General features: G+C 47.6%; 2 protein-coding genes across 2 annotated transcripts; both read left to right on the top strand.

The window, feature by feature from the left end:
* The first annotated feature begins 425 nt into the window (after positions 1 to 425).
* LOC136580075 (uncharacterized) lies at positions 426 to 6,607 on the top strand. Its single transcript, XM_066580305.1, has 5 exons — positions 426 to 539; positions 878 to 1,070; positions 1,142 to 1,259; positions 2,994 to 3,059; positions 6,052 to 6,607. Exons 1-5 carry the CDS (start codon positions 475 to 477, stop codon positions 6,528 to 6,530), a joined length of 921 nt encoding a protein of 306 aa, XP_066436402.1. The 5' UTR covers positions 426 to 474; the 3' UTR covers positions 6,531 to 6,607.
* Positions 6,608 to 12,417: 5,810 nt separating this feature from the next.
* On the top strand, positions 12,418 to 58,742 carry LOC136580076 (complement C5-like). The gene is made up of 41 exons (XM_066580306.1): positions 12,418 to 12,600; positions 14,303 to 14,495; positions 14,707 to 14,866; positions 16,654 to 16,724; positions 17,296 to 17,387; positions 17,817 to 17,899; positions 17,999 to 18,089; positions 18,914 to 19,019; positions 19,097 to 19,223; positions 21,288 to 21,403; positions 24,072 to 24,263; positions 24,340 to 24,543; positions 25,390 to 25,599; positions 27,370 to 27,519; positions 28,488 to 28,617; positions 31,346 to 31,414; positions 32,975 to 33,187; positions 34,542 to 34,632; positions 34,710 to 34,792; positions 35,987 to 36,126; positions 36,358 to 36,579; positions 36,675 to 36,735; positions 37,694 to 37,783; positions 38,731 to 38,943; positions 39,015 to 39,090; positions 39,343 to 39,502; positions 39,826 to 39,921; positions 42,558 to 42,735; positions 45,787 to 45,992; positions 46,135 to 46,287; positions 47,651 to 47,713; positions 47,866 to 47,944; positions 48,722 to 48,779; positions 54,129 to 54,228; positions 54,516 to 54,590; positions 55,464 to 55,569; positions 55,723 to 55,809; positions 56,456 to 56,545; positions 57,794 to 57,877; positions 57,951 to 58,089; positions 58,465 to 58,742. The coding sequence occupies exons 1-41, from the start codon at positions 12,536 to 12,538 to the stop codon at positions 58,604 to 58,606; spliced, it is 5,064 nt and encodes a 1,687-aa protein (XP_066436403.1). The 5' UTR covers positions 12,418 to 12,535; the 3' UTR covers positions 58,607 to 58,742.
* Positions 58,743 to 59,639: the final 897 nt, after the last annotated feature.

Below are 59,639 nucleotides of genomic sequence, written 5' to 3' on the forward strand. Positions count from 1 at the left end.
CCAGAGCCCAAGACGTCGTGCGCGAACTACATAAACAAGTTTATAAAGCATCAAAGAGGTAAGTCATTTCTATGTCTGTGATAAGTATTATGCCCACAATCTGTGTAGGGTGTACTATGTCATTTATAGAACACCTAAATGTTGATAATGACCTGCCTAAGTGGGATCCACTCACTTGGACCTCCATTTACATCTTGTGTGCCCCCCAATTTTTTTCCCGCGGATAGGGACCCCCAGCAAGTCAAAATTGACCCTAGGTGGTCCATACAGACCACTTCGGGAACCTCTGTGCTACGTATTCACAGACGCTGTTCCTCGTAAGCTCTTGGGTGACATCTATTCTTCACAAGAAATCTTAAGTAACACAATGTCTTCCCATGATGATAAGAGACTTGGCTCCAGTGTAAATGTGAACCCTGCCCAGAAGTCTCCTCGTCCTCCTTCTCTTCCGCACTAATCGTAGCTGCTCCAGAGATGATCCTCCTGCAGACCGTGCTGCTGCTCCTGCTTTACGGGGAAGGATGGGGGCGCAGGCTGGTGTAAGTGCCAGGATGTGAGGAGAGGACAGGCGGGGGGCACAGAGGGTTTCAGGAGAGGAGTGTGCTGATCTTCGGAGGTCACAGACTGAGAATTACATAGTGGAAAGAGTGGCATCCTCCTGCAGTACAGAGTATTTTAGTTGATGAGTGTGCAGATCCTGTGGGAGGTCACAGACAGTTACATTGTGGAAGGAGCAGGGTCCCAGCAGCACAGAGTACTTCAGCAGTGGGTGTGCTGATCGGCAGTATTTGTACCTTTTCCTAATATCTGGGTTCAGTCTTCCTCATACAGACCCCCCTCCCTCATGCTGTATCGTGATTTCCTCTTTCTCGTCCAGCCCCCACGTGACTGCACCGGAAACATGGAGACTCGGCGTCCCGGAGTCGGTTTTCATCCGAGTGTCCCAGCAGCTGGAGAGTTTCCCCGTGAAGGTCTCTGTAGTGAGTTACCCGGATAAGACGACGACGTTCTCCTCGGCGCTGCTGCGGCTGACTCCTGAGAACCGTTTCCGGGGATCGGTGACGCTCTCGGTGAGTGTCGAGGGGATGTGCGGAGTCCTGGAGCTTGTGCCTCATCTCACTGCTGTTCCTCTATGTGGTAGATTGGAGTGGAGGATTCCCCCGGAGAGTTTGTGGATCTGGTGGTGGAATCTGAAGCGTTCAGGAAAGAGATGAGGATCCCGGTGACCGGCGGTGCCCGGAGCCCCAGAAATCAGCCCGGTAAGGTCTGAACGTCCGTGATCTTCTCAGGGCAGCTCCTAGAGAACTGTCTGCTCTGATACACTGTAACGACCCCTCAGCTGAGGGAAGTATTAGCTGTAATTATGTATAATGTGGACGTGCACTCCGTGCTTTTCTCTACTGTTTAGACCAGTATAAGACCTGATTTACGGACAAGCTCGATATCGGTCCGAGAAACGTGATTTTCCCTGTGATTGGGATGCCTTTTGCCAGAAAAAGGCACATGAAAACCATTGTCTCAATAGGAAAAATATAAAAATTACATCTCACTCGCATAAAAACTGCATCTACATGTGAGAGTCATGTGATTGGCAATATCACGCATAAGATAGGACGCGCTGCGACTCTCCGCCCTCACAGCATCGCTGCACCAGAAAAATCACTCACGTGAATAAACCCGTTGTACATAATAAGTTATTACAACACACAAGTTCCTGTGAACTCGCACGTCTTTATCTCCTTTGTAAATGCAGCCTTTACACTGGCGAGAAAATTGTGCGAGACGCACAAATATGAAACCCATTTTTTTAGTGGGTTCGTACACATTAGCGATGGCGCCACGAGAAACACATCGCCGCATCTCCTATCATTCTACGAGTTCGCCCATGGAATCTTACGTTATAAAAAAAACTCTTATCACTAAACTTGAAATAACGACTCGGACCGCTGCTTGGGATTTAATGGCCGCAGCATTTATTTGGAAACGGGTTTAATAATTAAATAATTCCATAAATTGTATCAAACTGAATAGTCTTGGTCATACAAACACCATCAAATATAAACTCAACCGCTGATGCCCACCAGCTGAAGGCGGGCGGCAATCCCCCTTTTGAAAAATGCCCACAACAGCCTCACGAAACTCCACACAAACGGGCGGGAGGGCGAGACAACGTGGATTCCTCGTCAGACTGAAGGTCCCGTCCCGCCGTCACCCCTTTATAATACCTCCTCTTCTTTCTTCCACACACCTGGCCAATCCCTGTCCTATCTCCAGGGCTTCACTCAACTGGCAGCTTCCAGCTGTTCCCGCCGAAAATCCATTGCCCAATCAACTCTTGTCACCAGGGCTCAGGAAAACTTCGCCAGCATTCTGGCACAAACCACAGCTCCTGTAGTTAACCCTATAGATGCCATTAAAAACTGCCCAACCTAACGAACTACCTCACTGCTCCAGATTCCATGCAGCCCTAGAATCTTAATGTCCTATAGCCGTACATTATTTTTAATGGGGCCGGCGTTGGCCCCATTGAAAGCGATGGGAGAACTCTGCGATCCTCCGCCGTAGCTGTGACAGCCGCAGCGGGGATTCCCTTCATCCCTGCAGTGATGTGAGGCTGTGTTCACATGAAAACTCCTCACATACACAGGGCTTTCACATGGTGGCAAGTGTGATATCGGGCCGTTATTCATGGCCCGTTTTCATCCTCACTAGTGTGAAGCTGCCCTAAGTTTATATAGACCTCCTCCTGAAACCCTCTGTGCTGCGGGGTCCCGGTTCCTTGCACTATGTAGCTCCCCATCTGTGACCCCCCCACAATCCAGCACGTTCCTCCCCTGAAACCCTCTGTGCTGCTCCCCCATTAGGTAACCGCTCCCCACTGCCCGCATTCCCATCTATATTGTACATGGGGGTACATTAGATCCGGGCGGCTTCTCACGGCGGATCACACGTTGGCGATATTTCATTCTAATGTGAAACGTTTCTCGTTCCAGATAAAACCGCCATCCGGAGAAGACGCCGGCGATCTGTGCTTACCGAGCAGCGAACCGCGGAGCTGAGTACGTTACAGCTTTAACTCATGACATCGGGGTCCTGTGTAATAAGTCAGGGGTGACCGTGCCACAACGGGGAGACCGCACGCTGCTACCCAGAGCAACCAGTCAGATTCTAGCTCTTCTGCAGGGCGCCGGCGCTTGATTAGTTATTACGGAGGCTCCTCCTCTTTACCCTCCATCAGATTTATGGACTTGGCAGACAGTAAATGTGACGGATCACACGGAGACGTCACCACATTTTACAGTCTCCTCTGGTTTGCCCTGGATGAGCACACGGAGGTATCCGCACCTCACGCCTCCTCGCACTCACAGGTCCGCAGCTTGTAAGCTCCTCCTGACTGTGTCCCTGTATGTACAGGGGGCGTATCGGAGGACTGGACGCCTACGAACTTTCAAAGTAGCGAAAGTGGGAGAAACGAATGATAAGCCGCACCTCTACGCTGTGCAATCCCCCCCGTCTGTCGTCACTTTGAGAGACCATAAAGGCGATGCAGCGCTAAGGCTGGTTTCACACTGAGGATTTTTTTCGGTGGATCCCGTTTTACAAAAGACTGAGCTGCGCAAAATGGAAGTGAAGCGTAAATTTACAGAAAGCATTATTTCTGATTTCTTGGCAAATCCATCAAACGGATCCTTTAAAACAACAGAAAGTATGTTTATGGTCATTTCCGCTTCACTTCCATTTTCACCATTTTAAACGGATCCGTTTTTTGCGCTGCTTGGCTTGTTTCTCCCCCCTCCCGTTGTCTTCTGCCCTCTGCTCTGCTCAGAAATAAGACCCAATAGAACAATAGTAAAGGAAAAGCGGATGAAAACGGATTGATTTCTATTTTTCCCATCTGTCATTGACCACAAAGTGAAACAAAAGGATCCGTTTTTCTTTCCTTTTTTTTGGAGCTCGAAACAAGTCCGTCCGTCCGCGCTTTTGTTTTGGTGTAAAAATAGCGGAATAGAGAATGAGAATTGAGAAACTGATTGGAATGGAAGGTCTTGAGCTTCACTGCAAGTCAACGGGCAGGAAAACTGAAAAGGTTTCTTCCGTTTTGCAGCTTCTACAACTAGACTGCTTGATGGAACGCAATAACACTAGTGTGAAATGGCCTTAATCCAGCGCCTGGGCTCCTGCAGGAAGGAATGGGGATCAGGTCGGGGTTATTATGGTGGCTAGCGGCTTTGACTCCCACTATTACTGAACGTTTAGGTTGGGTTCCCACAGGGCGGAATCCCGCCGGAAATCTCCTGGTTTGGCTGCAGTGAAAAACTGCAAGATTTCCGCGGGATAAGCGCAGCTTCAAAACCCGCGGCACTTAGCCGCAATTTTGGAGTGGCTTGGTCGCACACTTTTCCGTTGCAGCTGGCGCTCCCGTAGAAAAATGCGTGGCTGCAACAAAAAAAATAATAAATTGACACACTGCGGCCAGGGAATCCACGCCACAGCGCAGGCTTCTGCCGGCTTTGCCGTGATGGATTGGCCGTCCCATGTGGACGAGATTTTTGACAAATCTTGTCCACATGGCTGGCTAACCCGGGAATTAGCGGCTGCAGGCGGATTTGCCGCAGCGAAATTCTGGACGGAATTTCCACAGCCGCTACGGAGCGTATTAGTGCATGAACCTGGGGGGTTTTCTTTGACAGTTCAAACTCCCCGCTATTGCATGCGAGTTGGAAAAAAAAAGCAGGAAGAAAGGACAAAACCTAGAAACCCTAAATGCGAGAAAGATGGGGTAAGGGCTCTTTCACACTTGCGAGCGCGATATTGTCATGAGAAAATCATGGGAGGTGAGGCTGACCTTTCTCTGGCCTTGGAGGAGGCACACAGTGCTGAGGCTCCTCCCTCCCCTGGAAACATCCCTGCTCCAAACTTTTAAGCTCTACATGATGGGCAGGACGGTTACAGACAAAGTATGTTGTGGAACCCAGCAGCGTCCCATAGGGAGACCCCGGTGACCTGACCTACGTGGGGAGCTGGGAGGGTATAGTGCTGACTTGTCACGGCAGCACTTCCCATGCTCCTTCCCGGAGGGTAAACATGCAGCCAAGGACAGAGTATCACTGCAGGCCACTGGGACACCCTTTAGGATAGGGTATGCCCGCTAAACAGGAGAACAGGGATTGTAGTTGTCACGCATGACGCCACCATTCCTACACACACTGGTATGACCCTCGGCGGTTAATAAATTCAGCCACAGACAGTTCTTAGTACCACGGGTCTCTAGGAACGGTTAAAATGGCATAAACTTTACTTGAAACTTGCAAACAGATAATACAAGGCAGTTCAATTGTAGACTTTACAGTGCAGGAAACATGACTTGGCTTCAGAACATAGTACCTCCACACAGCTCTCATAAACTCAAAGATGCACATGTGAGAATAATGATTATTATCTTGCAGTACCTCCACCCCGACTTGGAGACGTGGGGTTGTGACAATTAAAGGGTGTACCTCTACACGGTGATCCAGACCTCAGACGGCCACATAGGAAAATTAAAGGATAAATTAGTATCTCTGCACCAGCCTTGGAAGACAGTTGTTACTTACAGATGCTCTCTCTCACTCTTGGGGCTCACTCCATTCACAACCAGCTCATTTGCTGCTCGGGAAATCGCTCCTCCTCTTCCATCCTCACCACATGAAAGCTGAAGGTGCCTCCATGTAGCTCTGTATTAGGTGGAACTCGGGTGGCAGACAAGATGGAAGACCTCTTCCTGTTCTTAATCACTCACTTTTATAAACTCTCTCATACCACATGACATGAAATAACTGATACATTTACATACAAGCTTTGGATTTTATTAAACATTAACCCTTCAAGCACTGAAGCTGTGCAACACACATACTGGAAATGGCAAGACAGCCTTGCACAGTGCATCAACATAAGACATACATGTATGACATTTATGAAGGGGACCAGGATGATGTACTGGGCCACTACAATGTGACCCCCCAGCCCTATAGACTGTAACATTAATTATTGGTGTAACTTCTCTATCTGCAGCCAGCAAATTCAAGAATCCCACTCTCCGGCAATGTTGTCATGACGGCATCGACCATTACTCCCAGCATTACACTTGTGAGAATAAAAGCAACGAAGAGTTAAAACGGAGCAAACCGAAATGTTACAAGGCCTATGAAATCTGCTGCAACTTCACCGAGAACGACTACAGGCACAAGCCGATAATAATGTTAGAGCCTCCAGAAGAATCTCCAAAAATGATAAAACATTTAGAAGTTCCAGCTCCTATTTTTGGGTCACTTGACAGTAAACCCGAGCTGATCCCAGCAATCAGAACACAAAAGGAGGAGGTGATCGTGATCACAGTGACACAGACCACCGGCAGGGGTAGAGTCACCAGTACATTCACCGTGAAGATCGACCCCACCGAGGACGTCTCCATACAGCTGATTGGCAAAATGTTTGGGACTAATATCGATCTGTCGTCCATGACTCCGCCCCCTGCGGATGGAGATCAGTGACCGGGTGACCTCCTTATATTTTCATACGATGTATTTTATGGTGGTTTGCAGGAATAATAAAGTCCATCCTTTATAAATACTGCGTTCCTGTAATCTGCCTCTGATCGGATACTGCTTCTAGCTTGGATACTGGGACGAAAAGATTCGGGGGGCGGGGGGCGGAGTGGTGGAGCAGGGGGTAGCAGTGGGGAACAGGGAGGAGATCTCTCTCCCCCCCCCCCCCCCCACTCCCCTCTGCAACCCCCCGCGCACCCTCCTCGCCCCCCGAATCTTTTCGTCCGAGTATCAGTTACTCGGAAAAAACGCTGCTCGGGTCCAAAAATACCCGAACCGAGTAAGGTGGCTCATCTCTACATGTGACCTATCTCTGAAGGTCCTCGCAGGAGCATAAATAAAGTACAGCAGTAATATTCATATGCATGTCTATACATGAAAGCAATACAGATGCTCCCCATGTAATATCAGCTGCTTCTCCACCATATAATATGGTACATGTAATAACGATGTTTCCCCCCATGTAATATGACACATGTAATATAGATGCTCTCCTATGTAATATGACACATGTAATATAGATGCTCTCCTATGTAATATGATACATGTAATACACGTAGTCCTCCCATATGTAATGTGACACATGTAATATAGGCATTCTTCCCCTTGTAATAACATACATGCAATTCAGACAGTTCCCACATGTAATATCACACATCTAATATAGAGACTCCTTCTGTTCAACCTACGTGACCACTATAGGCAGTAGAAGGCCCAACAGGGAGGGCTGGGGGCTTCTGCATTAGACGTGCATGTGACAGGTTTATGGGACGCCACTGGGCTGGGTGATGTCACCTGTCAGATGCCGCGGCGCTAGACCGCCATGAGTATATTTATCTTTATATATAAATTAATTCTGTTGTCTGTTCTTTATGCACAGCCAAATGACTGGAGTAATCTGCACGACTTTGCCACATAGGTAAATCAGGCGCTTCCAAAAGTTTTAGACCAGGTTTCAGCTCTCTAGGATTTACCGATCTTGACATATTCCCAAAAAATAAAATTCTGAAACTTCCCAGCAGAGTGAAGTACAACTGCCGTCTCAGCTGCTCAGACCCTCCTGTCCTCCTGCGAACCATGACAGGCGCAGTGGCTCTGGGTAATGCAGTAAACCAACACATCTAAATATATTTGCCACATAGGTAAATCGGGCGCTTCCAAAGGCTTCAGGTCTCCAGGACCTACTGTTCTTGACATGTATCCAAAAAATTGGCATACAAATGAAAATATTAAAAGGGCTTGTCCGGTTACTGGACAACTCAGTTTCAATAAGACCCCTGTATTAAAATAATAAAGTGAATTATACTTACCTCTCCACAGTCACTGGGATCCAGCGCTTCAGTCCTGCTGTGGTCCCAGTGATTGCCGTGACAGATGATGTCACAAGAAATTAGGGGACCACTGCAGCCTTTCATTGGCATGTTTCTAAACCCCTGGCACCAAGGTGGTTCTCCCAGTGTAATATGACACATGTAATACAGATGCTCGCCTATGTAGCATGAGATGCAATATTGTTATTTTCCTGCGTGCTCTTTTCCCACCATATTTGTAGCTTTTCCAGGCATGAAGCGGTTACATCTTGCTGTGAATTCTGGAACTCTGCCTGCTTTCAGGCCTGTCTGGACTCTGTCCTGCATTACACAATGTGTTTGTTTTCTTCTCCAACTTTCACTTCACGGCAGGATTATGTACAGAACTTGGGGCACAGCTACATAGTTCTAGAGCTACATAGTGACATAGTATGTAAGGCCGAAAAAAGACATATGTCCATCCAGTTCAGTCTGTTGCCCCAGCATGTTACTTAGTTGTATAGTTTTATACAATCATTGTCAACCAATCCCTTCCTAGAAGTTGTCAGATGAGATAACATTTTCTCTATGTGATTGTAACATTGATATAAGAAAGTTACAATATAAGAGCAAAAGGGCCATTTATTGTGGAGAACTGACCCCTTGAAGGGAGGCTCTAGTACCCTGTTGTACCGCCTCTAGCTTGGATACAAGATCTGATAGTGGTGGGTATGGAGGCTCTAGTACCCTGTTGTACCGCCTCTAGCTTGGATACAAGATGTGATACAGATGGGCATGGAGGTTGTAGTACCCTGTTGTACTGACTCTAGCTTGGATACAAGATGTGATACGGGGGGCATGGAGGCTCCAGTACCCTGTTGTACCACCTCTAGCTTGGATACAAGATGTGATACGGGCGGGCATGGAGGCTATAGTACCCTTTTGAGCCACCTCTAGCTTGGATGCAAAATGTGATACGGGTGGACATGGAGGCTCTACTACCCTGTTGGACTGCCTCGAGCTTGGATGCAAGATGTGATACGGATGGACATGGAGGCTCTAGTACCCTGTTGGACCGCCTCGAGCTTGTATACAAGATGTTATACGGGTGGACATGGAGGCTCTAGTACCCTGTTGGGCCGCATCATGCTTGGATACTGCCTGTCATACGGACAGGCGAGGAGGCTCTAGTAGCCTGTTGAGCCATCTCTAGCTTGGATACAAGGTGTGATACAGGCGGGCATGGAGGCTCTAGGACCCTATTGGGCCAACTCTAGCTTGGATACTGGCTGTGATACGGAAGGGCGTGGAGGCTCTAGCACCCTGTTGAGCCGCCTCTAGTTTGGATACAAGATGTGATATGAGCGGGCATGGAGGCAAATTGCTTCACATTTGCTGTAACTGAGTCTCTAGATTGTGCAAACTCATATATTCCCATACATGTTCTATTGGTGATAAATCCGGCAACCGGGTAGCCATGGAAGTGTAAAAATATTGTGGGGGCTCCTGTGACCCCCTTGTGTGTGCGGCGGAGCATTATCCTTCTACCTCTTGGAAGCCGCCATGAGTGGAACACATGTGGCTGCAGGATGTCCTGAACATATCGCTGAGCTGTCATTGTCCCTCATAACACTACTAGGGGGGACCAACTGTCGTATGCAATGAACCCCCAGACAATTACACCAGCAGGGGGCAGTGTGCCACTCCACATCAAATGCAGGATTGAGGCGCTCACCCCGAGGTCTCCAGACAAGAACACGACTGTCGTCAGCACCCAAACTAAACCTGATTTCGTCCCTGAAGACAACAAGTTCCCCTACATAGCAGTTCAGTTTCATTGCTCCTGACATCACTGCAAACGGAGGTGACAGTGAGTGTCAGAGGCCGTACATGTAATGGGGCCCATGAGACCAAATGTCCTTCAGACAAGAATGTGGAAATGGTTCTGAGAGACACAGGGGTGTAATGATGGAGCCACATGTTTCTGAATGGTGGAGCTGCTTATGCTTGTCAGATGATGATGTGGTGGCCCAGCACACCATCCTGGTCCCCTCTAGAAATGTCATACAAGTTTGTCTTATGTGGATGCACTGTGCAAAGCTTGTCTTGTCATATGCAGTGTGTGTGTTGCACAGCTCCAGCACTTGAGAGGTTAACTCTAATAAAATCATAGAATGCATGTAAATGTAACTGTCATGTCATGTGGTAGGAGTGAAGGCATAAATAGGAGTGCTTGAGAGCGGGAAAGGAGTTTAGTTCAGGTCCATCTTCAAGAGTTCAGAGAGAGTGCTAACACAGAGCCACATGGAAGCACCTTCAGCTTCCATGTAAGTGAAGATGGAAGAAGAGGAGAGATATCCCGCCGCGATTGGAGTGTGGATGTGAATAGAGTGAGTCCCCAAGATCCTAAGAGAGGAGCATTCCCCAATAATTCTGTATAGAGGAACCCACTGTACAGGTACCAGTTCACACTACAAAGTCAGGATCACCGCACAGTGGTACACCACTGAGGCAAAGCCACATGCCTGCCGTGCGGGGTGTTATTGCTAATTATTTTGCTTAAATAATTGTCTACGGAGTGACCCCTACCCCCTTCCTCCTCTGGAGTGCTCCCAGTCCAGGAGTGCTACCATACAGATAACGTGGACTGTAGGACCGTTTTCATCCTGAGTATCCTCCCTGACATCAGAACTCTAGCCTGTGTTCATTTAAAGTGAATTGTACCTGCATTGCTTTGAATACCTGTTGTGTTAAAGTTTATTCCTGAAGTAAAGTTATACCGGGTCCCCACAGTTCCTGGGGACCCGAGGTATTATACACAAGTCTCTGTGTTCTTTTCTCCTCCACTGGTGTCACGAGTGATAAGTACTATTACCCCCAGCAACTTGTTTATTGGCATTCCCTACCCTAGCGGTGTCGAAGGTGTCCTGCAATCTTGCTCTGGCCTTGGCTGCGTGCCATCCCTCCGGGACCAGAGCCTGGTAAGTGCCGTTGTTACAAGCCAGCACTTATCCCTCCCAGCTCTCCACGCTAGTCAAGTGCCCAGGGTCACCCCTCTGGGGTGTTGCAATGAGACAATCCTCTCTACTATCAAGGGCGTCCTGAGCCCAGCCACCTTGTGCGCCCTCATGCATCCACTCATGCATCCCAACACCTCCTAACAGTCAGGTCAGAACGGCCCGGTGGGGGACAATTCTTCGATACGACCATTCAGCTTCTCACATCCCAATAATGCGCCCCTCTCAGACTCTGGTAACGGGGTGAAATCTCTTCTCTGCGTCGTAGAGGCGTCTAGTGGTCAACAAGCTCTACAAGCGGAAGAAGAGGTCACTACACACAAGGAGCCTCCGAGAGCCTCTTATAAGCCAAGGGGGGAACCACTTTTAGGGCCTCCGGTGACAAGACCAATCATCTAATCACCACAACTCTCATCATCTACAGATCTGTCTGAAATATATATGCATACCGAGAATTGTAGAAATCTCAGCTATAGGGTTGATGTGACTCACATTGTGAAGGTACTGTAAATATGTCTGGTATGGGGGATCTGTGGATGTCATTGTTGGGGCCCAGTAGGTGTCTCTGGTTTAGGAGACCTGTGGCTGCCACTGTGTCGCTTATATGGGGATTTATGGGTATCACTTTAGGTGTCTCTGGTATGGGGGCACTGTGGATGTCACTATTATGGGAGTGTTGTATGTGTCTCTAGTATGAGGTACTGTGACTGTCACTATTGTGGAGGTGATGTAGGTGTCTGGTATGAGAGTACTATGGTTATTCATGGTTACGTTGTTACTAAAAGTGTTTCTGGTCTGTGGGGTCTGTGACATACACTGTTATGGGGGCACTGCTGCTGTCACTGTTGGCTACCAGGGTTGTGGGATTACATGTTTCTAGTATGCAGTTGCTGTGATTGCCACTATTATGGAGGCACTTAGGTATCTCTGGTATGAGGGAACCCGAGTATATCACTATTATGGGGGGGGGTCTATAGGTCTTTCTGGTATGTGGGTGCTGTGACTGCCACAATTATTGGGGTACTGTAGGTGTCTTGTATGGGGGTGCTGATGGAATCTCTGTTGTGGGGTTGCTATGGCTCACACTGTTATGGAGGCACTGTAGGTATTTCTGGTATGTGGGTACTGTGACTGCCACAATTATTGGGGTACTGTAGGTGTCTTGTATGGGGGTGCTGATGGAATCTCTGTTGTGGGGTTGCTATGGCTCACACTGTTATAGAGGCACTATAGGTGTGTCTGGAATAAGAGACATTTGGATGTCCCTATTATGGGGGCTCTGTAGGTATCTCTGGTATGGGGGTGCTGTGAATGTAACAATTATGGGGGTGCTGTAGTTGTCTCTGGTATGGGGGTTGCTGTGTGCTGGTGACTGGAATGGGCCAACCATACAGGTGATGATCTCTGCTCCGCTAGTTGGACACTGAGTGTACGGATCCCAGGGTGACACAATGTTGGGATGTACACACATTACTCTGCCAGCTCCATTGCATCACAACGGATTAGTCACATTCCAGGCAGTGACACCCCTGAGGATGACATGTGACCCCCTTAGTTAAACACCGAGCCGCAGGACAAAGTGTCACAGTGTGCCAGACCTGGTCAGAGAAGCTGCAGACATCTCCCGTGTCTGAGCTCGGCCACCATGATCCTCATTCACCTGGCGATACTCTTCACGCTGTATGGACGAAGCCACAGCCAGGAGCAAACGTGAGTCATAAACCCCGGGGCGGTCCGATGAGAACTAGAGAAAAAATGTTATGTAACTTTCTAATAGTCTTTGTTTCTTTATTCTTTACCATCTTCAAGATCTCTGCTTGCTGTGAGTAGATAGCAGTGTTCTTGTTTGCATCCACGGGCTAGAAGCTTCTCCTGACCTTTCCTTTTCCGAGTTGATGTGTTTGTTACTATGTATCAGTGCAGACAGTCCTGATATAACTAAACATGGCAGCAGCACAAATGTCTTCCATTGTATCAGTGCAGGAGGTAACATGTATCAGTCTGGAGTCCAGAGGATTGTCCATGCTGATCCATAGGGGTGAACCCTCAGCTGTGTAAGGAGGACTAGATCGGGATGGGCTTCCAGCTTCTGAATGTAACCAATGAATGTTTCCACTCCATGTCAACAAGCAGATTGAAGCGCAAAGTTTTCATTCTTTAACATGGGACCATTCCCTAAAATGTGACAACACGGGGATTCTTGTACTCTCTGACTGTAAACTTTCAGTCAGTGCCGCAGCAATGTTTTTGATAAGCCACCACTCTAACCCTGTCCCTCCCTTCAAAGTAATAATGCCCCACTATGGTACAGCAAAGTCATAGTGCCCCACTCTCTCCCCTCAAAGTAATAATGCCCCTCTAAGCCCCCTCACAGTAATAGTGCTATATTGTTCCCCTGCAAAGTAATAGTGTCATTCTGAGCCCCACAAAGTATTAATGCCTCCTGTGGCCCCTCAAAGTTATACTGCCTCCTCTGTACTTCTACAAAATAATATTGCTCTATATGTACTCCTCAGAGTAATAGTGCCATATCTGAACCTCTACAAAGTAATAATGCCATATCTGTATCCCTCAAAGTAACAGTACCCAATCTGAACCTCTAAGAAGTAATAGTGCCTTATCTATACTCCTCAAAGTAATAACAACCCCTCAAAGTAATAGTGCCCCTCTCTGCCCCCTCAAAGTAATAGAGACATTCTGAATCCTGCAAAGTATTAATCCCCCTCTGTGTCCCTACAAAGTAATAGTGTTCTCTCTGTACCTCTACAAAATAATAGTGCCCCCTATATCTCTACAAATTATTAGTGTCCTTTTTGTACCCCGCAAAGTAATATTGTCCCCTTAATGTAATAGTGTTCCCTCTGTACCTCTACAAAGTAATAGTGCTTCTCTGTCCCCACCAAAGTACCACTGTGCACCCTCAAAGTCATTATGCCCCTTTTGTGCCCACTCAAAGTAACAGTACCCCTCTGTGCCCTCTCAAATAATATTGCCACTTTCTGCTCCTCAAAATAAGTGTCATTCTGAGCCCCGCAAATTGTTAATCCTCCTCTGTGTCCCTACAAAGTGATACTGCCCCCTTTGTATTCCTACTAAGTAATAGTGCCCCTCTGTGCCACTTCAGATTAACAGTGTCCCCTTAGTACCTCTACAAAGTAATAGTGCCCTGTCGGTACTCTTCAAAGTCATAGTACCCAATCAAAATAATACTGTCCCTCTCTGTCCCGCCAAAGTAATACTGTTCCTCTGTGCTCCCTCCAAGTCGTAGTGTCACCTCAAATAGTGTCCCCTTGGTGCCTTCTCAAGGTAATAGTGCCCCCTCTGTAGCTTTACAAAGTAATAGTGCCCTTCTGTGCCCCATCAAAGCAAGCAAAGATCTTACCACTAGTCAGCTGTGTGTGGTGTCTTTCAGGTACCTTGTGATGGGTCCTCGGGTTTGGAGAGTTGGCGCTCTGGAGACCGTGCTCGTTCAGGGATTCGGACAAGTAGAGGATCTCCCCATTAGAATTTCGGTTCTCAGTTACCCTGATAAGAAGACAAAGTTCTCCTTTAAGAGCCTGGAGTTGACGAAAGCCAACAACTTCCAAGGACTGGTGAACCTCCAGGTGAGAGGGGCAGAGTACACGGCCCTGCACCACATCTGTATTATGTGACCGCCATCACTGTTGTCCATTGTGATGTCACCCAGCTTTTCCAGATCCCCACCCCTGGTCCATATAGTAATCCTAGTTACCATTCAGGGGAAGGCTGAGAAAGCTGGGTGACTCCCTGTGCTGTCCCAGTGGTCATTATATATCACTCTGGTGACTCTTGTAGATACAACCTAAGGACTTTCCCCAGAAGGACGATGCGCAGTTTGTGTACCTGGAGGCTCAGTCTAAGTCATTCACCAAGGAGGAGCGCGTTCCAGTCACACATCACAATGGCCACCTCTTCATCCAGACCGATAAACCTGTCTACACCCCGGACCAGTCTGGTAATGTTCTCCGTGCAAGATTGCTTGCCGTATGCCTGCTGTCAAATGAAAAAGTGTAGATACTGAGCAGCTGATTAATCGTTACAGCTACATATAAGGGTATATACATGACTATACAGTATGGAGAGGTAATATAGGGTTATATACTTGACTATACAGTATGAAGATATCATATGGGGTTACATACATGATTATATTCTATAGAGAGATAATATGGCGTTATATATATGATTATACAGTATAAAGAGATAAAACATAGGGCAATAAACATGACTATAGGGTATAGAGAGCTAATATAGTGCTAAATCCATGACTATACAGTATATAGAGAGATAATATGGGATTATATACATGACTATAGTAATAATAATAATAATATTTATTTGTATAGCGCCAACATATTCCGCAGCGCTTACATAGACGGGGGAATACAGAAAGACAAAATACAAACATTACAGAACCACAGTTACATAGTAATCAGCTGATGGAAACAATAGGGGTGAGGGTCCTGCTCCAACGAGCTTACATACTACAAGTAATGGGGTGATACAGAAGGTAAAGGGGCTGGAGATGTGCACGGTATGGCGAGGTGGACAGTAAGGGATGTTATACACATAGACAATGGTCAGACATTTAGCCGTGTGGTAGCATAATCGGTATGACTGCAGGGGCAGTTGCTAGTGGCTGGCAAGGATTGCAGTCAGTAGGTCAGGGAGCATGTTATCAGGTGGCATACAGGGTGGTTTAGGGGATATGGTATGCCTCCTTAAAGTGGTGCATTTTTAGAGCACGCCTGAAGTTCTGTGAGTCCTGGATTGCTCGGGTAGTCTTTGGTAGTGCATTCCAGAGGACCGGTGCTGCTCTGGAGAAGTCTTGGAGGTGGGAGTGAGAAGTCCGAGTTAGAGGGGCGCTCAGTCTGGTTTTGTTAGCAAAGCGGAGAGCCCGAGCTAGGTGGTGGATTGAGATGAGGGAGGCGATATAGGGGGGGCGCTGCGCTGTGGAGGGCTTTGTGGATGAAGGTAGCGAGTTTAAATTGAATTCTGTATTTAACGGGCAGCCAGTGTAGTGACCGGCACAGGGCAGAGGCGTCCGAGTAGCGGCGTATACAGTATAGAGATAATATGGGGTTATATGCATAACTACACAGTATAAAGAGAGATAATATGGGGTTATATACATGACTATACAGTATAGAGAGATAATATGGGGTTATATACATGACTATACAGTATAGAGAGATAATATGGGGTTATATACATAACTATACAGTATAGAGAGATAATATGGGGTTATATACATGACTATACAGTATAGAGAGATAATATGGGGTTATATACATAACTATACAGTATAGAGAGATAATATGGGGTTATATACATAACTATACAGTATAGAGAGATAATATGGGGTTATATACATGACTATACAGTATAGAGAGATAATATGGGGTTATATACATGACTATACAGTATAGAGAGATAATATGGGGTTATATACATGACTATACAGTATAGAGAGATAATATGGGGTTATATACATGACTATACAGTATAGAGAGATAATATGGGGTTATATACATGACTATACAGTATAGAGAGATAATATGGGGTTATATACATGACTATACAGTATAGAGAGATAATATGGGGTTATATACATGACTATACAGTATAGAGAGATAATATGGGGTTATATACATGACTATACAGTATAGAGAGATAATATGGGGTTATACGTCCCTCCCGCTCCTGTCTACAGCTCTGGATCTCGCCTTTTTGTTCTCACAGTGAAGGTTCGGATCTACTCCATGGATGAAGAACTGAGACCGGCACGCAGAGCCGTCACCGTCACCTTCAAGGTGAGTTATACACTAATGTAGGTTAAGGAAAGGAATCATCACATGGCAGTAATGGACGGGGGCCCACAGTGGACAATCCCTTTAATACTAATGTAAACCGCATTTGCTGGTTTGTAGTGAGTTGTAGAAAACTTGATATAATAGCAGAATTGGGATTGCAGCTGTAGCTATAACTTGAGTATAACGGATGCTGTAACTGCAGAATTGGGATTCTAGCTCTGAATGTTTCTGCAGTATAAGATATAATAACAGCAGAATTATGACTGCAGCTCTGGATGTGACTGGAGTATAGGATATGGTGTACCAGCTAAATAGTGACTGCAGCTCTGGATGCTACTAGAGTATAAGACATGATGCAACCGCAGAATTGCAAATGCAGCACTGGATTTTACTGGAGTATAAGGCATGATGTAACGTCTGAATCGTGACTGCAGCTCTGGATGGGACTGGAGTATAAGGCATAATATAACAGCAGAATTGTGACTGCAGCTCTGGATGTGACTGGAGTATAAGACATGATGTAATGCGGTTCGTGCAATGGATGAGAATGGCTCTTATGTTTTATATCAAGGATCCAGATGAGGTGAAGATGGATGTGATCACCCAGGAGGACGTCACCGGTATAATCTCCTTCCCTGACTTCAAGATTCCAGCCAACCCCAAGTATGTAGTTCCCCCGCACCCCAGTTATGTGACAAGTGGCAGAGATGTCTCATCAGGACTGGAGGCCATAAAAGGGCCAGTGCAGCCTGAAGCTCCATGACTGGAGAAAGAGACGCTCTGCAACTTTCTAAGAGACTTTGAAACTTCACTCTCAAGATCTCTGCTTGATGTCAGTGAATGGGAACCCACAGTGACCTAGTCCAAGTATATGCCTTATACAAGGGCTCTGTGGTGTAATAAACCCTGCAGCTCTGGTAGCTGAATCAGGTCTTTACTTCCAGCCTCCGGCTTTAAATAATGTTCCCAATCACTGACCACAAGCGGAGATCTTGAGAATGGCAAGGAATTGGACCGACCCTTTAAGAACGTCTACGGTTCATAGTTCCCTGTTGAATTACAAGTGAACCATTTCCCCATTCTTGCCCTCAGATTTGGGACTTGGAAAATTGACGCTGTCTACGGTGCGGATTACGCAACATCAATGTCCACAGCGTTTGAAGTAAAGGAATACGGTATTTACGTTGTAACATTTCATTATATATGATATCCGCAGCTGGCAGAAGCGGGCGCTGCACATGGCATCACACGGTGACTTCTCTTCTGTGTTTTAGTGCTGCCGCGATTCTTCGTCACCATAGAACCCCAGCAGAACTTCATATCTTATGACAAGTTCAGCGATTTCACCATCACGGTAAAGGCAAAGTAAGTGACCCCCCTAACCGGAGGAGGAGAATATAATAAGGGGCTCATCATGTGATAAAGAGCAGTGGCCTCCAACTGCTCCAGAACTACTACTCTCACCGTACCCGGAGCTGTGACTGCTGGAGGCTACCCATACAGGGCAGCAGAATATAAATGGGGGCCGTATAATGTGCGTAGGGGGCACAGAGAGGATGTCAACACCCCCCTCCAATTTTACACACTGTACAGGGATTTTTCCTGCACAGCTCCTGTTAACACATAACATTCCTGGAGGGTTAGTGAAGGGGTTAATAGTGGGGGTGCAGCATTCTTTACAGGTGTTAGAATGCTCTCCTCCACACACTACCAACCGCCACCACCAGAGGGAGCTCACTGCATAGAATTTATACAGCCGCCATTGGACTCCATAGTAACTGGCAGTGAGCACCAACTTCCAGACTGCCTGTTACAATGTATCAATATGGAATGCGGGATGGTTAATTGTAACAAATCTTCAAGGGCTCGCTCTCATTAGCCGAGTATCTCCCCACTCGTGTCTAAAGATTCGGGGGCCGGCGGGGGAGAGCGGGGAGGAACGGAGGGGAGATCTCTCTCTCCCCCCCGCTCCCCGCCGCAACTCACCTGTCACCCGAGCCGGCCCCCGAATCTTTAGTGATGAGCGGGGAGATACTCGGCTAAGGCACTACTCGCTCATCTCTAGTTTTCAACCTTTAGATATTAGGAAGAATGTTTCTATTTGCTGACAGCAAGCAGAGATCTTGCAGACATTACAGAAGTGTATCGGCACATTTCAAATGTTTTATTGTTTTCACTGCTCCTTACAGTTATTATTACGCTAAGAAAGTCGACCAGGCGAAAGTCTTCATCCGCTACGGATTAATAGAACGCGGCGAGCGAAAGATGATGCTGAAGTCCATCGCTGTGCAGATGGTAAGGGTAGCCCCGCTCAGCCACCCCTCCGCCATCATTTGCGCACACGCTCAGGAGCCTGTTTTTCTGCTCTGCAGATGAGTAACGGAGAAGCGGTCTTCTCGTTTAACGGTCAGCAGGCGGTGCAGGAGCTTGGCTATTCGCAACTGGAAGAGCTGGATGGGTCCTACCTGTATATAACGGCCACAGTAGAGGAGACGGCAGGTAACGGCTACCGGCACATCAGGTTCACACCCGCATTAGGAGGCTCTGGCGTAGATTCCATCAAAAATGGTGGAATGATAATGCAGCAGGTATTGTTTCATCTAGTAAAATGTCAGAAGCTCTAGGAACCTCTTTATGGGGTGTCTGTCAAGAGATCTGGCACTGTCACCAATGTCGTTCCTCTGTCCCTTTGACAGAAGAGAAGTGATGAATGGAGACATGAACAGAGCCTTACTGTGAGTGCTGGTTGTAAGCTCGATGGCACCCTGTGCAGAATTGTTTTTGTGCCCCCCTTGTCTCAGTCAGAAGAAAAAACTATACATATTGCTCTAATAGGTAGCAATATACTGGAAAAAACCCAGAGCAGAACAGCTCAGGGAATAAATACTGTACCAGAACTAAGCTCATGACATAAATACGGCACCAGAACAACTCAGGTAATAAATACTATCCCAGAACTAAGCTCATAACATAAATATAGACCCAGAACCAACCCCAGTACATACGGCAGATACAATAACAGAGCAAAGGTTAGTACATAGTTACAGCACCAGAACCAAACTCATAACATAAATACAATACCATACCCGAATCAAGTTCATAACATAAATACGGTACCACAACCAAGCTCATAAAATACATACAGTACCATAACCAAGCACATAAATACAATACCATAACCAATCTCAGTACATAGATATAATACCAGAACTAAGCTTAGTACTTAAATACAGCACCAGAACCAAGCTCACTCAGTACATAGATACAACACCAGAACGAAGCTTAGTAACATAGTTACAGCAGCTGAACCAATCTCCTAACATAAATACAATACCAGAACCAAGCTCAACACATAAATACAACACCACAACCAAATTTATAACATAATACAGTATTAGAACCAAGCTCAGTACATACAGCACCAGAACCATGCTCATAACATAAAAACAGTCCCAGAACCAAGCTTATAACATAAATGTGGTACCAGAACCAAGCTCACAACATTAATACAGCAGCATAACATAAATATAGACCCAGAACCAACCCCAGTACATACGGCAGATACAATAACAGAGCAAAGGTTAGTACATAGTTACAGCACCAGAACCAAACTCATAACATAAATACAATACCATACCCGAATCAAGCTCATAACATAAATACGGTACCACAACCAAGCTTATAAAATACATACAGTATCATAACCAAGCACATAAATAAAATACCAGAACCAATCTCAGTAGACAGATATAATACCAGAACAAAGCTTAGTACTTAAATACAGCACCAGAACCAAGCTCACTCAGTAGATAGATACAACACCAGAACAAAGCTTAGTAGCATAGTTACAGCAGCTGAACCAATCTCCTAACATAAATACAATACCAGAACCAAGATCAACACATAAATACAACACCACAACCAAATCTATAACGTAAATACAGTATCAGAACCAAGCTCAGTACATACAGCACCAGAACCATGCTCATAACATAAAAACAGTCCCAGAGCCAAGCTTATAACATAAATGTGGTACCAGAACCAAGCTCATAACATTAATACAGCCTCAGAACTAAACTGTTGTGATTCGAGGGCACTGATGGGCGGAACACTAGAGGAGAGGAGACAGAGCTAGGAGGAGGATGTTTCATTTAGCTTCACAAGATGCTGCCACACAGAGAAAGAACATTGTCTGGCCAGGCGAACATAAGGAGGGTGGGCGATCATCCCCAGCCTACATCTGCCTGATGCCCCCTCCTCATAAGCTGGTGGCTGTTGCTACTGCTCAGCTCGCACATTGCTAAGGCTGGTCATGTTTAGTGTGACCCATGGGGAGCTCCAGTAGAAACAGTTCCTGAGCAAGTTCTGCAGATGGTTCTGGACCATCGGTCTATTGGTGGCCAGCGTATGGCTCTGCTGCTGCGCAGACCGGCATTGTCATGTGACAACTAAGCTCCAATCAGTGTGCGTACAATGTTAGCATGTAACGTAATATAGCGTAGGAGATGGATTGTTTTTTTGCACCATCTCAGCACCAATGTGCCATATTCTTTATATTCTCAGGCTCACAGTCCGAAGAGAGCGAAAACTTCAACGTCAAGTTTGTTATAAGTCCATACACCCTCAAGCTGATCGGGACCCCTCTGTATGTGAAGCCAACGCTGCCGTACTACATAAAGGTGAGGGCTGTACACAGTTCAAAGACAAGCGTTCACTGCCTGGAGCAGAAATCACCAAGCGGAGGAGTTCCTATGGATGGTGATCTGGATTCCCAGGAGCTCTCCATGAGAACATGCCCTTCTGGTCTCTCCGTAATGTACCTTCAGGCTTAGACCTTCACACAATCAGATCTTGTCTTCACTGTTCGTAGAGTCATTCTCCTGATGATCAACGCTGCAGAAAAGTCACATTCTCTAAAGGGGTCTTTGCTCCATTTGAAGTGTGTACTGGGACAGTTCCGAGCGCAGACGCCATACATGTCTATAGGCCCCCATGCACCCAGCATATGTGAAAAGAGAAATCTTCTGGCACCGCTGGGCCGGGATGCGTTGGCGTACCTTTTTTATTCACTTCATAAGAAAGCGTTGTCTGTTATGCTTTCCTATAAAGAGGTTCGCAGTGAAAAAAATACAAATACCCCATTTTACGTTTTTCTGTAATACATACATAGTAACATAGTATGTAAGGCCGAATGAAGACAATGTCCATCTAGTTCAGCCTGTTTATCCTCCTATGTTGTTAATCCAGAGGAAGGCAAAAAAAAACAAGAGCCAGGAGCCAATTAGCCCATTTGGGGGAAAATTCCTTCCTGACTCCCTAATGGCAATCAGAATAATCCCTGGATCAACCCCTAATATTTCCTACCTGCCTGTATACCCGGATTAACAATTAACCTAAGATTTGTATCCTGTAATATCCTTGTGCTCTAGAAAGACATCTAGTCCCTTTTAAAACTCCTCTTGGATTTTGCCATCCCCACGTCCTCAGGCAGAGAGTTCCACAGTCTAACTGCTCTTACAGTGAAGAACCCGCTTCTATGTTGGTGATGAAACCTGCTTTCTTCTAGACGTAGCGGATGCCCTCTTGTTACCGTCGCAGTCCTGGGTATAAACAGATCATGAGAGAGATCCTTGTATTGTCCCCTCATGTATTTATACTGTATATAGTTATCTGGTCGCCCCTTAGCCGCCTTTTTTCCAGGGTGAATAAACCCGATTTTGAGCCTCTCTGGGTATTCCAGTCCCGTCATTCCATGTTTAGTTTAGTTGCCCTTCTTTGAACCCCCTCCAGTACCGTAACATCTTTCCTAAGCACCGGTGACCAGGACTGTACGCAGTATTCCATGTGAGTCCTGACAAGTGCCTTATATAGTGGGAGGATAATGTTCTCGTCCCTCGCCCCCTATACCTTTTTTTAATACACCCCAAGACTTTATTGGCTTTAGCAGCAGCTGACTGGCACTGGTTGCTCTACAATCCACTAGTACTCCCAGGTCTTTTTCCACCTCACTTTTCCCTATCAGTACCCCATTTAGTGTATATTGGTGACATCCGTTCCTCCTGCCCATGTGCAGAACCTTACATTTATCAACATTGAACTTTATTTGCCATTTTTCTCCCCAAGCCCCCGGCTTATCTCGGTCCGTTTGTAGCCGCACATTGTCCTCCGTTGTATTAATTGTCTTGTATAATTTTGTGTCATCTGCAAATATTGATATTTGGATGATGTATGTCACTCTATGTCTATACGGGGGAATAGGTGGGAAGATTCCATCAGAAGCTTTTATAGGGGAATACTCCCAACTAGTGTTACATAGTATGTTAGGCTGAAGGGAGGCAATGTCCATCTAGTTCAGCCTGTTTCAGCCTAGTGTTGAGCGAACCGAAACACTAGAACCCAGTTACAAGTCAAAGTTTACTGAAGGTTCAGTTCAGCAAGAACCTGAACCTTGGGCAGTTTGTCTTGTCCGAACCAGCAAAAAGGAGGAAGACGAAGCAGACAAAGGAAGAAGAAAGGAGGAGGAAGAAGGAAGAGTAAGAAGAAGAAGATGAATGAAGAAAAAGAAAACAAAGGAAGAAGAATACGAAAAAGAAGAAGACAACAAAGGAAGAAGAAAGCAACGGATGAAGAAGAAGATGACAACGAAGAAAGAACAAAGAAGGAAGAAGAAGATGGCGAAGGAAAAAGAGGACGACAAAGGAAGAAGAAGACAAAGTAAGAAGAAAGAATGAAGCAGAAGTAGGAAGAAGAAAAAGAAGACAAGGAAAAAACAAATAGAAGAAAAAAGGAGTAGATGGAAAAAGGAAAAAGATGGAAGAGATTATGTTTCCTTCTTTTTCCTATTTCTTTTTTCCCCCTCCTTTTTTGGCCTTCTCCTTCTTTTCCTCCTTTTTCTTCATTAACTTGGCCTTAAAAACAGCTAAAAGTACTCAGATACCTTTCTAGGGGACGTAAGAGTGTTATAAAGGGCTTTTATGCCTCTTACACAGTGACATACAACAGTTTTAGGGGTATTGGTGAAGCTCCAGTTCAGTTCAAACGAATTCGGATGGAACCGGACTATTTGTCGAAATTCAGTGAACCAGCCGAATTGAACTTTTCAGTGTTCCCTGTTCACTACTCCTGACCTATACCTTTGACAGCAGTGTAAAATAATGTGTTAAATTACCCTTATACACAGCAGTCTGGTTCTCCCTCCTTCTAGTAATGGGGTCTATTACAGGAACTTGGTATCCACAATACAGGTGTCATATATTGGGGACGCTATCACTTCACACCATCACCCCTCCACCATGCTGTCCCTGCCCAGCGCAGGTCTTCTGATAATGTGTTGTCATGTCTGATCAGGTTCAGGTGAAGGACACGCTGGACAATGCGGTCTCTAGGATCCGTCTAACGCTCACCGGAGAAATGGTTCAAGATGGTGGAGAGGTCAGCAACCTGGGTAATCAGAACTCACTGATCCAGCAGACTAACAGTAAAGGGATCGCCGTGTTTGTGGTGAACATCCCGGCAGACATAACGACCCTGGAGTTTAAGGTGAGCCACCACCCACTGAGGACGCCGCCGCTCATGTCCGGGAGCGACTGTAATGTGGGTTTTGTTTCTCTTTTAGATAACGACAGCAGATAGCAACCTGCAAGATGAAAATCAGGCAAGTGCCACGTACACCGCGACCGCCTACAAGTCACCGACAAAGAGCTACCTGTACATCAACTCAGTGAGAGAGGGCGAAGTCCTGCAGGTTGGGGACTACCTAAATGTCCAGGTAGTACCCAGCAGCCCTTACCTGGCCAAGCTCAGCTATTACAGCTACCTGGTGAGTACTGTGGGGGTAGGGTATATATTATACAGTGTGCGGGGGTGGGGTATATTATACAGTGCAGAGGTGGGGTATATTATACTGTGCGGTGGTGGGGTATATATTATATAGTGTGCGGAGGTGGGATATATTATACTGTGTGGGGGTGGGGTATATTATATTGTGCGGGGGTGGGGTATATTATACTGTGCGGGGGTGGGGTATATTATACTGTGTGGGGGTGGGGTATATTATACTGTGCGGGGGTGGGGTATATTATATTGTGCGGGGGTGGGGTATATTATACTGTGCGGTGGTGGGGTATATTATACTCTGCGGGGTGGGGTATATATTATACAGTGTGTGGGGGTGGGGTATATTATACTGTGCGGGGGTGGGGTATATTATACTGTGCGGGGTGGGGTATATATTATACTGTGTGCAGAGGTGGGGTATATTATACTATGCGGGGGTGGGGTATATTATACTGTGCGGTGGTGGGGTATATATTATACAGTGTGCGGAGGTGGGATATATTATACTGTGTGGGGGTGGGGTATATTATATTGTGCGGGGGTGGGGTATATTATACTGTGTGGGGGTGGGGTATATTATACTGTGTGGGGGTGGGGTATATTATACTGTGCGGGGGTGGGGTATATTATATTGTGGGGGGTGGGGTATATTATACTGTGCGGGGGTGGGGTATATTAAACTGTGCGGTGGTGGGGTATATTATACTGTGCGGGGTGGGGTATATATTATACAGTGTGTGGGGGTGGGGTATATTATACTGTTTGGCGGTAGATGTATTATGCCACTTATACATCCTCCTTATTATTCATCTTGCTTCTCTCCATGCAGATAATTTCTAAGGGGAAGATTCTGAAGTTTGATACCGTGCAGAGGGTCCACGAGTCCACATCCCAGCATCTGAACATCCAGGTCACGGATGCCATGGTGCCCTCTATCCGCCTGCTGGTTTATTATATCATCACTGGAGAGACCAGCGCTGAGGTTGTGGCCGATTCCATCTGGGTGGACATCAAAGGGAAATGTGCCAACAATCAGCAGGTGAGATGCGGTGGGGGTGACAGAGAGTGACCCCCATCTAATGCTTAGAGGGAGCACCGTCTAAGCCCTGAGGTCACATCTGTAGGGAGGTTGTGTAAATAGAGGTAAACTGCCCCAGGGGGTGTGAGGCAGGGAATTAGATTGTGAGTTGCTGGTGACAAGGATGATGGTAGTGATGGTGGGCACTGCTCAGTGGTCAAGGAGGAGGCCCTAGTGTCCAGGGGGTGTTGTGGTTAGAGGAGAGGTCTGAGTGTCAAAGAGTGCTATAGGAAGAGGTTGGAGGGTCTAGGGGGCTGTATGTCAGTCGGGAAGAGGCCTGGGTGGTCGAGATATGGAGGTGCCGTGTGGTGGTCAGGGGAGAGTCCCGGGTATCTGGGGGCACTGTGTGGTAGACAGGGAAGATGTCTGGGTGTCTGGGGGCACTGTGTGGTGGACAGGCGAAAGGTCCGGGTGTTTGGGGGCACTATGTGGTGGTCAGGGGAGAGGCCCGGGTGTCTGGGGGCACTCTGTGATGGTCAGGGGAGAGGCCCGGGTGTCTGAGGGCACTATGTGGTGGTCAGGGGAGAGGCCCGGGTGTCTGAGGGGACTATATGGTGGTCAGGAGAGAGGCCCGGGTATCTGGGGGCACTGTGTGGTGGTTAGGGAAGTGGCCCAGGTGTCTGGGGGCACTATGGGGTGGACAGGGGAGAGGTACGGGTGTTTGGGGGCACTCTGTGCTTGTTAGGGGAGAGGCCTGGGTGTCTGCGGGCAGTGTATAGCTGACAGGAGAGATGTCTGGGAGCACTGTGTGGTGGTCAGGGGAGAAGTCTGGATGTCTGGGGGCACTGTGTGGTGGTCAGGGGACATGTCTGGGGGCTTGGGGCACTATGTGGTGGACAGGGGAAAGGTCCGGGTGTTTGAGGGCACTCTGTGGTTGTCAGGGGAGAGGCCTGGATATCTGGGGGCACCATGTGGTAGTCAGGGGAGAGATCAGGGTGTCTGGGGGCACTATATGGTGAACAGGGGAGAGGTCTGGGTGTCTGGGGGCACTGTGTTGTGGACAGGGGAAAGGTCCGGGTGTTTGGGGGCATTCTGCGCTTGTCAGAGGAGAGGCCCAGGTGTCTGGGGGCACTATATGGCTGACAGGGGAGATGTCTGGATGTCTGGGGGCACTGTGTGGTGGTCAGGGGCGAAGTCTGGGTATTTGGGGGCACTCTGTGCTTGTTAGGAGAGAGGCCTGGGTGTCTGGTGGCAGTGTATGGCTGACAGGAGAGATGTCTGGGTGTCTGGGGGCACTGTGTGGTGGTCATGGGAGAAGTCTGGATGTCTGGTTACACTGTGTGGTGGTCAGGGGACATGTCTGGGGGCTTGGGGCACTATGTGGTGGACAGGGAAGAGGTCTGGGTGTTTGAGGGCACTCTGTGGTTATCAGAGGAGAGGCCTGGGTATCTGGGGGCACCGTGTGGTGGTCAGGGGAGAGATCTGGGTGTCTTGGGGCACTAAGTGGTGCACAGGGGAGAGGTCTGGGGGCACTGTGTTGTGATCAGGGGAGGGGTCCGAGTGTCTGGGGGCACTGTGTGGTGGTCAGGGTAGAGGTCCGGGTGTTTGGGGGCACTGTGTGGTGGTCAGGTGAGAGGTCTGGTTGTCTTGGTCAATGTGTGGTGGTCAGGGGAAAGGTCTGGGTGTCTGGGGGCACTGTGTGGTGGAGACGGGAGGGGTCCGGTTGTCTCGTCCGGGGTCTGCTGTTCTCAGTAGTCACTTAGTGCTGATATCTCCGCTTCCTCTTATCAGGTCCTGTTGTCGACCACAGGAAGAGAATTCAAGCCCAAAGCTGCAGTGCCGCTGACTGTCCAGGCACTGACTGGGTCTACTGTCGCTTTGTCTGCGGTGGACGTCTCTGTCTATGATGTCACCAAGAAGACAAAGAGGCCAATGGACAATGTAAGAAGAAACAAATCTTCACTTCTTGAGGATTTGGTGGATTCCTGCACAGCTTTAGAAATGTTCTTAGTGTAAAGAACCTGCACAATCCTAAGGATGGTCTCACATCTGTGTTGGGCGGTCCGCTTTCCCTCCATTGGTGGAGCAGAAAAAGGGAATCCTCTGGCCGAACGGCTCAGTTTTAGGACGGCACGAAACAGCGCCTAATGGACCCCATTAATGGGCGAAGATGTGAGGGCAGCCTAAGTGCTGTAACAGACTAGAGTAGGCATAGATACGCTCGCCATAACATGACATATGTGCGCTGTGAAGGGAGCGCTATCACGGGCATTTTATAGTACTTTTCAGAGCTGCCAGGACCCTTCACATCGGCACGGGATACACCCGCACCGTGATTGAATAGGCTATGCAGCCCAATTAGCAGACTGTGCAATTAGCAGACTGATTAGCAGACTGGTAGAGAAGCATGGGCGTTCGCAAATGGATTAAAACATGCAGATTTGATTTGCGGACCTTTTGGTCCAGAAAACAAATCACAGCTTGCTCCATTTTTGTGCGGTTCCCGCACTAACGGCTTCCATTGAATCCGCGGGAAGGCAGAAGATTGAAAAAAAAAAAACTGTACTGGGCATTTCCGACAACGAACCATGAGAACCATGTGCAGTACAGCGAAACCAGAAGTGTAGGGGTCCATGCGGAACACCACTGCCGCGGAAATGCAGGTAAACAGGGCTCACTGGCAGCGGGCAGTGCTGGATTCCATGCGGGATTTCCTGCACGGAATCTGTATGTGCCCCGGACATGAGGCCTTATACATGTTATCTTCACTGATACATGTAACAAGCTATCAGCACAGGAGAGAGATTAGTGCAGCTGATGTGTTTATCTAGACTGGCACATTGTAACAACCCCTCAGCTGTGGGCAGTATTTAGTCTGTACAGGTCTTCAGCCTCTGATGTTCTCACAGGTTCTCAGGAAGATCGAGAAGAGCGATCTCGGCTGCGGCGCCGGGGCTGGGAAGGATAACGCAGACGTGTTTGAAAAGGCCGGACTGACCTTCATTACTAATGCCAACATCCGGGCATCGCAGAAGACAGGTAGGAGACTGGGGGTTATAGTATTCCATCAAATACATTGTGTATATAATGAGTTAAATCACTTAAAGGAAATCTGCCTATACAATTAGTCCAGTCAGCTCGCCATTAACCTTGCTTAATAAAAAGAATAACAAAAGTGATTGCGCAACTATTTTGCAATCACTGTTACACACTGCGTGCTGACTGAACACTATAAGGGTAGGTTTATGTAACATATAGGGTATGTTTTCACGTGGCGTAAACACTGCGGATCATCCATCAGTAGGGCTCAGTCAGACAAGCGTTTCTTTGCACACCTATGTGCGCAAAAAAAAGCGCTCCACGCATTACCAAAATGCGTGTGACCATCACTCCGGGCCCACTGATTTTAATGGGGCCGGCGCTACAAGTACCGGCCCCATTGAAAGCAATGGGATGCAGGCAACCCCCTGCAGTGATTTTCGGGGAAGGGCTTGAAATATAAGCCCCGCCTCCTGAAAGGGCTGTGTCTGATTGGCTGAGGGCTCAGCCAATCACAGGCAGTGCTCAGCCATTCATTGAATGACCGCTGAGCGCTGCCTGTGATTGGTCACAGAACTTAGCCAATCAAAGGCAGCACCCAGCCATTCATTAATTTTAATGTAATTGGCTGAGTGCTGCAGCACCAGCCCCATTGAAAGCAATGGGAGAAGATCACGATTCTCTGCCACAGCTGTCACAGCTGAGGTAGGGCATTCCTTGATCCCCGTGGGGAGTCACCTTCTCACTGAACACTGTGACAGTGCTGTCACAGTGTTCAGTGATGAGGGGACTTCCTGCGGGGATATTTTACGCGCAGTATGGACCTTGCCGCTGCATGGATGTCCTATCTTTTGCAGGTGCAAAGATTTTGTGCCTGTAAAAGACGGACATGTGAACACATCATGGGGAACCATAGATGTGCGCAAAAAAACGGTCATCTGACTGAGCCTGTAAATTGTAATTAATCTACTGTGTTTTACAGGTCATTGGCTAGACTCAATAAAAGAATCAGAATCATAAAACAAATATACATGTTTGGTATCCATAAAGTCCGATCTATCACAGTAATCCATTATTTACACCCCACAGTGAACGATGTCCGGAAAAAAAAATTAGGAACCCCAGAAATTTTCTTGGGTTATCCTGTCTCCAAGAAAAAAAATGCAATAAAAAGTGATCAAAAAGTCGTATGTATTCCAAAATGGTACCAACGCAAACTACAGAACGGCCCGCAAGTAATGAGCTCCCATACAACTATGTGGACAGAAGAATAAAAAACTTACTGTGTGCAGAAGATGCAGCAGAAAATAGTTTTAAAAACATTTAAAGTCTTTGAAAAAAAATACAAGTAGTACAGCAAAAAAAAACTATACAAGTTTGATATGGTAGTAATCGCACAGACCCAGAGAATAAAGTTATCAGGTCATTTTTTTTGTGGGCCGTATAAATAAGATGCACTGAAAGAATCTCAGAATTGCAGAATTTTGGGGTTTTTTTTCATTTTGCTTTACTTAGAATTTTTTAAAAGGTTTTTCAGTACATTATGTGGTGGATTAAATAGTATCATTTAAAAATTCAACTCGCCCGCAAAAAACAAGCCCTCATACAGCTTTGTGGATGGATAAATAAAGGAGTTACCATTTTTTAAAACAAAAAAATGCTTGGTCACTAAGGGGTTAAATAACTTGAACATGAGACGTTCTGCTGTTATTCAGTTTTACCGGTGGAATCAGCAGGTTTTAATTTTACTGAAACGGATCAATTACTTTTTGTTACAAAAATTAGTTGTACGGTGTAATTTGTGCGAGTGTGCATACAGTAGTTTTGCAAACATCTTTTATAACTCAACTTGGCATGTAGCCTTGATTAATAATGTCCTCCCGTTTAGTGTCTGCAGCTCCCATGCAGAGTTATGTGTCTCTATGTTTACAGACTGCAACCCCTGCAGTCATGGAGATTATGATCAAAGCTGTTCAAAAATTGTGCGCTTATTCCCAGAGGTGATGATAAAAGCAACTCAGGGATTGGCTATGGCAGACGTTTCCACTTCACCCTTGCATGTTCCTGATAAATCCCTTAATCACCTAAGGCCCATTTACACACAACGATTATCGCTCAAAATTCGTTCAGACGACCACAAATGAGTTATAATCGTTACATGTAAACTCTGCCATTGTGCACTTTTTGTCTGAACGGTAATTTTAAGGTGAATTTAGCCGCAGAGAGATAACAAGGACTGCACGCTGTGTTCTGCACAGGAGTCAGAGATTACATTGTATTCTGCTGCCAGCCCTGACGAGAACAATGCAGCTGTGTGCAGAGCACAGGGTGTGTTTAATCACACACTGGGCTCTGCAAACAGTTCCCAGAGGTCCTTTTAGTTGCAAATGAAGAGGATACAGTATTAATAGACATTAGTGTCCATTAACACTTTATGCAAAGAGCTCGCTAAGACTTTTAATTGTTTGAAAGATTATCTTTGCGTGTAAATGGGCCTTGAAACCGTACCAAGATTCGCATCAAAACTGTGTTAAAAACACATCATTGGTGTGGACTTTGATGTGGTTTTTCTTCAGGACCCGCAGCAGATTTCACGCGTTCAACGGAAGAGGAAGTCTGCTTCAGACCCACATCAAAATCTGCATCTAAATACTGCTGGAGACTATCTGCACCCTCTCCATTACATGTTAACGTACTCTCACAGACAGTTTGATATTTTACTTTCCAGAATTGACCTGTAATGAAATATTAAGGAGCAAGCGATCCAGCGACCTAAAGTCGGAGATCCAGACACTTGGTAAGTGTCCAGGGGGAGGAGATCCAGATACTCAGTAAGTGTTCTGGGGAGGAGAACTAAAGAATCACCAAGTGTCCTGGGGGAGGAGAGCTAAAGCATAAGTGAGTGTCCTGGGGCAGAGATCTAGAGACAAGGTAAGTGTCCTGGGGGAGGAGATCTGGAAACAAGGTAAGTGTCCTGGGGGAGGAGATCTGGAGACAAGGTAATTGTCCGGGGGAGGAGATCTGGAGACAAGGTAATTGTCCGGGGAGAGGGGATCTGGAGACAAGGTCAGTGTCCAGGGAGAGGGGATCTGGAGACAAGGTTAGTGTCTGGGGGTAGGACACCTGGAGACAAGGTTAGTGTCCTGGGGGAGAACATCTGGAGACAAGGTAAGTGTCCCTGGGGAGGAGATCTGAAGACAAGGTAAGTGTCCTGGGGGAGGAGATCTGGAGATGAGGTAAGTGTCCTGGGGGAGGGAATCTGGAGATGAAGTAAGTGTCCCTGGGGAGGAGATCTGGAGACAAGGTAATTGTCCCTGGGGAGGAGATCTGGAGACAAGGTAAGTGTCCCTGGGGAGGAGATCTGGAGAAAAGGTAAGTGTCCTTGGAGGAGATCTAGAGACTGGGAAAGTGACCCAGAGGGGTATCAGATGGAGCCCACATTTCTGCTAGATCCCTTGCATACAGCAGCTGTCACCTGAGTTATCCCCCCATAAACAACCATGTTCATCTCAATATCATCTCATCAAGAGAGACGAGGTGACCAAATATCTACCGTGCCACTTATGTCCAGGGGGGAACAAACAATCAAACAGGTCAAAATGTTAGGAGTTGTCCTCCTCCTTCTCCTTTCCTCCCTCCTTCCTCCTCTTTCCCTGGAGAAGGAAGATGAAGTATGGCGGCTCAGTTAGCACGGCTGTAATGTAGTGCTGGAATTGTAAGTTCAAATCTTTCCAAGGGCAACAACTGTATGGAGTTTTTATGTTCTATATATGTTTATTCTTCTCCTCCTCCGAAGAAGAAAGAACAAGTGCGGTGGCTCAACTTTTTGCGCTACTGGAGTTCTAGATTCAAATCTGTCCAAGAACAGCAAGCAGATGTTGTCTTTGCGGAGCTTTGAACCTAGAGCCTCGGTACGGCAAGGCAACAGTGCTAACCACTAAGCCACATTCATTGAAGAGCGACCACCACGCAATTTGGGGGCATTAAGGACCCTCTGGATGCCAAATTAGTGAACCCAATTTTTTCTCCCATTGACTTTAATGGGAATCAGGATTGGGTCGTCACTATTCCTGATTATTTTTGGGAAATTGGTCCGATCACTCCTGACCCGATTTTTCCAATAATTGCTCATCAGTACAACTAGCTGCAGAATCGCACATTATATTATGAGAAGTTCCCATTTACTGGGATGTGGTGCGAAGAGTGCGGGGCAGTAAGGGGTGACTCCTCTTCTCTCACCTGGGTCACATGACTGCCTGTGGCTCTGAAGACATGTTGTCTCAGCATGGCCGCCCTCAACCATATGACCGGGGCCCCAATGTGAGTACTTTGTGTAGTAATGATTGTACTTCCTCAGTCAGCAGGTACCCCAGCAAGTTCGTCAAGCAGTGCTGCAAAGACGGAGGGGGAGCCTTCATGGAGGACGGCCAGTGCAATGCAGGAATAGAGCGAGTCAAGAGGGAGAAACCACAGAATCCACGCTGCGTGGAAGCATTCAAGACGTGCTGCGAGCGGATCCAGCAAAAAGCTGATTACCTGGCCAAAAAAATCACAGGGTTAGGCCGAATGCGTGAGTATTCAAAGGGTGCCCACTGCCCAGCACCCCCAGCTGTCAGCAGTAGGGCAGTATTATAAAACTGCAACAGATGGGGGGCGGTATTTTAGAAGCATGTAAATAGGGGGCAGTATTAGAAAATGCAACAGATGGGGGTCATTGTTATAAAATCATGACAGATTGGGAGCGGTATTGCAAAACCATGACAGATGGGGGAAAGTATTATAAAACTGCACAGATAGGTGTTACGATGGCATGGGTAAAACTAACAGGGCCCACACGATCGTACCCAAAGGAGGATATGCACACAGGTTGCACATGGTATTCAAGCAACTGACCCTGTGCTACAAGAGGGATGACAGTGCCCTACCTAAGTGGGGACATTGCCCCAATAAGGGCAGCCCAGCGGTCTTCGGATCTGGGCCCTAGCTGATCCTAGGAGCCACGCACCAGAACAGGACGCAGTCACATGCCACATGACAGGGACTGAACCACAGGACACACAGGGCCAGAATACACAGCATACAGCAGCCACAATGCAAACACTAATAGCAGATGATAAGCTGAATATAAATGCGAGGTGTTAGTTCGTACATTGGCCAATGAACTTAAGCTGCAAGCCCCGGCAAGGCCCCTCGTATCTTGCTAGGGACTGCAAGATACGAGGGGCCTTGCCGGGGCTTGCAGCTTAAGCAAGACACATCTACTAGAGGGCCCTAGGGGCCAACCTAGCGCAGACATAGCAAACAGACTCAGCAAACCAAACTGACACAAAATAAACGTACAAACAGACATGCACCGCAAGACACAGATCACACAGCAAGCTGCAACAGAACAGAGAACAAGTAACAGGACACATGTCAAAGATACATCCAAACAGTACAAGACCAGCTTCAGACTGACCAGGAGCTGGGCTTATATGTGAGCCCAGACCCAGGGGATTGGCTAGCAGGAAGTACCACACCTAGCCAGCTCAATCAATTAACCCTGTGAGGGCTGTGCTGCTAGGAAGCTTAGAACTACAGATCCCAGCAGCACACGTAACAATAGGGAACAGGATTATAGAACTATTATAGATGGGGGGGTATTATAAAACCGCTATTGGTGAGGGGACAATATTATAAATTCGCCACAGATGGGGGATGGGATTATAGAATCATGACAGATAAGGGGGATAGTATTATTAAAATGCAAAAGCTGGGGGGCAGTCCTGTAAAACCGTGATAGATGGAGGACAGTGTTACAGTACTACGATATACGGGCCCAAGTATCTTCACGCCGCACAGCACATGTACTGCAGGATGATCTGTGGGGGTCATACACTTCGGGGTATTCTAGCCTCATGTGTCATCTCTTTTTGGCATTTTAGTTATCAGGACAATTCTGAATTTGGATGAACCGGAAGTTCGGAGTTATTTTCCTGAAAGTTGGTTGTGGGAGGAGCTCTCCATCTCCAACAGGTAGCGCACAGTATTGTGGGCGGGGTCTATACAGCAGTGGTACAAAGCAGATATATAATTCTCTATTCTCTCTGTAGACAAGGCTTCAAGGAAACCGGCCTGACCTTCCCAGACTCTCTGACCACATGGGAGATTCAGGGGATCGGCATGTCTGACAAAGGTGCTGACCAACGCCAACCCAATGGCCGTTACTGATAATGAGCATCAATTATCAATACTTAGGTGGAAACTGCAACATCACACAGCCCTTCCTGACCCTACTACAGGGAATTATAATAAGAGCCCCCTAGTGGTCAGGGGAAGGTAAAACTGCAATAAAAGCCCTCTAGTGGTCAAGGGAAGTTGAAACTATAATGGATCAGAGCCACCTAGTGGTTAACAAAAGCCAATACTGTAATGGATCAGAGCTCCTGGTAGTAAAAGGCTTGTAAAATTATCTGTAAGAGCCTCTAGTGGTCAAGAGAAGGTGAAACATTGTTTTGGATCATAGTCCTTAGTGGTCAAGAGAAAGTAGAACTATAGTGGGACACAGCTCTCTGTTGGTTAAAGGGGTTGTCCCACTTCTGGCAGTTTTCAGACAGCTCCGTACATTTTACAGTGGCCCAGGCTGGTACTGCATGCCAAATCCCATTCACTTCAATAGGATTCAGCCTGCAGTACCAGCCTGGGCCACTGTGTAATGTACGGAGCTGTCTGAAAACTGCTAGAAGTGGGGCAACCCATTTAAATTAAGGTAAAATTGTAAGGCCTCTTGCCCATGAGCGGATATTTGCTGTGGAATCCGCAGCAAATACTGCCCATAGCATGCTATGGGAAATGGATTCTTCCTGCACACTTGCGGAAACCAATTGCAGTTTCCGCAAGCGGAGGAAAATCGCAGCATGCTCCATTTTTGCGCGGAATCTGCGTGGACGACTTACATTGAAGTCAATGAAAGCTGTCCGATCCCGGCCCTTCCGCAATAAAATTGCAGAAAGGTCGTGGATTCTGCGTCTTCGCTAGGCGATGACGTGGGAAAATCAGTAGTTTAAAAGAAAAAATCTGTACTGCGTATATCCGACGGCTCGCTGTGCGGACCATCCGCAATGCAAATGAAAATGAAAGCAACCAGGTACGCACAGACGGCGCTGCTTCCAGGGCAGGATTCCGCGAATCCTTCTCTGCAGTGTGCAGGAGGCCTAATGCAACAGAGACCCCTAGTGGTCAAGAGAAGGTATAACTATAATAACAGCCCCCTAATGGTCGTGTAAAGTAACTAGCACACAGCCCCCCTTATCTTATAGACTGGATTGATGCCCCCAGTGTCCTTTCCTCCTTCTCCGGTCTGTTGACGGAGCTGCTTGTGGCTTTGCAGGCTTGTGCGTGGCTGATCCCCTCCAGATAACGGTGTTTAAGGACTTGTTCCTAGACGTGCAGCTGCCGTACTCCGTCGTCCGAGGGGAACAAGTGGAGATCCAAGTCACTGTCTACAACTACCAGAACTCCAATGTTAAGGCGAGTCTTCCCTTCTCTTCCACTGTATGTTATATCTGCTTCTGGGAAAGTTGGGTGTCTGGTTGTCCAGATCCATGGGGGTTGGGGATCACAGATAATGTGTTAGCGGCCATATGGATTGTGACCCAGAACCATCCATGTGACCGGAGATGGGAGATTTGTGGAACGAAACATTGATCTCTGTGTTCTGGGTACATTATAATGTTCGCCCCCATCGCTGTCACCCCTCAGGGCTGCGTCGACATATCTGTGGGCAAAGAAATCTGCCTGGTGAGCAAAGTGAAAAGCACCCATCGCGGGAGAGGGACCGGCTGCAGAGAGGAGTTCAAGCGGGAGGCCCCCAGGTCCTTCATGTACAACATCCTGCCCCTGGAGCTCGGCCTGCACCCCATCACCTTCACCCTGACCGCCGCCTCTAACAGTGAGAAAGTGGTGAAAAGGCTGCGGGTCGTGGTAGGTGCCAGTGTGGCGGGCACACATGACAAGTGTAGTGTCCCTTTAACAGGTGACAATACCCCATTATCATGTGACCTTTCGTTCTTTTCCAGCCGGAGGGCGTTAAAATGGAGCAGAGTGCCGGATTTACGCTGGATCCGCAGGGCCTCCATGGTACGTAAAGGTGCAGCAGCATCTGCCCCGACCCCTGTGTATTTGTGGCGCTGACAGCGGGTACCCTGTCAGCTGATCAGCCGGGGTCCAGAGCGTCAGACCCCAGTCGATCGACCGATTCTGAGGATAACTCATCAATACTATTACCCTGGAAAACCCCTTCAGAGGCTGAAAACCCATCCTGGCATGCCCTGCACACAGCTGAGGGTTTGCTTCAGTTGCGTCCAGTCCGGGCAGTCCTTTATGAGCTAAATACATTAGCAGCACAAATCCCTCTCCTGTCCTGATAGTTTGTTACAATGTATCATTGCAGGTATCAGTCTGGAGTCCAGGCTGTAAGATTAATGACACAGATACATTGTAACAAACCTCCAGCGGTGAGCAGCAATAGGTCAAGACAGGGCACGAGCCTCCTTAGGCTGCCTGTCTATGGGCGTTGCGATATCCCGCGGCAGAGATGCCGCCGCTGGGGAGCAGGAGCCAGCTGACGGATAGATAGATAGCTCACCGCGGAGAATCGCAGCATGTTGCGATTTACCACCCGCGAGCGGAGAATCGCTCTGATTCTCCGCTCGTGGGCAAGGGGGGCTGCACTTTCCATAGCAACACTATGGAAAGCGTTCACTGCGTTCCCCGCGGAGAACGCAATGCAAAAACGCCCGTGGACAGGCAGCCTTATGCAAGCAAGAATAATCCTACTCACTGACAGCAAGCAGAGATTTTGAAAACAGTAAGGAACTGAAATAATGTATAGGAAATCCTGATTGATCATGATGGATTTCCCACCATTGTGGCGCCAAATGAGGTTTACTGCTAACGATGATAATAATGCAAATTATACACATGATGACAATTGTCGCCATATGTCGGAGCGCAGACGCTGTGCCGCAGCTAACTGACTGTCAGCTCCTTGGCCCACCCATGATGTCCCATCTCATTGACTGTCTGTTTGCTGCAGGTGTAACGAAGCGTCTGCAGAACTTACACTACAAGATTCCGGCCAACGTTGTGCCCAAGTCCAAGATCAGCCGCATCCTCTCTATTAATGGTAACTGCTACCCCCGGGTGGAACTACAAGTCCCAGTCAGGCAGTAGTACTGGTACAGTCGTCACTGCTGAATGCCATGGTGCAGTATGGCATTGTGGGAAATGTAGAGTTTATGCTCTGCAGACACTGAACCTGCAATGTATAATGTGAGCTGTGTGAGAGCTAACAGGAAAGGAGATACTAGGAATGCAGCTCTGGAGTATAAGACATGGCATAAAAGAAGGAACTACAGCTCTGGATGTGACGGCAATGTAAGACATAATGTAATGGAAGAACTGTGACTGCAGCTCTGGATGTGAATGATTAGACATGATGTAACAGCAGAATAGTGACTGCAGCTCTGGATATAACTAAGGCATGAGACTGAGCAGTATTATGAACGCAGCTCTGGATATGAAAGAAGTGTGAAACATGATGTAACACCAGATAGTGACTTCAGCTCTGGGTGGTACTTGGGTATAAGATGTAATGTAACAGCAATATTATGAGTGCAGCTCTGGATGTGACTGGAGAAAAAACATGATGTAACAGCAAAATAGTGGCTGCAGCTCTCGATATGACTGGTGTATAGGCATGATGCAATCTTAAATAGTGACTACAGCTTTGGATGTGACTGGAGGACAAGATATGATACGACATGATAAGACAATAGTGACTGCAGCTCTGGGTGTTACTGGGGTATAATACATGATGTAACAGCAATATTATGAGTGCAGCTTTGGATGTGACTGGAGGACAAGATATGATACGACATGATAAGACAATAGTGACTGCAGCTCTGGGTGTTACTGGGGTATAAGACATGATGTAACAGCAATATTATGAGTGCAGCTTTGGATGTGACTGGAGGGTAAAGACAGGATGTAACAGCAGTATACCAACTGCAGCTTTTAATGTGACTGGAGTATTAGATGTGATGTAACCTCTCTCGCCTCCTATAACCTCAGGGAACATTCTGGGAGAGGTGATCGACTCAGTCCTCAATGAGGACGGGGTGAAGTACCTGGTGAGCATCCCCAAAGGCAGCGCAGAGATGGAGCTGGCGAGGGTGGCGCCCATATTCTACATCTACCACTACCTGGAGACCAAGCAGCAGTGGCAGCTCCTGGGCGACAACATCTTTGCCGCTCAGCTGAGCATGAAGAAGAAGCTGAAAGAAGGTGCCCCCCACCCCACATCTGCGTCCGCTCCCCGATTCTCTACTCACCCCCTAACAGTTCCTTCATTGCAGGGGTCACCAGCGTCCTGTCATTCCAAAACCGAGATTACTCGTACAGCCTGTGGAGGGACAGCGACCCCAGCACCTGGTACGTACAGGAACACAAGGGGTTACAGCCCAGCGGCAGTACTTCACAAAGACTCCCCGCAGATGATGAGGAATCACATCTTATCATTCATATGTTCTCCCACAACTCCCTGCCCTAGGGCTCTCTCTGTTCATCCTGAGCCTCCTGGTTCATGACCAGAAGGCCAGAATGACAGTGAAGACTGACACAGACAGAGCAGTAGAATGGAGCAGGTAGTGCTGAAATTTGGTGACCTTGTAATCTGTTCTGCAGGATGACGGCGTTTGCTTTACGGATCTTTGGCGATGTTCACCGCTATATCCCGATTAATCAGATGTCTGTGTGTAACACGCTGCTGTGGCTGGTGGAGAACTGTCAGTCTAGAGATGGATCCTTCCGGGAGAAATCCACCTCCCAACCCGTAAAACTACAGGTGAGGTCCAGGCGGCTGCGTAGAAATGTGGTAGCTGCATGCGGCATTGGGCAAAGGGGTATTCAGTCTCTAAATGCAAAGAATGACGGGTTCCATTCAGTGACTGTGAGCAGAGATCTTGAAAATAATGAGAAAGTAAAGTATATATGTAAAGTGCAGAACTTTTCATGAGACTTCATTTAGATTACCCTTCCCTACCACAGGTTCTGTATCAGTGTAAGGAGTGTAAATGTGGGGGTCAGTATACGGGTGTAACAGGAACCCTTCTATAGGGGACCCGTCCACCAGGCTCTCCCACTGCTTATTCTACTTTGTATTTTTAGGGTACCATTCCCCGAGAAGCCTCTGAGAAGACCCTCTACCTGACTGCGTACGTGGTCATCGCGATCCAGAAGGCTTTACACATGTGTCCGGTTGTTGTAAGTACACCAAGATACTAATATATATATATATATATATATACACAGTGTGTGCCATATATACCTTAGACTGCCTGTATACTATATACATAAGGTACACATACACTACAGTATATACATACCCTACACTCTACGGTATATGTACACACACTACATGCAAACTGTATGTACATGTTATACATATATACACTGCAGTATATAAATATGCTACACACTGCATACACACATTATATACATACTGTACTTACATATATTTTTATATATCGCAGTATACACACACTATATACACACATCTACTATATACATATTGTACACACTAAGGGCCCTTTTAGACTCGTCCCAGCACATACTCGCCCCCGTGCTGTAACACAGTACTGAGTATCGCTGGATAGCTCACAGAGCGGCCAGCAGGGGGCTGGGGCGGCTGGAGGAGTGAAATCTCTCCCCCGACCCTCTTCGTTCACTTTAGTAGCGGCCGTTCAGTACTGAACAGCTGCTGTTTAGACTGAACAATCATCGTTAACCCCTTAAGGACATGGCCTATTTTGGGCATAAGGACGCAACGATTTTTGGAGGATTTTCATCTCCAATTTTCAAAAGCCATAACTTTTAAATTTTTCCGTTGACACAGCCGTATGGGGGCTTGTTTTTTTGCGTGGCGAATTGTAGTTTTTATTGGTGCCATTTTTGAATACATGGACTGTATTGTAAAGCTTTTATTAATTTTTTTAAGATAGCAAGGAGAGAAAACACATCAGTTCTGCCATTGTTTTTTGGGTTTCTTTTTACAACGTCAATCATGCAGCATAAATGACACAATACATTTTTTCTGCGGGTCGGTACAATTACAACGATACCCAATTTTATTTTTTTTTATTTTTAGGTTTTTCCACTTTTCCGCAATAACTTTTTAAAGAGGGGTTTTTATTTGTTTTTTTCTAAATTGCTGCATTCAAAGTCCTATAACTTTTTCTGTGTACGGAGCTCTGGGAGGGCTTGTCTTTTGCGTGGAAAGCTGTAGTTTTTATTGGTACCATTTTGGGGTACATATGGCTTTTTTGATTACTTTCATTGCGCTTTTTGGGAGGCAAAATGAAAAAAATAAGCATTTTGTCTTCGTTTTCTTGTTTTTTTGTTTTTTTTACACTTTTTGCCGTGCAGGATAAAAAGCGTGTTCAATTTGTTGTATGAGTCATTATGGATATGACAATACCAAATATGTGGGATTTTTATTTATTTATTTTTGTATTAATAGGGGGAAAAGCACAAACTAAAGGATTTTTAACATTTGTTTTTTTCACGTTTCTTTTTTTACACTATTTTTAACTTCTTTTTACACTTTTCACATCCCTGTTGGGGATTTGTACCATAGCTGCTATAATCACTATGCTCAAGCATTGCAGGACTTCTGTCCCGCAATGCCATATAGCTAATACAAGGTCTCTGTAAGACGTTTCCTCTGGGCGTGAAATGTCTTCTCACCCGGCAGTAATATCCAGATGATCCTTCAGTTCCTGCAGGAGGACTTCCAGAAACTATGTCCACATCTCTGCAATACTTTCTATGATAGAGGAGAAACGTACAAATCAGCCGCTCATCACCTGATTCTTCAAAGTACTCAAAAAATTTGAGACCAAATGTGAGATCAGGTTTTCCTTCTTAGTGGCTTCCTCTTAGTGGCTACTTCAGTAAGTGCCGCTCATTTTAGGTTTTACCTTGTAGCCATTACATCTGGAAGGAAGCTGGACAGATACAGATATGGAAGCCCTTCTTCCTTCTAGCATCCTTACCTGAGGGTGTTACCGGATAGGGGTGTTCTAGGACTTTGTCCTCTGATGCATACAAGGTCTCTTCCTTGAAGAACATTATCAGGAAACCCTAATTCTTCATTTCTGGGGTGTCAGGAGGGCAATCAAGATGTAGTGGTCTACAACAAAGAGGTTCAGACTGTCTGAGAACCTGTTATTGTCTTCATTGGCCCAGAAGAAGGTATTCAAAGCTTCAGAAGTCTCTGGCAAGATACTTAATATCTACCATCTCAACAGAATGGAACAGAACAAACCTCTCCTCCTTTCCCAGTAAGGGCCCATTCTGTCCGTTCCGCTCCACCTCGTGGGTGGAAGGGTCCAACCTGTCTTCAGGAGATCTGCAACGCTGCCTCCTGGTCCATGCCATTCTCCATTAGAGTCAACATCAAGACCTCAGCCTTTGGCAGAGGAATTCTAAGTACTGTTCCTCATTATTTACCCCTCTCCTTGGTTTGCTATAAAGTTCCTCCTGTGCCGCTGGAGGACGAAGCACATATATACCCTCCAGATACATTATATTCACAGCTATTGTCTCTATTACACATGGATACTGTGTGAGAGGGCGTTTCGAGGGACGTAAAAAAATAGGACATGCAGCGATTTTATACTTTGCAGCGGCGTTCGTGTGTATGACTCGCGCTCGTGTGGATGTAGCCTAAGACAAATTATCCCATACACTACATCTAGGGATGTGACGCTGTGATCAGCAGTAAGCCCCCCACCATCAGCCCACTCTGAGTAACATGAACCGTGAGGTCACCTGTAACCTCACCATCCGTCTAGTGAGGAGGGGGTGCAGATTATATTAACCCTTTCATCTCTATGCAGCAAGTGGAGACAGCACTGAACCGCGCCATAGATTACCTGTCCAGGAACGTGGCTAATGCACAGAGCACCTTTACGCTGGCAGTCACCTCCTTCGCCCTGGCCATATCCGAGGCCACGCTGCAGAGCAAACACTACACTGTTGGAAAGTTAAAGGGTGAAGCCTTCAGTAAAGGAGTTGGTAAGTGAGGGGGCCAGGCAGGGCCTGAAGGGGGCGCTGTACTTACTGTACCCTTCTACCACTGTGTACTGGGCAGATGTTGGGGTGACTGGCGGGTTGTTACTTATTCTACTGCCAGAGGACTCTGGAGGGGACAGAAGTGTCTGAAGTTATACGCCAAGAAGTGAGCGCCAACTGGCGGTGTACGGGAAGATGGGAGTGCTGGCAGGGATATGGGGAGACAAGTGCTGACTGTGCTAATACAAGTAGACAGATACGGTAGGTATAAAAGGAGACGGGAGCGCCGCCAGTAGGTATAAGGGGAGACGGGAGCGCCGCCAGTAGGTATAAGGGGAGACGGGAGCGCCGCCGGTAGGTATAAGGGGAGACGGGAGCGCCGCCGGTAGGTATAAGGGGAGACGGGAGCGCCGCCGGTAGGTATAAGGGGAGACGGGAGCGCCGCCGGTAGGTATAAGGGGAGACAGGAGCGCCGCCGGTAGGTATAAGGGGAGACGGGAGCGCCGCCGGTAGGTATAAGGGGAGACGGGAGCGCCGCCGGTAGGTATAAGGGAGACGGGAGCGCCGCCGGTAGGTATAAGGGGAGACGGGAGCGCCGCCGGTAGGTATAAGGGGAGACGGGAGCGCCGCCGGTAGGTATAAGGGATGACGGGAGGGCCGCCAGTAGGTATAAGGGGAGATGGGAGCGCCGCCGTTAGGTATAAGGGGAGACGGGAGCGCCGCCGGTAGGTATAAGGGGAGACGGGAGGGCCGCCTGTAGGTATGAGGGGAGACGAGAGCGCCGCCCGTAGGTATAAGGGGAGACGGGAGGGCCGCCGGTAGGTATAAGGGGAGACGGGAGCGCCGCCGGTAGGTATAAGGGGAGACGGGAGCGCCGCCGGTAGGTATAAGGGGAGACGGGAGCGCCGCCGGTAGGTATAAGGGGAGACGGGAGCGCCGCCGGTAGGTATAAGGGGAGAAGGGAGCGCCGCCGGTAGGTATAAGGGGATACGGGAGCGCCGCCGGTAGGTATAAGGGGAGACGGGAGCGCCGCCGGTAGGTATAAGGGGAGACGGGAGCGCCGCCGGTAGGTATAAGGGGAGACGGGAGCGCCGCCAGTAGGTATAAGGGGAGACGGGAGCGCCGCCAGTAGGTATAAGGGGAGACGGGAGCGCCGCCGGTAGGTATAAGGGGAGACGGGAGCGCCGCCGTTAGGTATAAGGGGAGACGGGAGCGCCGCCGGTAGGTATAAGGGGAGACGGGAGCGCCGCCGGTAGGTATAAGGGGAGACGGGAGCGCCGCCGGTAGGTATAAGGGGAGAAGGGAGCGCCGCCGTTAGGTATAAGGGGAGGCGGGAGCGCCGCCGGTAGGTATAAGGGGAGACGGGAGCGCCGCCGGTAGGTATAAGGGGAGACGGGAGCGCCGCCGGTAGGTATAAGGGATGACGGGAGGGCCGCCAGTAGGTATAAGGGGAGAAGGGAGCGCCGCCGTTAGGTATAAGGGGAGACGGGAGCGCCGCCTGTAGGTATGAGGGGAGACGAGAGCGCCGCCGGTAGGTATAAGGGGAGACGGGAGCGCCGCCGGTAGGTATAAGGGGAGACGGGAGCGCCGCCTGTAGGTATGAGGGGAGATGGGAGCGTCGCCTGTAGGTATAAGGGGAGACGGGAGCGCCGCCGGTAGGTATAAGGGGAGACGGGAGCGCCGCCGGTAGGTATAAGGGGAGACGGGAGCGCCGCCGGTAGGTATAAGGGGAGACGGGAGCGCCACCGGTAGGTATAAGGGGAGACGGGAGCGCCGCCGGTAGGTATAAGGGGAGACGGGAGCGCCGCCAGTAGGTATAAGGGGAGACGGGAGCGCCGCCAGTAGGTATAAGGGGAGACGGGAGCGCCGCCGGTAGGTATAAGGGGAGACGGGAGCGCCGCCGGTAGGTATAAGGGGAGACGGGAGCGCCGCCGGTAGGTATAAGGGGAGACGGGAGCGCCGCCAGTAGGTATAAGGGGAGACGGGAGCGCCGCCAGTAGGTATAAGGGGAGACGGGAGCGCCGCCGGTAGGTATAAGGGGAGACGGGAGCGCCGCCGGTAGGTATAAGGGGAGACGGGAGCGCCGCCGGTAGGTATAAGAGGAGATGGGAGCGCCGCCGGTAGGTATACGGGGAGACGGGAGCGTCGCTGGTACGTATAAGGGGAGACGGGAGCGCCGCCGGTAGGTATAAGGGGAGACGGGAGCGTCGCTGGTACGTATAAGGGGAGACGGGAGCGCCGCCGGTAGGTATACGGGGAGACGGGAGCGCCGCCGGTGGGTATACGGGGAGACGGGAGCGCCGCCCGTAGGTATAAGGGGAGACGGGAGCGTCGCTGGTACGTATAAGGGGAGACGGGAGCGCCGCCGGTAGGTATACGGGGAGACGGGAGCGCCGCCGGTAGGTATAAGGGGAGACGGGAGCGCCGCCGGTAGCTATAAGGGGAGACGGGAGCACCAAATATAGGGATACGGGGAGACATGAGTACTGATTGCAGGAGTACAGGAAGACGGAACCTTAAAGATAGGAGGAGATAGAAATGCAGACCGCACACATACAGGTAGACGGCAGCGCCGACTGCAGGGATACGGGGAGATATATGTCGATTTTCGCCTGATGCGATAGTCAGTATAAAAGCAGTATTTGACAGCAATGATTTACAATGGTTTCCTTCCCATCTGCGATGTTTTCACTGATGCGATGTTGAGAGAACAGAAAATCGCGGCGTGCGCTATATTTCTGCGATGTGCGATTTTTATTTCTTTCTTTCCATAACTCCCATTTTCCTGCGGAGGCTTCTTTTTATCGCATTGCAGTACAACAAACATGCGTTACGCTGCGATTTTAAAATTGGAAAGTCCTATTGACTTTTGCGCTCGTCAGCGAGCAACGCAGCATTATTCTACAAAAAGCGCTCAAAAATCGCAGGGAACAAAGACGCGATCGCCCATGTGAAACAAGCCTTAGAGGCGTGCGGAACGGTCAGAATTATTTAGGGTTCCGCAGTCGCGCTCCTCCATGGCGGATCACCGTAAAGTTGTGTCTCGTCTCACAGGTGATCCTCCTGTTTATCGGTATTGGAAAGATACACTGAAGAAATTTGACGCCACGGCGCCGAGCGCCGAGACAGCGAAGATGGTGGAGACCACGGCTTACGCTTTATTGACTATCCTGAAGAACGCCGACAAGGCGTACGCTAAACCAGTTGTGCGCTGGCTGAAAGAGCAGCAACGATACGGCGGCGGATTCTTCTCCACCCAGGTGATTGGCCGTTACACCGTGCCGCGCGGTCAGACGGCTGCATCCAGCACGCTATATTAAAGAGCGCCCCCCATACCCCAATGTTTGTAACACAGTGAATTGCGCCACACTCGGTCACCTAATTTTAACCCTTTTGTTTCAGGACACAATCGTTGCTCTTGAAGCCCTGACTGAAGTCGCCATTTTGGATGAAAAGCTGTACTTCAACATGGACATCACAGTCTCATACAAGAATTCCGGAGACTTCCAGAGTTACCGTCTCACCGAGATGCAGCCCTTCACGAAGCCTGTAGAGGTGAGGCCTCGTTCACACAACCGTATGGCTTTGTACGCTCGACCAATAGTCATTAAAAATCGCGTGAATGAAGAATAGCCGCGATTAAGGCCCGAGCGTTAGCCGCGTTTTCTCCTCCATTCACACGGGTGGCTGCAGCATATCGGCAAAAGAATGCGCTGCTGCGCGGAAATCCTCAGAATGACTATTAATGCTTAAATAGAGGCAGCCGTCTTCGCTTCCCGGCGTTGGACGCAGCTAAACTCCTCCCCCTCCCTTTTTGTTCAGCCTATAGGAGCCTCCAGCGTATCTCGGTGAAAGATAGGGCAACACCTACCTTTTTACGCACCATATAAGATCAGTCACGGTTTTCGGTCGCCGACGTCCTATTATTCCCGGCACAATGAATACATTGGAATCCAATGCTGCAGATGGTCGCGGTTTATTAACACGGCTAGATTAGCAGCATATATACGGTCATGTCAATAAGGCCTAAAGCTCACAAGATCGCGGGTCTAAAATATAAGAGGGGTGGTCTTATCCTCTAGTCACATCCACAGCTGCATTCACTAATCTGCAGTAAAATCAGATTTTATACTCCAATCACATCCAAAACTGCATTTATTATTCTACTGTTAGATCTGGTCTTATGCCACAGTCACATCCAGAGCTACATTCACTAATCTGCAGTTGGATCAGGTCTTATCCCCTAGTCACATCCAGAGCTGCACTCACTATTCTGCTGTTAGATCAGGTCTTATATCCTAGTCACATCCACAGCTGCATTCACTGCCTTTGGATCAGATTTTATCCTCCAGTCACATCCAGAGCTGCACTCACTATTCTGCTGTTAGATCAGGTCTTATAGCCTAGTCACATCCACAGCTGCATTCACTGCCTTTGGATCAGGTTTTATCCTCCAGTCACATCCAGAGCTGCACTCACTAATCTGCTGTAAAATAAGATGTTATGCTCCAATCACAGCCAGAGCTGCACTCACTATTCTGCTGTTGGATCAGGTCTTATACCCTAGTCACATCCAGAGCTGCATTCTGCTGGTCGCTGTCTACCATTCATTAGCACTCTTCGGACAGCCATAACAGCTAATCAGTGGTCCTAGGCCTCTGTCAGGGCATGCTGGGAGTTGTAGTTTTGCCGGAGAGTGACAATTTGGGAAGCATTGCTAGAATTCCTTTCTCTGTGTTGCATCGCATCCGAGGAGATGTCGTGTTTCGTGTGGATGAGGCCGCTGTGTGATTATGGTCCGTGGTCAATAGCGAGTAAATCCTAGTGGTCGCGTGGCGAGCGGTGACGGCGCTATGTGGGCAGGAACGGGCACAGGAGATGCGTCGCACATATCTGAAGCTGCTGCTTCTATCTGCAGGTTCCAATCCTAGAGGATCTCACCGTCAGTACGAGGAGCGGAACGGGGATCGCTACAGGAAACGTATGTATGCAGGACGGGGGGCATTTACTTATGACATCATGTTTGGTCAGTGATGGCGGCAGCTTCGTGTGGTAGGGCTGGTGGTCTCAGGGGCTGCTGCAGAAGGAAGGGCAGATGCTCTGCCGCGCACTGACGCCTCGTGTGTTTTGCAGGTGCGGACCGTCTACCACATCATGACCCCCCCGCAGGAGAACTGCAAGTTCGACCTCCGCATCCAAAAGAAAGACCCATGTAAAGTGTCTCCGAATTGTGTCATGTGACTTGTACAACCAGGCAGGGGCGTAACTATAGAGGGTGCAGGGGATGCGGTTGCACCCGGGCCCAGGAGCCTTAGGGGGCCCATAAGGCCTCTCTTCTCCATATAGGGAGCCCAGTGCTATGAATAAAGCATTATAGTTAGGGGCCCTGTTACAGGTTTTGCATTGGGGCCCAGAAGCTTCAAGTTATGTCTCTGTGCAGCGTGGTTTAGGTATGGGTACGGGTACAGATACAGATAGAGGGGGGGGGCCCAGCTCACCTTTTGCATCAGGGCCCCTGAGCCTTTACTTACGCCCCTGCAACCAGGGAAATGTCCCCTACTGCTTCCATCCACCAGGTTACAGAATACTCCCTCCCTGTAGTACCCCTCCCAGCCTGCGGGGGCGACCACCAGGATAGTACATATGTCCTGTATATTTATAGAACAGGTGTAACCTGGCCAAAGGGGGAACACCGAATAGGATCTCAATAGTCTGTTACAATGTATCAGTGCGGCTAACGTATCAGTCTGTAGTCCACAGAAGATTGTCTACACTGGATGCAATTGTAACAAACCCGCAGCTGTGAGAAGCATTAGGGATGTAAATAGGAATGTTTTCATCCACTGACAGGAAGCAGATCTTGAATATAGTGAGGAATGGAATGAACATTAGAAGCTGCAGAGCTTTCCCTGAGACGGTGATGACACTTTAATTCTAAAAACCGTTAATCCATCTAACATTCGCTATTTGTGTAATTTTCACTGTTTAGCGCAGTCCCTACCTGATGAGGATACGTCTCAGATGCTCCTCCTGGAAGCCTGTGCCAGGTATGGCCGCTCTACACTCATCCCACTGACTAAAGCCTCATAGCTAGAGCTATTGGTTATCTGATTAGTAGCAAGACTTGGCGCCATCTAGTAGACATATAATTAGGAGTAGATCACAGCGCCATCTAGTGGTTACATAATTAGGAGCAGGACACAAGGGGAGGGACTTCAGTAACGCAAGTTGGTGCTTAACTCCCTCTACCTTCCCTTTTCTGACGGCTCTCATAAGCTCCTATAGGAGTGTATGGGAATAGCCGTCGTATTCTCGCAAAAGATGGGACAAGTCGTGCGTAAATGTAGCTGCCCGAAATGCACTCTGTATGTGCTATCTTTCCCAGATGGCCGATTTTACGTGCCCGGAAATCGCCCATCTGAACGGATGCATTGGAATCCAATGCTTCAACCGTCCTCATCTCGAGGTTACACAACTACAAGCAGGACATGGCACCATCTAGTGGTTACAGAATTAGGAGCAGGTCACAGCACCAACTAGTGGTTACACAATTAAGAGTAGGAAACATAATTAGGCACAATACATGGGTTAGATAACCACGAACAGGGCATGGCGCCATCTAGTTATTACACAATTAAGTGCAGGACATGGCGCCATCTAGTGGTTAAATAATTAGGAATAAGACACAGCACCATCTTTGGTTACATAATAAGGGGCAGCATCCAATGTCAGCAAATGGTTACATAAGGAGCAGGACAACACGCCATCTAGTGGTTACATAATTAGGAGCAGGACACTGCACCATCTAGTGGTTACATGAGTAGGGCTTATTCACACGAGCGTTATATTGTGGCTAATTTAGCATCTCCAAACAATCTGAAGCATTGGTTTCTAATGTATTCATTCAGCCACATATATATCACATGAGCGCGTTATTTCAGCGACCAAAATTTTTTCTGCGTGAAAATAGAGGTCCTTTCCTATCTTTGGACCGAATGCTGGAGTCTCCATAGACTTCTATGGGACCGACAGAAAAGGGAGGGAGTTCCCTGCATTACGCCGCAGCTGGACGTCTGAATGAATGTAAAAATTGTGACTGATAGCCGAGACTTTGTCATGGCTATTCTTTGTGCAATCAATTTTATGGTGCGAGCTACAGAGCATAACATCACAAAGTTCGTGTGAAAGAGGTCTTAGGAGTAGATCACAGTGACATCTAGTGGTGACATAATTAGGTGTAGATCACAGTGACATCTAGTGGTGACATAATTGGGAGTAGATCACAGTGACATCTAGTGGTGACATAATTAGGAGTAGATCACAGTGACATCTAGTGGTGACATAATTAGGAGTAGATCACAGTGACATCTAGTGGTGACATAATTAGGAGTAGATCACAGTGACATCTAGTGGTGACATAATTAGGAGTAGATCACAGTGACATCCAGTGGTGACATAATTAGGAGTAGATCACAGTGCCATCTAGTGGTGACATAATTGGAAGTAGATCACAGTGCCATCTAGTGGTGACCTAATTAGGAGTAGATCACAGTGCCATCTAGTAGTGACATAATTAGGAGTAGATCACAGTGACATCTAGTGGTGACATAATTAGGAGTAGATCACAGTGCCATCTAGTGGTGACATAATTAGGGGTAGATCACAGTGACATCTAGTGGTGACATAATTAGGAGTAGATCACAGTGACATCTAGTAGTGACATAATTAGGAGTAGATCACAGTGACATCTAGTGGTGACATAATTAGGAGTAGATCATAGTGACATCTACTGGTGACATAATTAGGAGTAGATCACAGTGCCATCTAGTGGTGACATAATTAGGAGTAGATCACAGTGACATCTTGTGGTGACATAATTAGGAGTAGATCACAGTGCCATCTAGTGGTGACATAATTAGGAGTAGATCACAGTGACATCTAGTGGTGACATAATTGGGAGTAGATCACAGTGCCATCTAGTGGTGACATAATTAGGTGTAGATCACAGTGACATCTAGTGGTGACATAATTAGGAGTAGATCACAGTGACATCTAATGGTCACATAATTAGGAGTAGATCACAGTGACATCTAGTGGTAACATAATTGGGAGTAGATCACAGTGCCATCTAGTGGTGACATAATTAGGTGTAGATCACAGTGACATCTAGTGGTGACATAATTAGGAGTGGATCACAGTGACATCTTGTGGTGACATAATTAGGAGTAGATCACAGTGCCATCTAGTGGTGACATAATTAGGAGTAGATCACAGTGACATCTAGTGGTGACATAATTGGGAGTAGATCACAGTGCCATCTAGTGGTGACATAATTAGGAGTAGATCACAGTGACATCTAGTGGTGACATAATTAGGAGTAGATCACAGTGACATCTAGTGGTGACATAATTGGACGTAGATCACAGTGCCATCTAGTGGTGACATAATTAGGAGTAGATCACAGTGACATCTAGTGGTGACATAATTAGGAGTAGATCACAGTGCCATCTAGTGGTGACATAATTGGAAGTAGATCACAGTGCCATCTAGTGGTGACCTAATTAGGAGTAGATCACAGTGCCATCTAGTAGTGACATAATTAGGAGTAGATCACAGTGACATCTAGTGGTGACATAATTAGGAGTAGATCACAGTGACATCTAGTAGTGACATAATTAGGAGTAGATCACAGTGACATCTAGTGGTGACATAATTAGGAGTAGATCACAGTGCCATCTAGTGGTGACATAATTAGGAGTAGATCATAGTGACATCTAGTGGTGACATAATTAGGAGTAGATCACAGTGCCATCTAGTGGTGACATAATTAGGAGTAGATCACAGTGACATCTAGTGGTGACATAATTGGGAGTAGATCACAGTGCCATCTAGTGGTGACATAATTAGGAGTAGATCACAGTGACATCTAGTGGTGACATAATTAGGAGTAGATCACAGTGACATCTAATGGTCACATAATTAGGAGTAGATCACAGTGACATCTAGTGGTAACATAATTGGGAGTAGATCACAGTGCCATCTAGTGGTGACATAATTAGGTGTAGATCACAGTGACATCTAGTGGTGACATAATTAGGAGTAGATCACAGTGACATCTTGTGGTGACATAATTAGGAGTAGATCACAGTGCCATCTAGTGGTGACATAATTAGGAGTAGATCACAGTGACATCTAGTGGTGACATAATTGGGAGTAGATCACAGTGCCATCTAGTGGTGACATAATTAGGTGTAGATCACAGTGACATCTAGTGGTGACATAATTAGGAGTAGATCACAGTGACATCTAATGGTCACATAATTAGGAGTAGATCACAGTGACATCTAGTGGTAACATAATTGGGAGTAGATCACAGTGCCATCTAGTGGTGACATAATTGGGAGTAGATCACAGTGCCATCTAGTGGTGACATAATTAGGTGTAGATCACAGTGCCATCTAGTGGTGACATAATTAGGTGTAGATCACAGTGACATCTAGTGGTGACATAATTAGGAGTAGATCACAGTGACATCTAGTGGTGACATAATTAGGAGTAGATCACAGTGACATCTAGTGATGACATATTTAGAAGTAGGACACAGTGCCATCTAGTGGTTACATAACACTGGTCAACAAATCAAAACATTTTTTATGTATCTTGTTTGGAAACAGGTTGGTATAACTAATTTTGGGATGCTGAGTTCAGTGGAAGAATCAGATTCTATCGCGTCACATTTCTGAGATACGCAGCACTATTACATAGACAGTAATACGGTATTGCCAAATATTGTCTGGTTTTAGGGTGACTTCCCACTACAGTTTTTTTTCACAGCGAAATTCGCAGCGTTTTTTATTTTTCTGCAGGGGTCTATGGGACTTGTAATGTTAAAATCGCAATCGCGCAAAATCACGATTTCGCGGTAAATTGCAATTTTGCGCGATCACGATTTTAACATAACAAGTCCCATAGACCCCTGCAGAGAAAAAAACGCTGTGAATTTCGCAGTGAAAAAAAACTGTAGTCGGAAGTCACCCTAAAAAACAAAAAAAAATAACACTCAGAACTCCATAATGTTTTCCCGGTGATGTATTTGTGAATGACACTCAAAAATACCGCTATGCTGAGGTAAGAATGAAGAGAAGTGCTTCATGCAGATTACAGCAAACACTAAACAGCAGTACAGATAGGCTCATGACGGTAACCTTCCTGCTCAACTACATTGTTCTGCCCTCTAGTGACCATTTTTGGAACTTCATCCTCTGTGTATTACATTCAAGTAGAGTTTAGCTCAGTCACCGATTTAATTTCATATAAATAATTCACCAGAAAATGAGCGCAAACACAAAAACCTTTTTAAAAAAATTGAAAAAAGTCTTACGTGATGCATAATTTCTAGAGATGAGCGGATAAGGCAGTTACTCGAGCGAGCATCGCTCTTCTCGAGTAACTGCATTCTCGTTCGAGCAGGCTCAGGGGGGGCGGCGGGGTGTAGTGGGGGGAGAGAGAGTTCTCTCTCTCATGCCCCCCTCCCCTCATCCCCCCCACTCACCCCCGCTGCCTCCCGAGCCTGCTCGGACGAGAATGCAGTTACTCGAGAAGAGCGATGCTCACTCGAGTAACTGCCTTATCCGAGCAGGCTCGCTCATCTCTAATCATTTCTAAAGGTGAACTCGGATTCCAAAAATTCATAAGAATTGATATATCGCACACCAGATGCAAAAATGCTGTTGAGCCGTGTAATTAGCAGCAGGACATGGTGCCATTTAGTGGTTATTTATTTCGGAGTAGATCACAACACCATTTAATATTGACGTAATTAGGAGTAGGACACAGCACCATGCTGTGATTATATAGTTAGAAGATCACAGTGCCATCTAGTGGTGACATAATTAGGAGTAGGACACAGCACCATGCCGTGATTATATAGTTAGAAGATCACAGTGCCATCTAGTGGTGACATAATTAGGAGTAGGACACAGCACCATGCTGTGATTATATAGTTAGAAGATCACAGTGCCATCTAGTGGTGACATAATTAGGAGTAGGACACAGCACCATGCCGTGATTATATAGTTAGAAGATCACAGTTCCACCTAGTGGTTACATATTTAGGAGTAAATCACAATGTCACCTAGTGGTTACACAATTAGGAGTAGATCACAGTGCCACCTAGTGGTTACATATTTAGGAGCGGGACAGATAAGTGACACAGGGATCCCATTTGAAGTCTGTTAGGAGCTGAAGTATCAAACTGAAAGCAAGCAGCAAAGAATTCCTGCAGGATCAGATTGGCGAGTCTCGGTGATTGCGCTACGTGTTCTGTATTCGATGACACGGTGGCGGTTGGTTTTGCGCTTCACTCAGGCCCTGACGATTTCCCCTCCATATTTTAGATATAAACCGCAAAAAGATGAGATTCGCACGTCCGGCCAGGCTGTCATGGAGATCACGCTGCTGACCGGACTGCAGGCTGATGAGAAGCAACTGAACAAGGTAACGTAGCAGAGCCAGCCCACGAGGATTGAGGACACGTGATGCTAATATCTATGTCCTGCAGCAATCGCTCCAGCAGGGGGCGCTGTGCAGTCAGTAGTGGCTGCTGACTAGGGGAGGCTTGGATTTAGCTCCTCTAGGGAGGGAGGATTTATATGTGCTACTAGGAACCGTCCATATTAGTGGCGCAGCAGCGGGTGCAGCGGGGCTGGGGGTCAGCTAGGGATCATCCAGAGGTCAGCGGGGGGTCACCAGGAACTTACTGATTAAAAATTCTCTATTCTCAGCTCGTGAACAGAGTCGACCAGTTTGTCACAGATTACAGCGTTGAAGACAGAAATATCATCCTTCATTTTGAATGGGTACAGTTACTTCTGTGGCGAACATCTGACTTCGCCTCTTCCCTGATTTAGCTGTATATTCCCCAACTTTGCCTCTTCCATGTAATAAGTTGTGTATTCCCTGACTCCGCCTCTTCCATGTAATAAGTTGTGTATTCCCTGACTCCGCCTCTTCCATGTAATAAGCTGTGTATTTCCTGACTGCACCTCTTCCCTGTAAAAAGCTGTGTACTCCCTGACTTCGCCTCATCCATGTAATAAGCTGTTTATTCTCTGACTCCACCTCTTCTGTGTAATAAGCTGTGTACTCTGTGACTCCACCTCTTCCCTGTAATAAGCTGTGCACTCTGTGACTCCACCTCTTCGTATAATAAGCTGTGTACTCTGTGACTCCGCCTCTTCCCTGTAATAAGCTGTGTACTCTGTGACTCCGCCTCTTCCCTGTAATAAGCTGTGTACTCTGTGACTCCGCCTCTTCCCTGTAATATGCTGTGTACTCTGTGACTCCACCTCTTCCCTGTAATAAGCTGTGTATTCTGTGACTCCACCTCTTTGTATAATAAACTGTGTACTCTGTGACTCTGCCTCTTCCCTGTAATAAGCTGTGTACTCTGTGACTCCGCCTCTTCCCTGTAATAAGCTGTGTACTCTGTGACTCCGCCTCTTCCCTGTAATAAGCTATGTACTCTGTGACTCCACCTCTTCCATATAATAAGCTATGTACTCTGTGACTCCACCTCTTCCATATAATAAGCTGTGTACTCTGTGACTCCGCCTCTTCCCTGTAATAAGCTGTGTACTCTCTGACTCCGCCTCTTCATATAATAAGCTGTGTACTCTGTGACTCCGCCTCTTGCTTTCAATAAGCTGTCCATTTCCCCTCCCCCGCTGCAGATCTCGTCGGATGATTACGTCTGCGCTCCGTTGTACATCAGGAAGATATTTAAGGTGGCGTTTATGAGCCCCGGGATATTTAAGGTCTACGAGTTCCACGCTCCAGGTGAGCTCAGGGCCCCGGGGGAAGAATGCGGTATATGCAGGGTCATCAGCTGCCATCACTGGGTGTGATAGGGAGTCCCCAGCGGCCTCCACACATTCTGCGTGTTCATCCATCACCCCAACACTTACCATTGTCTCGTCTTTCACCCCGCAGAACAGGAGTGCACCGTCTTCTACAACCCCTTCCTGGACGACAACCTGGTGAAAGTGTGCAGCGGCGACGCCTGCAAATGTATCGAAGGTAAAGGATCAAGAACTGCTCCCTAATGGGAGGGGTCGGCCAAGGCATCAAGGTGAAGGGCCCGTACCACAGTGATGCTGAGGAGCTGTGGGGGCCCCTATGGTGCTGCATTGTGAACGAACGAACCCATTGAAATAAATAGGTTTTATTCGGTGTGTATTACACACAGCGCAGATACCGTCATATGAACGAGCCCTTAGAGGTGACTCAGCGTCAGGCAGCTGCTGATTTAATCATAAAGCCAAATATCAACAGGGAAATCACCGCAATAATGACCACCAACACAAAGCCAAATCAGGTGACCTGCTGTATATGTCATCACACCCGGGGGGCGCTATTACTTCCTAAATACCAACAGTGCCATACCGTAGTGGCCAACCATTGTACCTGGCAGAATATTACACGCTTCCTGCACACATAGCGCACTGATGGCGGCACAGACAATGCTCAGGTGACATTGAGACAGATTTATAAAGATGTCTCCGCTTCTAAATGACCAGATAGGTAAAACATTCTGTACAGAGTAGGGATCACCACGGCAGCTACCACCCTCATCATCCTCACAGCAACTACCACCCTCATCATCCTCACAGCAACTACCACCCTCATCATCAGTGTGTAATAACATCAATAATTGGCTCCACAGGTGAATGTCCCAAGATAAGGAGCAAACTGGATACAAGTACGACGGCAAACCAGAGGAAGGACGCAGCGTGCAAGGCGGACATAACCTATGGTGAGGCAGCTGGTTGTATGCATGTGCCCCCGGGGAAAGGCACGTCTGCACTGTGTAGGGGGAACAAGAGCTACTCTAAGGGGCAGATCTCTGGGGCCTACACTGCAGTGAGAGGGACATGTGCCCTGTAGGGGGTAGGCAGATAACTGTGGTCTACACTGCAGTGAGGGGGACAAGCGCCCTCTAGGGGGCAGGAAGATCACTGGGGTCTACAATGCACTGTGTAGAAGGGACATAGGAGTAGGCAGTGCTCTGCCAGCAGAAGACAGAAATATAAAATGCTCTGTGAGCTGAACACGGGAGTAGACCATGCTCTGTGAGCCGAACACAGGAGTGGACCGTGCTCTGTGAGCCGAACACGGAAGTGGACCGTGCTCTGTGAGCCGAACACGGGAGTGGACAGTGCTCTGTGAGCTGAGCACGGGAGTGGACCGTGCTCTGTGAGCTGAGCACGGGAGTGGACCGTGTTCTGTGAGCTGAGCACGGGAGTGGACCGTGCTCTGTGAGCTGAACACTGGAGTGGTTTGTGCTCTGTGAGCTGAGCACGGGAGTGGACCGTGCTCTGTGAGCTGAACACGGGAGTGGAACGTGCTCTGTGAGCTGAACACGGGAGTGGAACGTGCTCTGTAAGCTGAACACAGGAGTGGAACGTGCTCTGTAAGCTGAACACGGGAGTGGAACGTGCTCTGTGAGCTACTTACAGAAGTAGGCAATACTCACAGAGCACTGTGTACTCCCTGGTTCAACTCATAGTTCACTTAGGAGTAGAGAGTTTTCTGTGAACCAAACAAAAGCGCTGTAAAACACTTCCTCCTGCTCTGGAATCCAGTCTGATTGCTCTTACCTCCAATGTAGCATTGTAACAACGCCTCAGCTGTGAGAAGTATTGTGTTAGTATAGGATTTATCCTCTGGATTTAAAAAGTGTTCCTCTTCACTGACAGCAAGCAGAGACCTTGACAAGTGTGAGAAACTAACCCACAAGGTCTGTTAGACAGCTGAACTTTAGAGCAAACGCCGTTCCTTTAACATTGCCTGCTTTCTGCCAATGCTGCTGGGGGAATTCCTCGCTGATACTCTCTGATGTCACACAAATCACTGTGTGGTGATTTTGGTAAAAAGTAGATGTTTGATAATTACTGATAAGGAAATTCCCTGCATTACCGTAAGCGGAGGCTTCGCCAAGGTGATAATCGTACTGGGAACTTTGCGCCATAAGTTAGCGTTCTTTCCTTGTCGCCCTCTGCAGCTTATAAAGTGGAAGCCGTCAAGTCTGAAGAAGAAGGGGAGTTTGTGAAATACACGGTGACCATTGTGGACATATTCAACAGAGGTAAATCAGACCGCAGCAACGTAAATGGCGGCCGTGGCAACACTCGGCGCTCACACCACATCCTCTCTCCCAGGTAGCGCCACGGTAAAGGTTAATAAGCAAGTGCGGCTCATCAAGAAGAAGACGTGCAGCGAGTTCAGTCTGCAGAGCGGACAGCAGTATCTGATCATGGGGAAGGACGGACTTCAGATCCGAGGGGAGCGCGAATTCCAGTAAGTGACCACGTTGGGAAAAGGGCTCGTTAACATCAGCGCTTTGATTCCCATTTTTTAACAAATCAGGTTTTTTTTAGTGGAACAGGCAGCAAAACGGAATTCAAACAAAAAAAATGGTGGACGGATCCGTAAAAAAAAAGTTTCTATCAGTTTGTTTCTGTTTTATCCTTTTCTAGCGTTTTTTTTTACGCTGCGATATCGCTGCGTTTTTTTTCAATGGGGCTTTCTAATGTTAAAATCGGAAAAGCCAAAACTTGCGATTTTAACATTAGAAAGTCACATTAAAAAAAAAACGCAGCGATATCACAGAGCTCATTGGCTCTGGCTGGTCACATGGGTTAGCGTAATTGGCAGCTGTTTCCTCCCCCGCAGGTACGAGTATCCCTTGGACTCCAGCACGTGGGTGGAGTTGTGGCCAGAGTCATCATCCTGCAGCAGTCCATCCTGTGGACGATTCCTCTCCATCCTGGAGGACTTCTCGGAGAGCATACTTCTGGATGGTTGTCAGTCATAGTCTCCGCCTCCTTGCTGTCATTTTGTTCCACTGTATCCCTCAGTTACAGATCGCACCCTGTTCTTGTTGTTACGTTTTTTTTAATATTTCTTTGCCAGATAAAAGTAAAAACTCAAAGTAAATAATATAACTCTTCAAAGAACGATTGGTCATCATGTGTCACATGACAGCATACAACAACGCCTGAATCAGGGGTGCAGGTGATGGGTATGACTGGTACAATGCCAGAGGGTTGGGTCCGGGTCCCCCCTTCGTTCCGGGATCCTCCTGCTCTATAAGTGCTGCATCATCAGACCATCTGCCTATCCAGCGTCAGGAATGATCAATGATTCTGGATTAAAGGTGACCGTACATATGAGATGAATGTCAGCCACACTGCCATTAATCAGAAGGATGGGGTAAGCCATGATGGTCATCAAAATACCTAATCCTTCGTTCTCTATGGAGGTATGCCACCGCTAGAGGAATCCAGGGGTAAGCAGAGAGAGCGGAGTCTGGAGGGAGGGGAGAGAGGAGTCTGGAAGGAGGGACAGAGAGAAATCTGGAAGGAGGGACAGAGGAGTCTGGAGGGAGGGAAGAGAGTGGAATCTGGAGAGAGGGGGGGGAGCTGAGTCTGGAGAGAGGGGGGGGAGAGCTGAGTCTGGAGAGAGGGTGGGAGAGCTGAGTCTGGAGGGAGGGGGGAGAGCGGAGTCTGGAGGGAGGGGGGAGAGCGGAGTCTGGAGGGAGGGGGGAGAGCGGAGTCTGGAGGGAGGGGGGAGAGCGGAGTCTGGAAGGAGGGACAGAGCGGAGTCTGGAGAGTGAATGGACAGAAAGACTGGAAGGACGCAGAGAGAGAAAAGGCTGGAATGAGTCCTAGGAGGGATAGAATCGAATGTGGAGGGGGAACAGGACAGAGAAAGGGAGAAGAGTTGGAGGAGGGGTAAAGAGAAGAGTTAAACTAGAGGGGGGACAGAGACAGAAGATTCCAGAGAGAGAGGGAACAAAAGAAGAGTATGGAGGAAGGGGGGAGTGTGGATGGAGGTGAGTAAGAGAA

Source organism: Eleutherodactylus coqui, chromosome 10 (genome assembly GCF_035609145.1).
Source record: "Eleutherodactylus coqui strain aEleCoq1 chromosome 10, aEleCoq1.hap1, whole genome shotgun sequence".
In the NCBI taxonomy this organism is placed as follows: domain Eukaryota; kingdom Metazoa; phylum Chordata; class Amphibia; order Anura; family Eleutherodactylidae; genus Eleutherodactylus; species Eleutherodactylus coqui.

What these genes read in the sequence shown, in the direction of transcription:
- LOC136580075 (XM_066580305.1), top strand. Translation starts at nt 475, where the DNA reads ATGATCCTCCTGCAGACCGTGCTGCTGCTCCTGCTTTACGGGGAAGGA. An exon ending in GGGGATCGGTGACGCTCTCG is followed by an intron (nt 1,071 to 1,141) that starts GTGAGTGTCGAG and finishes TCTATGTGGTAG; the next exon opens with ATTGGAGTGGAGGATTCCCC. An exon ending in GAGCCCCAGAAATCAGCCCG is followed by an intron (nt 1,260 to 2,993) that starts GTAAGGTCTGAA and finishes TTCTCGTTCCAG; the next exon opens with ATAAAACCGCCATCCGGAGA.
- LOC136580076 (XM_066580306.1), top strand. Translation starts at nt 12,536, where the DNA reads ATGATCCTCATTCACCTGGCGATACTCTTCACGCTGTATGGACGAAGC. An exon ending in AGCCACAGCCAGGAGCAAAC is followed by an intron (nt 12,601 to 14,302) that starts GTGAGTCATAAA and finishes GGTGTCTTTCAG; the next exon opens with GTACCTTGTGATGGGTCCTC. An exon ending in CCGCATCCTCTCTATTAATG is followed by an intron (nt 37,784 to 38,730) that starts GTAACTGCTACC and finishes CTATAACCTCAG; the next exon opens with GGAACATTCTGGGAGAGGTG.